At 46.4% G+C, this 72,089-nt stretch overlaps 1 protein-coding gene across 1 annotated transcript; it reads left to right on the forward strand.

Moving 5' to 3' along the window:
- Positions 1-19,947: 19,947 nt before the first annotated feature.
- Positions 19,948-54,998, forward strand: LOC143990080 (E3 ubiquitin-protein ligase TRIM39-like). Its single transcript, XM_077490282.1, has 2 exons — positions 19,948-19,985; positions 51,939-54,998. The coding sequence occupies exon 2, from the start codon at positions 51,940-51,942 to the stop codon at positions 53,548-53,550; it is 1,611 nt and encodes a 536-aa protein (XP_077346408.1). The 5' UTR covers positions 19,948-19,985; position 51,939; the 3' UTR covers positions 53,551-54,998.
- Positions 54,999-72,089: the final 17,091 nt, after the last annotated feature.

The following is a 72,089-nucleotide window of genomic DNA, read 5'->3' on the forward strand; positions in this document are numbered from 1 at the left end:
CTACAGGAGATCTGCTAAAAAAAAAGAAATAGATGCTAATAGTCTGCCGGAGAGCTGGTGAGAAAACGAAATAGATACTAATAGTCTGCAGGAGATCTGCAAAAAAAAATGCAATATATGCTAATTGTCTGCAGGAGATCTTATGGAAACAAATAGTAATCTGCAAAAGAAATTAAAAATGAACTAGATCAGGGATGGCGAACCTTGGCACCCCAGATGTTTTGGAACTACATTTCCCATGATGCTCAACTACACTGCAGAGTGCATGAGCATCATGGGCAATGTAGTTCCAAAACATCTGGGGTGCCAAGGTTCACCATCACTGAACTAGATAGTATCTATATTCTATTCTGTTCTATTGTTTTTCTAGTCTATTCTCTATCTCCATTCTAATCTTTTCTATTCAAATTCAAATTCATTCTATACGAAATTCGAATGTCGAATCTTTTTATATATATATCTATATATAGAGATATATATATATATATATATATATATATATATATATATATATATATATATATATATGTACATAAAACCCATCTTCCGAAATTCACATTTAGTATATACTGATTTCGACTTTAATAGAAACAATTTTAATAGAATATAAAATAATTGACTAGAAAAACAATAGAACAGAACAGAATAAAATATAATATATTCTATTCCGTTCTATTGTTTTCTAGTCTATTCTTTATTTCTATTCTAATCTTTTCTATTCAAATTCAAATTCATTCTATATGAAATTCAAATGTCGGAAAGAAATATATATATATATATATATATATATATATATATATATATATATATATATTATAAAACCACCATCTTCCGAAATTAGAATTTTATATATAATGATTTCGATTTCAACAGAAAAGATTTTAAAAGAATATAAAAGAATAGACTAGAAAAACAATAGAACAGAACAGAATAAAATATAATATATTCTATTCTGTTCTGTTCTATCGTTTTTCTAGTCTATTTTCTATTTTATTATAATCTTTTCTGTCCAAATTTACTATTAATTAATTAAAAAATTTGAATTCATACTATTTGAAATTCATATTTATTCTATTTGAAATTTGAATTTCAGAAGATAGTTGTATATTCTTTCTATTTTATTCTATTAAATTATATTTTCTATTTGAATTAGAAATTTTGGAAGATGGTTACCGTATATACTCGAGTATAGGCCGACCCGAATATAAGCCGAGGCCCCCAATTTACCCCCAAAAAAACTGGCAAACTTATTGACTCGTGTATAAGCCGAGGGTGAGACATGCCTGTCCATCCCTGTGTGTGTGTCCGTCCATCCCTGTGTGTCCGTCCATCCCTGTGTGTCCGTCCATCCCTGTGTGTCCGTCCATCCCTGTGTGTGTGTGTGTCCATCCATCCATCCATCCCTGTGTGTGTGTGTCTCCATCCATCCATCCATCCATCCCTGTGTGTGTGTGTCTCCATCCATCCATCCATCCATCCCTGTGTGTGTGTGTGTCTCCATCCATCCATCCATCCATCCCTGTGTGTGTGTGTGTCTCCATCCATCCATCCATCCGTGTGTGTGTGTCTCCATCCGTGTGTGTGTGTGTGTGTGTGTGTGTGTGTGTGTGTGTGTGTGTGTGTGTGTGTGTGTGTGTGTGTGTCCAGCCTACCTGTGTCCCGAGCCTTTGTCCGAGCCTCCGTCCCGTGTCGTGCCTTGCCTTGCCTTCGTCCCGTCCCGTCCCGTCCCGTGCCGTGCCGTGCCTTGCCTTGCCTCCGTCCCGTGCCCTCTTCGTCGGCGGCCATTGTAAAATTCAAAAGCCGCGCCTCCTCCTTCGCCTGTGATAGGCGGAACACTGAATTTCCCAGCAGCCTGTGTTCCGCCTATCACGGACGTCGTATCATCCTCGTCCGTAGTACGAGGATGAGCGGATGCCCGTGATAGGCGGAACACAGGCTGCTGGGAAATTCAGTGTTCCGCCTATCACAGGCGAAGGCGGAGCCGGAGGCGCGGCTTTTGAATCAGAATGGCCGCTGTCTGTCTGCTCGACACGCTGATCGAGCGGGCAGACAGCGATGACTCGAGTATAAGCCGAGGGGGGCACTTTCAGCCTCAAAAAAGAGGCTGAAAATCTCGGCTTATACTCGAGTATATACGGTAGTTACTTACTATATACATCTGTCACATCAACTTCTCATACTTGCAGTGTACCAGTGCAAAAAAACACACATATCTTATTTCATTTATATTTATTACATCAATGAAGTTGTCAGCATGCCTGGGTTTCTAGCACCAAGTGACCCCGATATACGTGACCCCAAAGTCGGGTCGCAAAATGTCATACTCTGCTGCAGAAAAGTGCTTGACATTTTGCGTCCCAAATTTGGGGCCCCGAAACTCTGGGTCACTTGGAGCTAGAAACCCCAAATTTGGAGATGTTGTAGTGCTAGTTCTACTGTGTTTGCATACCAAATTTGGGGTTTCTATCTACAAGTGGCCCCGAGATACGTGGCCCCAAATTTGGGTCGCAAAATGTCATTTTTTGAATTTGATTCAAATTTTGTCCGAATTCAGTTGAATTCGTTAGCATTGTAATTCGGTAATTCGGATGCATCCGAATGTCCGAATAATGAAAATGCATCCGAATTTTGATTCGGAACGAAATGAAATGCACATGTCGACCTGGTGCAGTCAAATTTTGGAACCTCTTGGGTGTCTAAGTTTTCTGGTGTTTAAAGGTGAGGTGTAACAGGATAAAATGGTGTTGCAAGAGCATTAAAGTATAACTTAAAGCAAAACTTTTTTTTAGTTTTGGGTAGAGCTCACAGGGATTAGAATGTTTGTCAGTTTTTATCGCTGTCTGTGCCCTCGTTAGGGAGATTCAGTCTCCTTATGCCGCGTACACACAATCAGACTATCCGGCGGACTGTCCAAACGAGCGGACCTGCCCACACACGGGACTTTTGCAGCAGACTAGGTCCGGCGGACTATCCGCCGTACTTTTTAAATTAACGGACTTGCCCACACACACGGAGGAAAGGCCGCTCATTTTGAGCGCGGCTCCAGATAGCCGGGACCAGTGAAGGAAACGCCCCGCCACCTGGTATGGACTTAAAGGGGAATCCCTACACCAAAAAAACAGTGTGGGGGTCCCCCCTAAGTCCATATCAGACCCTTATCCGAGCACTCTACCTGGCCAGGAAAGGGAGAGGGGACGAGCGAGCTCCCCCCTCCTGAGCCGTACCAGGCGGCGTGCCCTCAACATGGGGGGTGCTTTGGGATAGGGGGGCCGCGCGGCCCCCCACCCCAAAGCACCTTGTCCCCATGTTGATGAGGACAAGGGCCGTTGGTTGTTGGGATCTGAGGGCGGGGGGCTTATCGGAATCCGGAAGCCCCCTTTGATAAGGGGGCCCCAGATACCGGCCCCCCACCCTATGTGAATGAGTATGGAGTACAATGTACCCCTACCCATTCACCTGTGAAAAAATTTAAAAAAAAAACCACAATACACAAGGGTTAAAATAGTTTATTGCACAGCTCCGGGGGTCTTCTTCCGTCTTCGGACTCCTCCGCTATCTTCTGCTAGCTCTTTTACTAGCGGAGGAGCCTGGCTTTCTTCTTCACCACCGCCGCCCTCTTCTTCCGACTTCAGGGGTCTTCTCCCCCTCTTCGGGGGTCTTGTCCCCCTCTTCGGTTCTTCTTGCCGGGCCACCGCGCCTTCTTCTAGCTCTTTTACAAGCGGTGGCCCGGTCTTCTGTCACTGCATTGTCGCTGCCTTCTGTTCTTCTGTTCTTCTCTTCTTCTCTTCTTGAGCTGTTGCCTCGTCGCTGTCTCTGGCCACAATGACAGGCACGTGGCGTGCGGCGACTTATATAGGGACATCACCGGATGATGTCCCCGCCCATTATGGTGTCATAGTCCCAGCATCCTCTTTGCTCCCGGATTCCGATAAGCCTCCCGCCCGCATACCCCAACAACCAATGGCCAGGGTTGTCGAGAAGAGGCTCTTGTCCTCATCAACATGGGGACAAGGTGCTTTGGGGTGGAGGGGCCACGCAGCCCCCCCTTCCCCAAGGCACCCCCCATGTTGAGGGCACGCGGCCTGGTACGGCTCAGGAGGGGGAGCGCTCGCTTGTCCCCACCCCCTTTCCTGGCCGGCCGGGTAGCGTGCTTGGATAAGGGTCTGATATGGACCCAGGGGGAACCCCCACGCCGTTTTTCCGCCCTATGGGATTCCCCTTTAAGTCCATACCAGGTGACGGGGCCAGCGATGCCTCCTTTGCTGGTCCTGGCTACCTGGAGCCACGCTCAAAATGAGCGGACTTTTCTCCGGGCAGGAAAAGTCCGTTCATTTCAAAAGTACGGCGGACTAGCACACACAAAGCCGTATTGTCCACCGGAATGCGAGTCCGGCGGACAGATTGATGTATAAAACTACAATCTTAGTCCGCTGGACTTTTGGGTAAAAAAAGTCCGCCGGAGCCCACACACGGGCGGATTGTCTGGTGGACTTGAGTCCGCCGACTTTTCCACCGGATTGTTTGATCGTGTGTGCACGGCTTTATTTGTTAGCTTTACCAGTATCATCAAACGTGAAAGTAAAAGAAAATCCAAAATTTTGGGTTGCCCCCCTGAAAAGTAACGGAGGGGAAATCTTCTAATGGAGACACTGGAGACACTAGTACTAGTGATCCCCAAGAAATTCCCTTATTTGCAGGGATTCCCTCTTAGTTCCTATTTGGCTATGGGACAGGAAGTGAAGTTAAATCTCCGCAAAGGGACAAAGTTGGCAAAAAACAAAAAAACCTTCTTTGCTATATCCAAAATAACCGCCAAAAATTGCTTATAGTCCTATTTTAACCATTTGCCTCCCGCTCACCGTCAAATGATGGAGGAGTTCTTTTTCTGGGTGGACGTCATATGATGGCTCCCCAGAGCGGTCACATTCGTGTGCCCACGGTTGCACACATTGTGGCAATCGCAGCCACGCTGTGTTCCTAGGACACCGCGCAACCTCGATCTCTGTAAAGAGCAGATGACACAGCATTTTAACCATGTGATCGGCTGTAGCCAATCACGTGTAAATGCAAAAGTGCCATTAATCGTCACTCCTTACCTCACACTGACAGAGTGTTTGGCGAGTAGGGATGAGCCGAACACCCCCTGGTTCGGTTCGCACCAGAACCTTCGAACGGACCGAAAATTCGTACAAACTTTAGAACCCCATTAAAGTCTATGGGACTCAAACGTTCAAAATCAAAAGTACTAATTTTAAAGGCGAATATGCAAGTTATTGTCCTAAAAAGGGTTTGGGGACCCGGCTCCTGCCCCAGGGGACATGTATTAATGCAAAAAAAGTTTTAAAAACTTCTGTTTTTTCAGGAGCACTGATTTTAATGACTTGATGATTTTAATATTCCTTTAAATATCGTGCCTGGGGGGTGTCTATAGTATGCCTGTGAAGTGGCACGTGTTTCCCGTGTTTAGAACAGTGCACAAAATTACATTTCTAACGGAAAAAAGTAATTTAAAACTGCTTGCGGTTTTAATGTACTGTCTGGTTCCAGCAATACGGATGAAAATCATTGAGAAAAATGGCATAGGTAGCCCCCCTGCCCCTTTGGGTCTTGTACGGATATTAAGGGGAACCCCTTACCCAAATTAAATAACGGAAAGGCGTGGGGCCCCCAGGCCCTATATACTCAGAACAGCAGTATACAGGCGGTGAAAATAAGACAGGGACTGTGTAGATTTGTTGTTGTTAAGTGGAATCTGTTTGTAATTTTGAACTGGTACATTTTTAAAGTGTAGCTCCAGTCAAAAAATCTATTTTTAAGCTTTTTGGAAAACATAGGGAAGGGTTATTATCCCTGTATAATTTTTTTTTGCCGTCCGTCTTTTTTCATCTCACTTCCTGTTGTCTCCTTCTGTTTGCATGTAGGAGACATTTGTAAGTTGGATGTTTGAAAGTAGGGGCCTGCCCTATATTCTCTGCTGAAATTTGGGCCTAAGGTATTGGTGTTGCCACAACACTGTAAGTCCTCTAAGTGACTCTTGGTGGACGCTGGAATGCCCTGCTGTGAACTATTATATCCAGAATTGTAATTACATGCCATTGTTGAACAGTGGTAGAAAAAATTTGGCCTTTGGTGGTGGTGGTGGTGCTGGTGCCACAACACTGTAAGTCCTCACAGTTACTCTCGGTGGGCGCTGGAATGGGCCCTGATGTGAAATACTATATCAAGAATTGTAATTACATGCACCTGTTAAACAGGGGCTGAAAGACTGGGCCTTAGGCACTAGTGCCGCAACACTGCAACACCTCACAGAAACTCTAGTTGGAGAGCAGGAATGAGCCCTGCTGCAAAGTATTGCATCAAAAATTGTAATTATACGCCCCTGTTAAATATGGGCTGAAAAATTGGGCCTTAGGCACTGGTGCTTGTGCCACGACACTGCAACCCCTCACAGCTAAACAGGGGCTGAAAAATTGGGCCTTAGGCACTGGTGCCACGAGACTGCAACCTCTCCCAGATACTCTAGTTGGAGTGCAGGAATGAGCCCTGCTGCAAAGCATTGCATCAAAAATTGTAATTACATGCCCCTGTTAAACAGGGGCTGAAAAATTGGGCTTTAGGCACTGGTGCTGGTGCCACGACACTGCAACCTCTCCCAGATACTCTAGTTGGAGTGCAGGAATGAGCCCTGGGCCTTAGCCACTTATCGGCGCCCAGAACCAAAAATGTTCTTCCAAGCTATCAGCAGGATCATTGAGGAGGAAGAGGATAGTCAGTCAACAAAACAGGATAGTCACTCAGCATCAGCATAGGCAGTCTTGAAGGGATTATTCGGTTACATCAGCTTCAGGTGCTTGGTAGCTGGTGGTGATCCAAGACTGATTCATCTTTATGAAGGTCAGTCGATCAACCGTGTCGGTGGACAGGTGCTCCCTTTGATCGGTTACAAAGCCTCCAGCAGCACTGAATGTGCGTTCTGAAAGAACACTGGATGCAGGACAGGCCAGTAGCTCAATTGCATGCTGTGCAAGCTCTGGCCAGTGATCCATCCTCAAGACCCAGTAACCCAGAGGATTTTCGTGGGAAAGGTGTCCAAGTCTGACCTTGCCCCTAGGTATTCCTGCACAATGTAAATCAGACATTGGCGATGGTTGCTGGAACCGATTATACCTTGGGGCTGCAGACTAAAAAATTGTCTGAACAAATCGGTCAGACGGCCACCTTCTCCACTGCTCCTTCTGTGACTGACTGAAGCCTCAGCAACACGTTGTCCAGGACCAGGAATTTGTAACCTCCCAGTCTCTGGGAATGCGTTGCACAGACCTTTCTGCAAGGCCTCCCAGAGATGTCTCATCCTCTGCTCCCTCTGCGAGGGCAAGATAAGGTCCGCAACCTTACCCTTGTACCGTGGATCAAGGAGAGTGGCCAGCCAGTAATGATCCCTCTCCTTGATCTGTTGAATACAAGGATCCTTCCGCAGGCTGTGCAGGATCAGGGAGGCCATGCAGCATAGGTTAGCCGAAGGCATTTGGCCCGGAGTCCTCTGGGTCACTAAGGACAACATGATCCGAAGCCACCTCCTCCCAGCCATGTACAAGTCCACGGGGTTCTTGGGACTGTAAATCATCCCTAAAAGCCTGTTGCTGCTGATGCTGAGTGCCAGGCTCCACCTCCATGCTGAGACAATCCTCCTTGTCCTTGTACTCTTCCTGTGTGATCGGCCAGACAACAGGAACACTGCCTGGATTGAGAGGCAAGGAAGTCCTCCTCTTCCTGCCTCTGTTCTGCCTCAAGTGCCCTGTCCATTATTCCACGCAGCATGTGCTCCAACAGGTGGACAAGAAGTACAGTGTCACTGATGCATGCACTGCTCACCATCCTTGTGGCCTCCTCAAATGGTGACAGAACAGTGCATGCATCCCTGATCAAGGCCCACTGGCGTGGTGGGGGTTGGGGGGAAGGAGCTTCCCTGACCCTGTCCTGGTGCCGTAGCCGCACATTGTCCCCCAAGCACGCCAGTGCAAGCATGGCATGGCATCTTTTTGCCTGCATACTTGCGTAGCCCCTTGAACGCTTACGGAGCACCGCTGGTTCTGAGGACAAAGCACAGGAAGAGGCCATGGAGGAAGAAGAAGAGGATGGGGTGGAGGAGAGAGGTGTGTCACAACCAGTAGTAGCATTTTGGAGGCGTGGTGCTGGAACAACCTCCAACACTACTGCACCTTGTCCTGCATCCTTCCCAGCTGCCAGAAGAGTGACCCAATGCGCCATGAAAGACAGGTAACGTCCCTGTCCATGTCTGCTGGACCATGAGTCAGCGGTAATATGCACCTTACCGCTGACCGCCCTGTCCAGCGAGGCATGGACATTGTCTTCCACATGCCGGTATAGAGCCCGAATCGCCTTCCGTGAGAAAAAGTGGCGTTTGGGAACCTGCCACTGAGGAACCGCACATTGCACAAACTCACAGAAGGAGGCACACTGAAAAGGCAGCAGTTGAAGTGCTAGCAATTTAGCCAAGCTAGCATTCCACCACTGGGCATGTGGATGGCTGGGAGTGAACTTCTTTCGACGGTCCAGCAGCTGGGGCAGGGAAATTTGCCTGGTACAGTCGGATGTCAGTGTACTGCTAGCAGAGTGCCCGCAAGTACTTGGCTGTGACACACCTAATTCTACACCTTCATTCCTCTCAGTGCAGGTTTCAGAGAGGACTGAAGGTATAGTGGGGTTGGAGATCCCAGCTGATGAGGAGCAAGGAGAGGTCCGCTTTGTTCTTTGGTGTGGGTCTTTAAGGTACGCTTGCAAATGAACTGCATGGCAGGTCAACATATGTCTGGTCAAGCATGTGGTGCCCAAGTGGCTGATGTTTTGGCCACACGAGATACGCTTGAGACATATGTTGCAAATAGCAGTGGTGCGATCTGGTGCACTCGTCTCAAAAAAGGCCCACACCAAAGAACTTTTGGAATGACGCGCCCTACACAGGCGGAGCTCTGTGGTGTTATTCAGTCGGTGTGTTGCCCTTAAGCTGGCCCCTGGAGGGCATCCTGCCTCATTGGAGATGTGCCTCCTCCTCCTCCTCTCCTATCAGGCACCCATGTGGAGTCAGTGACCTCATCATCCCCTCCCTCTTCATCACTGGAGCAAACCTGGCAGTATGCTGCAGCTGGTGGAACATGACTGCCAGATTGCTGTCCTTCTTGAGCATCCCCTTGCTCATGCTACTGCCTTCCTCTAGCTGGGTATCATCATCAGAGCCTTCAAAACGCTGGGCATCCTCCTGGAGCATGTACCCAACACTGTGCTCAAACAGTTCGGGGGACTCCTCAGGAGAACATGGTGGGTCTAGGGAAGGAGTGACTGATGCCATTGAGATGAGGGAAGAGGCCGCGTTGGCAGCTGCTTTGCCAGTACCCTGATCCTGGGTGAGAGAGGATGAGGAGAATGAGGAGGGCTTGGGCATCCACTCTACCAAGTCTTTGGCATGTTGTGGCTCAACACGTCCAGCTGCTGAAAATAAGGACAAGCGTGTCCCATGGCCACGTGCTGATGACGATGCACCGTGTCCATGATTAGCACTGTTGCCTCTAGACACAGAGCCTGCTTGCCCTCTTTTATTTCCTTGTGACTGTCTGCCTCTCCTTGTTGGCCTTCCAGACATACTAATGGCCTGCAGGGAGATGAGAACACAAGCAATTGGGATAGCTTTAGGTGCACACTGAGCAGATGACACAGTATACCGACTGTAATTACTGCAGCTGCCTGCCTGTGGTATAGGATCTGAAGAACACGAGCAATTGAGGGTAGCTTCAGGTGTACACTGTGCAGGTGGCACAATACACTGACTGTAACTGCTGCAGCTGCATGTGGTATAGGACTAGAACAATACAAGCAATTGGGGGTAGCTTCAGGTGTATACTGTGCAGGTGGCACAATATACTGACTGTAACTGCTGCAGCTGCCTGTGGTATAGGACTATAACAATACGAGCAATTGGGGGTAGCTTCAGGTGTACACTGTGCAGGGGGCACAATACACTGACTGTAACTGCTGCAGCTGCCTGTGGTAAAGGACCAGAACAACATGAGCAATTGTGGGTAGCTTTAGGTGTATACTGTGCAGGTGCCACAATACTCCAACTGTAACTGCTGCAGCTGCCTGTGGTATAGGACCAGAACAACACGAGCAATTGGGGGTAGCTTCAGGTGTATACTGTGCAGGTGGCACAAAACACCGACTGTAACTGCTGCAGCTGCCTGTGGTATAGAACCAGAATAACACCAACAATTGGGGTAGCTTCAGGTGTACACTGTGCAGGGGGCACAATACACCGACTGTATTACTGCAGCTGCCTGTGGTATAGGACCAGAACAACACCAGCAATTGAGTAATTCAAGTGTACACTGTGCAGGGGGCACAATACACCGACTGTAATTGCGCTAGGTTCACAAGAAATGAAGACACTGTCCCTGCTTATCTGTCTCTCTATGATCGCTGCAACACGCTACACAAGGCCGCCGCGCAGGTGGGCTTATATAGTGTGGGGTGTGTACGAGACCCCCTGAGCTATAATTGGCCACAGGCATCCTGCCTGTGGCCAATTATGTCTCTCCTCGCTGCCAGCGCTGTGATTGGCCAAGCATGCGGGTCACAGTGCATGCTTGGCCAATCATCAGCCACCAATGTACTGTGATGCCGCAGTGCATTGTGGGCTGTGAGTGCCACACGAATATGGCGCGAACGTCCCACAAAGTTCTGGCTTCGCCGAATGGGCGAACACCCGGTGTTCCAGTGGAACATGTGTTCGACTGGAACACCGAGCTCATCCCTAGTGGTGGGGAGAACCAATCAGTGGCAGCTCCTAGCAGGGGAGATCAGTGCAGATAATCAGGGCACTGATCATCAGTGCCCTGATTACAGTAAAGCCCCAGTAGTTATGATATAAAGAGTGATCAGCGCAACTTATTAACAGCTGTATATATCTTAAAATGAATGTGTAAATATTGCTCTGTGAATACTACTGTGCAACCAAATAACTATGTGCAGCTTCAATAAACAATGATATACTAGTAATCCTGTATGGATAAATATGCGTAAACACAGTGCAATAAGAAATCCTATATATAAAGTTAATGATTGATATTCTCAGTATATGAGTAATGAAATAATTTCTGCCATATAATCAGATGATAATAACGGTATAATAGTCCATTAGCTCTGAAATAAAGGTGCTAGAGTGAAAAAAGTGCTTATGTGCAACAAAGTATAAAAAAAGTATATATAAATATACGAAAACGCAGTGCAATAGCAGATCATATATACTGTATAAGGTGAATAATGGGCTAAGTATATGACCAAATAACTATGTGCAGCTTCAGTAAACAATGATATACTAGTAATCATATATGGGTAAATATGCAAATAACTAAGTATATGACCAAATAACTATGTGCAGCTTCAGTAAACAATGATATACTAGTAATCATATATGGGTAAATATGCATAAAGACAGTGCAATAACAAATGTGCAACAAAGTATCAAAATAAAGTCTTCAATAGGTGGTTTCCGATGTGCGATCTTCCTGTGCTCCACTTAGTGCTCTCTATATTCTTACCTCAATATGGGTACAAAATGCCACAGAGATCACTGTTGTGGATCCAGCAACAAAGGATGATATCTCTCAAAATGGTGTATTACGAATGATAGCTTCCAAACGGTCCATACGGCCATTCATTCACAGCGATTATAAACAGGGGATAAAAAGGAATCTGCCATAGTATAGTATATAAAAACTCACTCGTTTATTAAACAGCCAAATGGGTACTTACAACAATAAGAGTTAAAAACCAGCAGATCTGTAATTTACACAGCATTACAGTCGCCCCTTTACATCACTTCCGGTTTTCTCGTAGTCCAGGTACTTCCCTATGCATTACGTCACATCACGTGACTTCATATATTTATAGCAAAAAGTAACAAAATGTTCACATTTTTTTTCAAAATTGTCGCTCTTTTTTTGTTTATAGTGCAAAAAAATAAAAACTGCAGAGGTGATCAAATGCCACCAAAAGAAAGCTCTATTTGTGGGAAAAAAAGGACGTCAATTTTGTTTGGGTGCAGCATCGCACAACCATGCAATTGTCTGTTAAAGCAGTACAGAATCGCAAAAAATTCTCTGGTCAGGAAGGGGGTAAATCCTTCCGGGGTTAAAATGGTTAAGGACACTTTCACTTTTGTGTTAAATTTTAAAGCTGCCTAAAAGCGCATTTACACGCCTATAGCATTAATAAGCATTTAGCATTTCTCAAATGTCCAGTGTGTTGCTGTTTTTTTTTTACAAGGCTAAAATGGGAAATAATCACTTTGTAACTGCACCATAAAAGCACTGTAAATGCCGTAGGCACGTTTACAGTGCATTCAAGGTGCTGTTGTGGTGTGTTTCAATAGAAATCAATGGAGGCATTGCAAAGTGCCAATGCTTGTCAAACTCTGCTGGCAGCATTATTTTTGCCTCACAGTAATTCAAAGCAACACTTATGCTGCATACACAAGATCGGACTTTCTGCCAACAAAACCGTTGATTTTTGTTCAAAGGATGTTGGCTCAAACTTGTCTTGGGGGGGAGAAGGCAATGGGTAAAGAGGGGTGGTGGGTTTTTATTTTTTATTTTTTTGATTATTGATGTCAGTGTGTACGCACACACAGATGTGTGTTTATAGGAACGGATAGGTTGGTTTATATACACGGGGAAAGAAAAAATTCCAGAGTGCAATGGAAAATATAAGAGGAGTGGTATTATTGTTTCTATTGTAATTATATTATTAGATTGTAATTATGTTATGAAATAAGGAAACTAGCACTGTATTCTTTTTTTTTTTTTTTACATACAACAAGATGCTTTCTTAAATAAAATTTAGCAGAATTTGTAGAAGAAAAGTTGATTCTGGGAGGAGAGTTTAATGTCTCCTTGGACCCCGGAATTGATACCTCTATGGGATCATCCTCAACCCCAGACGGTGTTAGGAAAGGGTCAAACGGGAGATGCAGGAGATGCAGTTGGTAGATGTATGGCGGATTTTTCACGCAGGAGAAAAGGATTATAATTTTTTTTCCAACCCGCATCAACAATACTCCCGTATTGATCTATTTCTTGTGCCACACTATCTACTCACGTCGGTAATAGAGGTGACGATAGGAAATATAACTTGGTCAGACCATGCACCGGTTACATTGCAGATCTCCCTGTCTAGCCCAGCTCGCTCCTCGGGACGTAGTTGGCGTTTATATGAAAGTCTGCTACAGAAAGCAGATATACAGGAGGATATTATAAAGAAAAAGATGGCATACTTTCAGACCAACGACACCCCGGGGAGCGACCCGGGCATGATATGGGAGGCACATAAGGTGGTCATGCGGGGGATTTTGATTAAACATGGCTCCCAAATGAAAAAAGCACGAGAAGCGCAGATAATGAAAATATCGGAAGAAATTCAAAAACTTGAAACGCAACATAAGAAAGTATAGACACCACTCCTAGGGAAAGATTTGGCACATTTGAGGAGGCAGATGACAGACCTTCTCCGCTATAAGGCGAAAGCAGTGATACAGGCAGGGAAGAGAACAGGGTATGAACTAGGAGATAAGTGTGGTAGAGTGTTGGCGGGGAAGCTTAAGGAGAAGGGGAGGACATTCTATGTACCCAATATAAAGGGAAGAAATGGACAGCTAATTACAATGCCCAAAGATATAGCGCAGAGGTTCAAAGAATACTATGCGGCCCTCTATAATCTGACATCCCTTTCCTTCCCCGTGGTCAAAGTGGAGGACTATTTAGCCTCGGCAGGTCTTCATAGATTGCCCTCTCCGGTCCGTAACAGCTTAGAAATCCCAATAACTGTTGAAGAATTAAGTGTAGCAATAAAATCAGTCAAAAAAGGGAAGACACCAGGTCCGGACGGATATACAATACAATATTATAGGAACTTCTTTTCAATATTAGGCCCACATATGGTAAAGGTTTTCAATGCGCTCGGCCGGACTGCTGCACCCCCTCCGGATATGCTTAGGGCACATATTTCGGTTATTCCAAAGGAAGGGAAGGACCCGGCGGAGTGCGGCAGTTACCGGCCGATCTCATTGCTAAACGTGGATTTAAAACTTTTCACTAAAATATTGGCCTCCCGTCTACAATCGCACTTACATCAGCTGGTACATTTGGACCAAGTAGGGTTTATCCCCTCGCGTGAAGCGAGAGATAACGTAATTAAAGTATTAAACTTGGTACACTTTTCCAACCAAACAAAAACCCCAAGTGTCTTTTTAAGTACAGATGCAGAAAAGGCATTTGACCGAGTCAATTGGAGATTTATGTTCGCGGTATTAAGACACATGGGGGTGGGAGAGGGTATGCTACGGTGGATTGCTGGGATATATGCCTCCCCACAGGCTTTAGTGAAGGTAAATGGAGTTTTTTCAGAGCCATTTAAGATCTCAAATGGAACCCGCCAGGGCTGCCCTCTCTCACCCCTATTGTTTGTCCTTTCATTAGAACCACTATTGAATAAAATCCGACAAAACCCGGATATCCAGGGACTCCAAATAGGGGGGCATAACTACAAAATATCAGCATATGCGGATGACCTTTTGTTTTCCCTATCCAGACCACACATCTCCTTACCAAACCTTATGGAGGAAATTGTAAGATATGGGGAGATATCAAATCTAAAAATAAATTATACAAAATCGGAGGCAAAGGGGGGTAGCTCTAGACTGGTGTAGACATACAGAATCTAAATTATGGACAGAAATAGAACAAAAATGCAGTTCAATACCCCTACGCAGAGCAATCTGGTGTTATACAACATTACCAGAATTGCTTAAAAAACACCCACTTATAGGTCCAACGTTGCGGATAGGGGCTAAGATCTGTCGAAATCCTCAATTCTCTACAACAAATTCACCACTATTTCCCATTCACTAACCCTAGTGACTTATAGAAAGGGGCTATACCCAAGCATCGCACTTTCTACAATTGGAAACATGGCCTTCGATCGCCACATTGACGCAACAAGGAGGTCGATATGAAATACATTTTTGGGAGGCATTACAGTTGCGACATTTTTTTCAATCATTAGGACCGGCGACGAACTATCAAAGACAACTGACAAAGTTTGAGATATATTTTGAGGAGAAAGAGCCCCTTTCACGGGTAATCTCTAAGATATATGAATTGCTGAATGCCCCTCCAGAAGGTTTTAAAATGCCTGGAATTGAGAAATGGGAGAAAGACCTGGGAAAGACTTTTTCACCCACATAACAGCAGAAGATTATATATCTGGCATTGAACTCATCGATCTGTTCGTGGACTCAGGAATCTAATTATAAGATATTGACGCAGTGGTATTATACCCCGTCAAAACTCTGTAAGTTCTTTCCAGAGGCTTCTGACCGTTGTTGGCGGTGTAAAAAGGAACGGGGGACTTTGATGCATATATTTTGGCAATGCCCTAAGATAAGACAATATTGGCTAGAAGTACAAAAGATCTCTCAAAAATTTACATCATACCAGATCCCAGAAGACCCGGCCTTTTTTTTGCTTCACTGCACAGAAATACCTTTACAAACATATAGGAAATCGGTGATATGCCATCTAGTTAATGCAGCTAAGGTAGGAATTGCACTCAGATGGAAAGACCCCAGACCACCTTCAATTGCAATGTGGCTAAATAGAGTAAGAAACGTAGGTGCCATAGAGGACTTAGTTCTCTCTGCCCAAGATAGAAAGGATCAATATGATGAAACTTGGAGATCTTGGAACTCATTTATGAATTCTGAGGAAGGGAAGAATCTGATGGGGAACATAGCAGAGGAGTGAGTCCGCACGTACTTGAATGCCTTTGAACTGGGAAGTACTTGTCTCTTGTGGGGGGGGGGGGGGGGGGGGGGTGAGGGGATAGAGGAGAGGGAGAGGAGGAGGGAGGAGGGAGGGGTGGGGGATGGGGGTAAACAATAATAATAATTTTTTTTCTCCGTTAGTTGGGGCAATGGGAAAATAGATAAAAGATGAGGGAAGTCTGGGGGAGTTATAACTGGGGGAAATAAGAATTATAATGGATAAGAATGGAATAGATAGATAATATATATATATAAATTGGAATATGCAATGTGTAAATGAAATAATTTGGTTTTATTTATATAAAAGAAGAGGAAAATGGAATATGCTCTATAGGATATAAGATATATCTATGTGAGAAATGAATGTCTTTGCTCCCCGTAATTGTTGTTCCACCCCTCTGGACTCATGTGATATAAATAAAGAAAGTTTAAAAAAAAAACATGAAGTCAGCACAGCACAGGGATGGGGGGAGCCCCTCATAATGATAAATTCATCATTATTTTAACAAAAAGTTCACAAATCTAACGAAAATTCGCATTTCGTACAAATCCAAATTGAATTTCGTACGCAAATTACGAAATAGGAATCCCCTTCACAGGAAGTCCCTTTGCGCCAGAGCCCTCCTTTTTTTAAGAAGTGTCAGAAGAATCCAAGCGTCACACGGCTGAGGACTCCCACAGAAGCGGATCGCACGGACAGCACAGAGAAGAAGCCAGAGCAAGATGCGGGACAAGAAGAGCAGAGGAAGAAGAAGATGAAGAAGAAGATGGAGAAGAAGAAGATGGAGAAACAAGAAGAACACTGAAGGAAGACCAGAAGAAAGAGATGAAAGAAGAAGAATTTAATAAAGGACTTGTCAAAAACTGTCTCTTGCCTTTATAACCTTTTTGTCACTTTTTTTGTGAAATGGTAGGGGTACCCCATTACCAATGCACACGGGGGGGATGGGATCTGGGGGTCCCCTTGTTAAAGGGGTTTCCAGATTCCGATAAGCCTCTCGCCCACAGACCCCCACAACCACCGGGCAAGGGTTGTGGGGATGAGGCCCTTCTCCCCATCAACATGGGGACAAGGTGCTTTGAGGGGCTACCTCAAAGCACCCACCCAATGTTGAGGGCATGTGGCTTGGTACGGTTAAGGAGAGGAGTCGCTCTCTCGCCCCCCCCCCTCTTTTCCTGCAGCCTGCCAGGTTGCATGCTCGAATAATGGTCTGGTATGGATTTTTGGGGGGACCCCACGCATTTTTTCTTTTTTAAATTTTGGTTCGAGGTTCCCCTGTGAGGAAATCCCCATGCCGTTTTTATCAATAAACTTTTATGTGTATTGCGGACCGACAATTCATTGTAGCCGCGAGTAGTTTTAAATGACTTTTTTTCCTTTAGAAATGTAATTTTGTTGTCTGACTGTTCTAAACACGGGAAACATGTGCCCCTTTGCAGGCATACTACCCCGAGGTATGAAATTTAAAGGAATATTACACTTTTAAAAACTGCCGCTTTTAAAACTTTTTTTTTGCATTGATACATGTCCCCTGGGGCAGGACCCAGGTCTCCAAACACTTTTTATGACAATATCAAGCATATAAACCTTTACAATGAGCACTTTTGATTATTCATGCTCGTGTCCCATAGACTTTAAGGCTCGGTTCACACAGGGGCGACTTGTCCAGGCGACTTCGCCGCCTGACAAGTCGCGCCCCGTTCTGTACTACGGAACCGTTCTAATAGGAGCGACTCAAGTCAAAGGTTCCTGTACTACTTTTGCGGCGACTTCGGGCGACTTGCATTGACTTCTATACAGAAGTCGTTTTGCAAGTCGCCGCTGAGGTCGCGGCAGGTCGGGGCGCTGCAAGTCGTGCCGCCTACTGTGTGAACCGAGCCTAACAGTGTTCGCGTGTTCGAACAAATGTTTTGCCTGTTCACATGTTCTGGTGCGAACCAAACTGGGGGTGTTTTGGCTCATCCCTAATTACCAGTTTCATGTAAAAGTTTTGAGGGAAGTAAGTCTTTTCCATTATTTTCTTACAGTTACAAAGACAAAATATGCCTGCCAAGTGTGATTTATGTATCATTATAAAGACCCTGTTATTTTGTGCTTTGTCATTTCAATTAGACCTAATGCATGGAGGCTATTAAAAACTAGGGGAAAAAAATCGTAATGAAATCTATTTAAATCTAAGGAGAGATACGACTACAATGCACAGCAGTTACATCCATTTTTGTCAGCGGAGAAAATTACTGCATGTCACAAAACGTGTTTCCATGGTTACACAATATTTAGCACTAAAATGAAGAGCCCTGCAGACTAATGCTTTATTTCTATACCTAAGACATGTATTTCTTATAACTTTCCAGAAGATCAAAAGATTCAGAATTGTTTGTTGAATAGCAGATTCTTGGGGATAAAAACTCCAAGATAAAGCCAACCCCCTGCAACAGGTGGAAACGAGAGGAACCTGGAGAAGGGGAGTAGAATTGACTTCACCAGATAAGCAAAGCATAACATCTGGGAGGGGGAGAGAAATATGGAAAACATATTCTGTTCACAGTTGTGCTTATATGCAAATGTATACTAGGAGAATTCTTCTAGTCATTTGGATCATGATCCAATTCCAGGTCTGGCCTCTGAAGCAGAAGGTTCAAATTGTAATCATACAGAGATCGGAGAGTGCAACGGGCATGATTTTCGTGTCCGCACTGCGCATGCGTCGGAACGGGAATCTGACGCATGCGCATTAGAGATAGATTTTTTTTGTGCTGGCGTTCTGGCATATTCAGTCCGGCCATCATATAGAGTCCACCCCATACTGCGCATGCGCAGTACGGAGCAGAAGAAGCTTCGGAAAATCTCCAAAGATGAACGGCGCCTGCGCCATGAGTCGAGGTGGTAGCCCCACCATCCAAGTGGACATAGGGCTGGGAAAATTAGAGGGCCCCTTGCAGGCTCGCTTCGCTCGCCACGCTTCGGGCTTGGCCTCGCTGCACTCGGCTCTTTTATATTCCAACTCTATGTCCACTTGGATGGTGGGGCTAGAACCTGGACTCAGTGCACAGGCGCCATTCATCTTCGGCTATTTTCGGAATCTGTGTGTGCCGTGTGACACTATCCGATGGAGGACTGTATATAATAGGACATCGGGTTTCCCGGGCCACACTGAGCATGCATGGAACGGGAATCCGACGCATGCATACTAGAAGCCGAGTTTCCCGGGCCGCACTGTGCCGGGCGGGAATCTGACGCATGCGCATTAGCGATCAATTTTTTCTGTCCAAACTGCACATGCGTTGGATGGGAATCCGACGCATGCGTACTAGAGGCCGGGGTTCCTGGGCCGCAATGCACATGCGCCAGGAGGGAATCAGACGCATGCACATTAGAGATCGATTTTTTTGTGCCCACACTGCGCATGTGTCGGACGGGAATCCGACGCAAGCGCACTAAAGGCCCGGGGTTCCTTGGCCGCACTGCGCATGCATCGGACGGGAATCCGATGCATGCGCAGTAGAGATCGATTTTTTGTGCTCGCACTGCGAATGCATCGGATGGGAATCCGACGCATGCGCACTAGAGGCCGGGGATTCCCGGGCGCACTGCGCATGCGTCGAACGGAAATCCAATGCATGCACATTAGAGATCGCTTTTTTTGTGCCCGCACTGCGCATGCATATATAATATAATGACTAGAGGTCAGAATTTCGTTGTTTTTTTTTCTGAGGCCGCGCATGCTTCTGGGTTAGATAAATATAAAAACAATCCCGATTTAAGAGGGGGAGGGGTATACAGTTCTTTGTAATCTGAAGTTAAGTGCCTTGGATGGGGAATGTTGGGATGAATTCCATTCGATCAAGTTGGTGTGCAGAACAGAGAATGGATCTCCTCCATTATTTGGTCTTGTAGCAGAGGGTCTGGCAGGGATGCTGGAAAAGTCCTGTTCGGGAATTACACATCTCCTGTCTCCTTTCTTCCAGACCTCTGATCCTCCATCCACTCCGGGTTTTCCTCCTCTCCCTTTAAGCCAATGTAGACTCACCTACACCCAGCCAGAGCTCTGCATCCTAGGGAGCAGACAGGTCTGGTGTGTTGGAGAGAAAGGTTGGTGAAAAGTGCAGTAGGATGGGGGCAGCCTGGTATTGGATTGCTTATGTGTAGTAAGAGCTGAGACATGGCCAGATTTAGTTGAAGTTTTATTTATTTTTTCCTATGAAGCGCCATATAAATAATCTCTAAATCAAGACAATGCTGTTTACCAAGGCATTCCTGAACTGCTATCTCTATACTAAGGATGAGCTCGGGCGTGTTTGCACAGTGCACGTGGAGAGCCTGCCAGGAGCTCGGCAGGGAGACATTTCCTGATCTCTGCAGCCGCGCATCAGGGCAACGTCTCAATGGCCTGTGATTAGCGCTGCGCCGACTTCCTGGTGGGCTCTGCATGTGGAGTACGCCTGAGCTCATCCTTAATGCTCATTCCAGGGAGCATTAGGGCTCTTTTACATTGGTGGCCAGGTGTCATAAAAACAGGCAGCTGAGCCACAGTTTTACCCCCACCCCCCCTCCACTGGAATCCTAACATTACAGCCTTACATAACTATACACATGCCAGACATTCTAACTCAAGCTGCGGAGCTTGCCAGGTAGCACTGGCTATCAAACTCACCCATTTGAAGCTAGTTTTGGCACAACTCCACAATGTAAAACTGCCAAAAGACCAAAGCTGGGGGGGGGGGGGGGCAGTGGGCAGGACATGGCAGTAGTACCTCCTGAACGCCTGCCAGTTGCTGCTATACCACCCACTAAAAAGCAATCCAGCATTGATCATTTTTCAGAGGGTTGTATTACCGTCAGTCGGAAAGAGCCCCCGCACCCCAGTACCAAATGCTCACAGTCTATATTTCTGATCACAATCTAAAAAAAAAAAAACATGGAACTTTATTTTTCCTACAAACAAATGAAGGCAAAGAATGGGTGATAGAGAAGTGGCTTTTTCTCTGAAAAATCTATGTAGCAAAGTCTTTAGCCTCCTCTAGTCTGAGAGCCTTCAGGGCCAAAGATGGCAGGCATCCTTCTGTATGTGGTGGGTTGTGAGGCATAGTGGGTGCAAGGTGGATGAAGTTATTGGGTGCCAGACACTGCTTGGATGTAAAAGAGATTTTATTTCACTTAACAGTCCTTTTTTATATTTTGAGAGGGAAAGAGGGTTAGGGCCAGGACACCCTTAAGCTGTTACAATTTCAATTGGCAGACTCTGGGAGTTCAATAGGAGGACAGCCATGCAGGGAAATGCCCCAGGAGGTGCCACATCTGCACATGCAGGAATGCTTTCTCCTATAGTAACAGTCTTAAATGGTTCCTAACTCAAACGTAACAGTTCCCTCAGCTTCACTACAACTGCCTCTTGTCTCTCACTAGACCCTCTGATTCACTGACTCGGAATGCCTGGAGCTCCTCCAATCTTTGCAATGATATCTCCCCAGTGGTGGCTGGTGCTCACGTTTTTTTTTTTTTTTTTTTTGGGGGGGGGGGGGGGGGCAAAAAATAAAAAAATATAAAAACATCAGTCGCCGCCACTGTGCCCATCAATTGCTCCCACTGTGCCATATCAAATGCTGCCAGTGTGCCCCCCCCCCCATCTGCACTTACCTGTCTCAGTGGGACAGCTCCTCGATTGTATTCTCCCGTCCTCTCTTCCCGTCCTCTGCTATGATTGGATGCCTGGTGTCCAATCACAGTGCCTGTCGTTTCAGCCAATCAGGTGACTGGTAACTGATCCGAGCACCTGATTGGCGACCTATGGCTCTAATCCAGTGCTTCAAAAACACTCCCCGCTGCCCATTGGCTGAGACACCTCATATACACATAATCTGACCTTGGGTTGCTCTTCTCGTATCTAGTACCACCAAGTACCCGGCCACCTAGTGGTAGAAGAGAAAAGTGCAAAAAGGCCAAACTTAGGGAGAGATCAATGATCTCTAATAATTGACCAGGGTAACTACTCCTGGCAAGTAAATTTGTAAGGCGCTCCCTCATTAAACCCCAGGGTGCTACATGTATTTTTGGGTGTTTGAGTTTTATTTGAGGAGATGGTGTACCAGCACATCTGGCATCTGGGGGCAATAATTGTGTTTTCTCATATCGTCTTCCAGGACAGCCTTTGAGATATAGGGCTCCTCCCTCCGGGACAGGAAACACGTCAAGCCAATAAAATAAAAGGTGTGGTCCTCCAGGCCCTCCTCAGTTTTTGTGTTTCCTGCCGGACGGGAAGGAGCACGTCTTGGAACTGGTAAGGGGAGCTCCTTCTCAGGGGTTTTACCTGGGGAGAGCGCCTTGATGGACCTGGCCCTTAGCACCCCTCGGTCCGAACGAAGGGAGGAGAGGGTAGCTTTCAGTCCCCGCTGCCATTTAAACGTTCGGAGAGAACGGGACCCCGATACGCGGCAATCTCCCCCTCGGAGCGCTAACCGCTCGTACCTGTCGGTCGGAGGCGGCGGGAGACGTTCGCTCTACCGACCGGCGTTCGGGTACTGTGAGCGGTACGTTCGTAAGAACGCACGGCGTCGGGGCGGAGCTTTTGCGCTCTGGCGTACGGAAGTGGGAGAGACGCACTTCCGCCGGATTCGCGTCATCAGGGGGCGCCGCAGGACCCGTTCCAGTCCTTTGGGCGCGGCGGTGTGACTACAGGGTTGCCTGGAGCAGTGTGAAGGCTCAGAGAGACTGAGTGATACACAGGAACCATGGAGAGTGCGGTTGTGCAGGTGGACTCCGGTTCAACAGGCTCCAGTACCTCTCAGGTAAGCTTGGTGAGGGCAGGCCAGGACTTACACTGGGGGGTGGGGGGTCACTCTGACCCGTAGCACCTTCCCGGGGTGGAGAACCTGCTGGTGAAGGGGGGCACTTCCTAAACAGACCCTAGAAGCACAGTGGTGTGGTCAGGGGTGGTATTTTAATGGGACCCTGTTTTTCTTTGTTTTTAGGTTAAACAGGACAGAGCCCAGATACCTTTACCCAGAAGGAAATGTGCCGTGTGTGGGGCTAAGTTAGGCACCGGTTGGGAGAAGCCGCTTTGCCCAGATTGTGTCAGTAGCCTGGTAAAAGAGGACTCGGTGGCAGCTTGTCACAATGTTTTAACATCCGTAAAGGATGAGATTGCATCCACCTTCCAATCTTTTAAAAACATGATGGATAGGATGCAGGGTCCTTCTGTCTCTTTACCCAGAGCCGTGAGTATGCCTTCCTTATCCGAACCAAGTCAGGAGGAGGAGGTGGATAGGGAGAGGTTATCCAGGTCATTAGCCTCCTCTAGGACAGAGTCTACTTCAGAATCTGAGGGGGAGGAAGAGGCCATTAGATCAGCCAGATACAAGCTGTCTTTGGATGATGTGGGTGACCTCCTCAAGGCTATATATGACACCTTAGAGATCAGAGAAGAACAGGTCCAGCTTTCAAAACACGACATGATGTATCAAGGGTCGAGTGTAATGAAAGACAGGGTATTCCCCGTCCATAAGTCGCTAGTGGAGGCGATTCTGCTGGAGTGGGAACAACCGGAAAAAAGGCCATTTTTTTCAGGTAGCCTTAGAAGGAGGTTCCCTTTTGAATCGGATGCGGTGCATCCCTGGAACAAGGTTCCCAAATTAGACGCTCCCTTGGCTAAGGTCTCTAAGAAGACAGATTTGGCCTTTGATGATATGGGTTCACTCAGGGACCCTATGGATAAGAGGGGAGATCTGCTGCTCAAGAGAGCCTGGGATGCCTCTTCCATCGGGCTTAAACTGGCCCTAGCAGCTACCTGTGTGGCCAGAAACTTGGAGTGTTGGCTTACACAGTTACAATCACATATTTCTGCAGGTACTTCTAGGCAACAGCTGTTGAAGTCCTTTCCGCTACTGTTTAAAGCGGTGGGCTTTTTAGCGGATGCCTCGGCAGAATCAGTCAAACTGGCTGCTAGATCAGCAGCACTAGTGAACGCTGCCAGAAGGGCCGTTTGGCTTAAGACCTGGTCAGGAGACACAGCTTCAAAACTAAAGTTGTGTGGATTACCCTTTTCAGGGGACCATTTGTTTGGGCCCGGCCTGCAAGAGGCGTTAGAGCGCACGCAGGATAGGAAGAAAGCTTTCCCAGAAAGGAAAAAGAGACCTGAAGGGAAACGCCTTTTTCGAAGCCCCAGGCAGCAAAACCTGCAGGAAAGGGAGGTTCGCCCCAAAAAGCATTGGACGGGTCACAAGGGAAGAGGCAGAGGAGGTATCTTATTCAATCCTCCTCAACCCTCCCCTAAAACCCAGTGACTCCTGCGTCCCGGTGGGAGGAAGACTGGGGAAGTTCCTCCCACAGTGGGAAGCTTCAACCGAAAGTCCGTTCATTCGAGATCTTGTAAGGAACGGCTACAGGTTGGAGTTTGGTTCAGTTCCCCTCCCGAACTTTCAAGTAACAAGGTTACCAAGGGACCAAGAGAAAGCAGAGGCTTTGGCTCTTCTTCTGGGGGATCTGGTGGACCAAGAAGTAATGGTGCAGGTACCTCAGGAGGAGCGAGGCTTGGGGGTTTACTCCCACGTATTCGTGGTAAAGAAACCTTCGGGGAAGTTCAGGTTAATACTGAATCTCCGTCCCCTGAACAGATTTATAAAATACAAGCGGTTCCGGATGGAGTCAATCTTCTCGGTAACCAAATTCCTGTTTCAGGGCTGTCACATGGCCACAGTGGATCTCAGGGATGCATATTTGCATATCCCGATTCATCCGGAATCTCAGAGATTTCTCAGGTTGGCGGTGAGGTTGAACACGGGGGTGTTACACCTCCAGTTTCGAGCTCTCCCCTTCGGGCTTTCAGCCTCACCAAGAGTCTTTACAAAAGTTCTGGCAGAGGCACTGGCCCCATTAAGGCTCAAGGCTATAACAGTGATCCCATATCTGGACGATCTACTGTTCATAGCCCAGTCGGCCCAACAGCTGCAGAGGGACATACAGGAGGCCTTGGTTTTCCTGCGCTCACTGGGGTGGCTGATAAACCAGGAAAAATCCCAGCTGACCCCCTCACAGGAGGTCCTGTATTTAGGATACAGGATTTCTTCAGTGGAAATGAGAGTATTTCTTCCGGAGGAGAAGATCGGCAAGCTAGAGCAGGCGGTAGCCCAGCTTCAATCTGGTCGGGAAGCCCAGATCAGGGAGGTGATGAGAGTCCTAGGGTTGATGACATCATGCTTTCCAGCGGTGGCCTGGGCAAGACATCATCAGCGTCCTTTACAAAGACTCATGCTCCGTTATTGGGATGGCAGGCAGGAGAGCCTGGATCAGGTTATGCCCCTATCCTCGGCAGTCAGGAGGTCTCTTTGGTGGTGGCGGGCCCAGGTCAACCTAGACAGGGGTCTTCCCTGGTCCCCACAAGCTACGGTGGTGGTCACGACCGATGCCAGTGCGCTGGGTTGGGGTGCCCACCTAGAGGGAACCTTAGCCCAGGGTTCCTGGTCGAACCTAGAGACAGGTCGTTCCTCAAACCAGAAGGAACTTCTGGCAGTCTGGAAAGCTATAGAAACATTCCAGTCCCGGTTACATGGCAGGGATCTGCAAGTTCGCTCAGACAATGTGACAGCAGTAGCCTACCTGAACAAGCAAGGGGGAACCAGAAGCCCTGCACTGCAGGTAATTGCGGACAAAATCTTCTGCTGGGCAGAGAAGAATTTGTCCTCAATATCAGCCATTCACCTAAAGGGAACCCAGAATTTCCTGGCCGACTTTCTCAGTCGCCAGAAGATAGGTCAGGACGAGTGGGCCCTCAACAAGGAAGTGTTCGAGAAGATCGTGTCATGCTGGGGAAGGCCAGAAATAGACCTATTTGCAACAGAAGGCAACAGGAAGGTGACACAATTTTTTTCGGTTCACCCACAGGATCGGGCCAGGGGGATAGACGCCCTTGCCAATCCATGGATGTTTGGCCTGTGTTACGCCTTTCCTCCCGTAAGGATGGTGGCGGAGGTTCTGCAGAAGTTCCGTTCGGAAACTACGGACCTCATTTTAGTAGCTCCTTTTTGGCCAAGGAGACCCTGGTTTGCCAGCATAAAGAGATTGGCCGTACATCCTCCGCTGTTTCTACCAGTCAGGGAGGACTTACTTTCCCAGGGGCCGATCCTGTGCCCTCAGATAGAGAGGCTCAAGCTTGCGGCCTGGTATCTGAGGAACAAATCTTAAGGTCACAGGGTTTCTCAGAGAGAGTGATTAGGACCTTGTTAGAATGCCGTAAACCTGTTACTAGGGCAATTTACGCCAAGGTAGGAAAGAGGTTTAATTCCTGGTTGCGAGAACAGGGGATTGCAAGTCCCGGGGTCCCGGCAGTCCTAGATTTTCTACAGGCAGGGGTAGAACTGGGCCTATCTATCAGCACTCTAAAGGTACAGGTGGCGGCCTTAAGTGTTTTCCTTCAGTCCTCCCTTCAGCAGAATCCATTTGTCAGGAACTTCTTCAAGGCTCTATCTAGATCCAGGCCTGTGAGAATGAAGTCCTGTCCTACTTGGGATTTGGCCTTGGTTCTTAGAGCTCTGACCCAAGATCCATTTGAACCATTAGAGGGGGCTTCACTTAAGTGGATTGTACTAAAGACTGTATTTTTGATAGCGATCACGTCAGCTAGAAGGGTCAGTGATCTACAAGCGCTCTCGGTCAGAGAGCCATTTCTGTTAATCTTAGAGGACAGGGTAGTACTTAAGACTGATCCTAGTTTTCTTCCTAAAGTGGTGTCCACTTTTCATAGGACACAGGATATTATTTTGCCAACTTTTTTCTCAACCTCAGACAAGGATGAGGCGAGATCTTTAAGTTTGTTAGACGTCAGGAGAAGTCTATTGATTTTTTTAGAAGCCACTAAGGTCTTCAGGAAGTCAGACTCACTTTTTGTTAATTTTTCGGGCGCCCGCAAGGGCTGCAAGGCGTCCAAAGCGTCTATCGCCAGGTGGATACGAATGGCGATAGTTAAAGCCTATGAGTTAGAGGGGAAGCAGGCACCCTTAGTTAAGGCACACTCTACAAGGGCGGTTTCCGCATCATGGGCAGAGAGGGCTGGAGCCTCTCCGGAGGAGATCTGCAAAGCAGCAACGTGGTCCAGCTACTCAACGTTCGCAAGACATTACCGTCTGGATTTATGGTCTGATAAAGAGCAGACTTTTGGACGTAAGGTCCTCCAGGCAGTGGTCCCGCCCTGACAAGGTGAGCTCCTTGCTTATCATCTCAAAGGCTGTCCTGGAAGACGATATGAGAAAACCGGAGTTAGACTTACCGGTAACTCTTTTTCTAGGAGTCTTCCAGGACAGCCTGGCTTCCCACCCAAAGTTGTTTAAATTGGACTAAGTGGTGAGGATGTGTATTAACATGATTGTTAGTGTGTTATGTCTTTCAGAGCCTCCCGGCGGTTCTTGGAGTAAAACTGAGGAGGGCCTGGAGGACCACACCTTTTATTTTATTGGCTTGACGTGTTTCCTGTCCCGGAGGGAGGAGCCCTATATCTCAAAGGCTGTCCTGGAAGACTCCTAGAAAAAGAGTTACCGGTAAGTCTAACTCCGGTTTTTTTTTTTTTTTTTAATTCATTTTTATTGAAAGAAATAGAATTTGTCATACAATTCTCAATATGCAGGTATCAAAACCTACAAGTATCAAAATATTCAGGTATCAAAGCATACATTGAGGTACATCAGTATGAGGACCAGTAGTTCCGAGACAGTAGTTTTGCTTCTGATTGACAGCAGGAGTTGTCAAGGAGCTACCTAGTAGGAGATAGATGTGCGTACCTCAGATGGAATAGGGGATAAGGGGGGGGGGGAGTAAAGGAGGGAGCAGAAAGAAAGGAAAAGATTGAGGAGAGAGCCTAGAAGAGCCACGAGTACAATGTTACACTGTTACAGTACGGTTCGCGTGTGAACATTATTTCAGCAGAGACTATAAAGCGGGACCATCATGCACACTTCCAGGGACTATGACCCAGTGCTCGTCGTCATCCAGGCGTTCCATAACTTCTAGTATTGTTCAAAAGTGCGAAGTATGCGCTCAAATGTATAGTTATATTGTACCATATTAACCACTTCAAGAACACTAGGGGCCTGGTTTGTTTTCCATCTTCTAGTGATGAGTAATTTTGGCTGCTAAGAGAATATGAGTAACTATTTTGCGACAATCAGGTGGAAATTGTTCTATTCCGATGTTGAGAATGGCCAGGGCAGCCATAGGAGGGGTAAGAATACTAGTTATATCTGAGATGACACGGAACAACTTGTTCCAAAAGCTCGTGCTTGCAAGTGCAGAAAATGTGCATGATCTGTCCCACTACCCCGCACTCCCTCCAACATAGTGGGGACTGCGACGGGAGGAACTTAAACAATCTATACGGGGTGAGATACCACCTCCAAAGTAATTTTATTGGATAGTTCCCAGTGATTAGCACATTTTGAGGCCTGATATACCGATTTAGAGGCTGCAATCCATTGGGCATTGGTAAACGAGGACCCCTACTCTGACTCCCATTTCAAGTGTGGTGCAGTTTTTTGAAAAACAAGTTTGTTTCGTAAAAAATTGTAAAATAGTGAGGTTCCCTTGGATTTGGGATGTTCTACGCTCATGAGATATTGCCAACCAGGGGCAAATACTGACAGCTTTGTCGAGCTCAAAGAAGTGATATAATGTAGGATGCGAATGTATGTATAGTGTTCCGTGCTAGGTATGTCAAAGTCAGCTTGAAGTGATGTAAATGTTTTAGGGGAGTTGTCCAGGAGTAGCTGTTCCAAAGCTAAAATACCTTGATCTCTCCATTTTCTGAAGAGACAGGTTAGGGATCAGCAACTCCAAGACCTCTATTGGGATTGGTATAAGGTGTTGTTGTGTTAGAGGAGAGCTAGTCGATATAAAGCATTTCCAGGCTTCCAGAGAGGCCTGAATGGAGAGAAGCGTTTTGTTAAGCAGGCCGGGTTTCCATGTATCGGCTATTAGTAGGTTCACCAGGGCCGGGGTGGAAGCAGCAGAAAGTTCAATGTTGGTCCATCTATTATTTATGCCTGGTCGGAGCCAGCTTCTGAGTTGAGCCAGCTGTGAGGCCGTCCAGTAATCTTTCAGATCGACCATGCCCATGCCGCCAGCAAATTTGTGTTTTAAAAGTTGGGCTTGGGAACTTCTAGGTTTCATGCCTTTCCGAATCTGGGCCCTCATCAACTTAGTAAGCGCTATGAAATGAGAACGCTTGGGGAGAATAGGCAATGTTCTGAACAGGTAAAGAATTTGTGGCAGCAACATTTTAAAAGCCGCAAGGCAGCCCATCCAAGAAAGCTCATATCTAGTGGAACTTTGGGTTTCTCTGCTTAGTTTTTTAATCAGGGAGGAATAGTTAATTTCAGCTAACTGCGTAACATTGGCAGTCAGTTGAAGCCCTAGAAATGGGATCTCTCCAGCACTCCATGTGTAGGCATAAGAGTCCTGTAAGCTTTTACATAGACCCGGCTCAACACCTAAGTTGAGGATAAGCGATTTATTACAATTTACTTCGTAGTATGAGATTCTACTGAAGGTATTAAGAAGTTGGTGTGTTGCTGCTAAGGATGTCTTTGGTTCTGTCAGGAAGATGATTATGTCATCCGCGAACAAATTAATGATATGGGAGTCAGAGTCCAGGTTGAAGCCCTTAATCGTGGGTGTAGATCTTATTGCCTCTGCTAGGGGTTCTATTAACAGATTGAAAATACTCGGGGATAACGGACAGCCTTGGCGGGTTCCATTCATGATTGGGAAGGAAGAGGATAATGTGTTGAAAGTGTATACCCGTGCTGAAGGAACGGAATACAGCGCCAGTATGGCCGCTAAAATAGGACCCTTGAAACCAAACTTTTCCAGCGTAGCTCACATATAGCCCCAGTGGATACGGTCGAATGCCTTCTCCGCATCCAAAGAGAGGAGCAGAGAAGGCACCCGACTGGACCCAGCATATTGTATCAAATTAATGACTCTCCTAGTTGCGTCGGAGGCTTGGCGCCCCTTGAGAAACCCGTCTGATCAGGGTTAACAAGAGTGGGTAATATATACGATAATCTATGGGCAATGATTTTCGCATATAGTTTTACGTCTGTATTCAGCAAGGATATAGGCCTGTAGTTAGCTGGGCAAGCTGGGTCTTTACCAGGTTTGGGGATGGTTACAACATGAGCCTGCAGCATTTCTGACGGAAAGGCGGCTGAGGCTGCAGCCGCCGCGAACACCGGAGAGAGATTCGCACCAAGTGTCTCATGGAACTGTTTATAGTAGTCGTTAGACCATCAGGTCCTGGGGACTTCCCTAAGGGTAGTGATTTAATGGCTCTGCAAATTTCTGAAGGGGAGGTTGGTGCATTTAGATCCTGTAATTGTTCATTGGTCAATTTTAGGCAGTCGCAGAGAGGACAGGAAAGATGATATCTCTTCTGGTCTCAGTTGTGCAGTCTCAGGGTCCTCCCTTAAGTTGTATAGCTTACTATAGTAGGCCGCAAAGGCATTGGCAATGCCCTTCGGGTCCATGGTTTTGGTGTTGGTGCAGGGGTCTTCTAGATGTTCTATTTTGGATTGTGACTTCTTGGCTTTCAGTCTGCTAGCTAGGAATTTGCTTGCTTTGTTACCAGAGGAATAGGTTGTCAGTTTAAGGGCTTTGACATGTTTATTGTGGTGTTCTAGAAGCATTATTCTTAGTGTCGTATGAAGTTTAGATAGTTTTGTAGCTAAGGATGTGGAGGGGTTAATTTATTATTGGCCTCTGTCGTGCGAATCTCTCTCAGTACCTCGTCAAGCAGCCGGAGCCTCTGCCCCCTCATACGTGAACATATTTGAGTAAGGATACCCCTGATAAAGGCCTTATGGGCACACCAAGTCATAAACGGATCTAATACAGATGGAGAATTAAGCCTGAAATATTCCTGAAGATGTTTCTCAATAGTCGCCACTTTTTGTGGGGAGCTAAAAACCTGTGAGTTAACTCTCCAGATATATGCAGGGTTGGGCGTGTACTCCTCCAGGATAGATATAGAAACGGGTGCATGGTCCGACCACGTTATGTCGTGTATACTGGAGGAGGACACCGCCCGTAACAGAACCCTATCCACCAGGATCATATCCAACCTTAAGTACGAGTTGTGGCATGTTGACAGCGCCACAAGTCGTACACATCTTCTAAGTGAAATAAAGGTTGGAGTGCTCTGAGTGAGTGTGAATGTTTCACTGAGATATCCATATCCGGATCAGCTGTCAGGTTTAAAGTCCCCACAAACAATCAATGCCCCCCGCTTACATTTAGAAACTGTCGAGAACAACCTTTTAGCAAACCCATACTGACAACTATTTGGCGCATAAGCATTGACAATTGTATAAAGTCTACCGTTGATATCACAAATGAGGATCAAAAATCTACCGTCTGGATCCTGTATAGAGTCGTGGAGTTTGAAGGCCACCAAGTTCTTAATCGCTATAAGGACTCCTTTTCGCTTGCAAGAGGCTGAAGCGGTAAATACATGGGGGAATTTCTTGGGTGTGAACACTGGGGAGGCCAAAGCCTGATAAATGTGTTTCTTGTATGCATACCAGGTCACTCCCCAACTTGAGGGCCTCCTTCCAAAGGGAGGCACGCTTTGCCAGATGATTGAGGCCTCATATGTTAAAGGATGTTGCAGTAATGGGCATAAAAAGATGTGGAGTACCTTATGATCGTTGCAATCCAAACTTGGGGGTATGTAGACCTTAGTTCTTCGAGGCCTGTTCGTACCGTAAGCATCGTTGTGCTTTTCCATGGCCGTACAACTATTGGGTGTGTCGGGTGGTAGGAAGCTGTACATCTGGCTCAGCAAGCTGAAGAGGAAGGAAAAGGAAAGAAAAAAAAAAAATAGATCCAAAAAGAAAACCGAGGCTAAGCTTTGTGTGTAAAAAGGGAGGAGCGACCTCAAAAGGGGTCTGATTGCAGGTATACTGCACAAGATCCATGAGGGGGGGGTTTTCACATGGAGAAGCTCCAGTAAGCCGGGGAGCGTTGAAAAGAGAATATAATCAAAGTAGTGGACCAGAGGTGGCTGCATCTCAATGGATTTGGTGTTTCCTCTTGTGAGAGACCACCTGCTAATCTTCTTGGATCTGCGATTTGGGGTGTTGCTGTTGGGGAGTCGGTAGCTGGTCAGGGAGGATGTCCCATTTTCGGAGGAGAGCCAGCCCTTCCTCTAATGTATTAACCACTGACATAGTGTTATTTCTGGAGATAACCAGACGAGTAGGATAGCCCCAACGATACATAATGTCATGATTCCGCAGGGCTTTTGTGATTGTCAGGAGTGACTTTCTCTTTTGTAAGGTGTATTGAGATAGGTCAGTAAACAGTTGGAGATTTGAGAATCGCTCAGGCAATTGTTCTTTTTTTGCGGAAGCATGCCGCAAGCTGCTCTTTTATGTGAAAGAAATGGACTCTCATTATTACGTCCCTGGGGACATCTTCATGAATAAAAGAGGGCTTAGGCAGTCTATGTATCCTGTCAATAACTACTTCTGTGTCAGACACATTAGGGATAGCTGCGCGGATCAGGTCACAGGCATATTGGTTCAGTTGGCTCTCTGGGACTGACTCAGGGACACCTCTGATCTTAAGGTTGTTGCATCTAGCCCGGTCCTCAAGGTCTGCGATTTTAGCAGTAAGCGACTCTATTTGGTCATCCCGGTCCTTATGGGCGTCAATAAGCATGTTGTGTGAAGAGGCAAATTCACCCATTTTGCTCTCTATGTGATCTACTCTGTTCCCCAGATCAGTCACATCAGCTTGAACTTTAGCCACACATTGCAAAATGTCAGTATTAAGAGAGGCCCGCAGCGAAGATGGCATATCCTTCAGAACTGTTTCTGAGACAGGTTGATTTGAGACAGGGAAGGTAAGGCATGAGTCAGGCAGGTCAGTGATGGCTAGAGCAGGGTTACGTTCAGGGCTTACCTCTGCCTGTATGGGGTCTTCCGACAGCCTGGGCTTGCTCTTGGCTGGGCTCTGTGCTAGCAGAGTTGCAGGGTCTGGAGATCCAGGCCTCGAGCCATGAGACTTTCCCGCAGATCCGGAGCTGGGATGCGCTGGGGACGACGCGCTGGAGTTCCCCGGGGAAGATCCACTGGCGCTATCTTGACGGCATGTGTGGCGGCGGGGGGGGGGGAAGAAATGAGGGAGCTTCCCCGCACTAACCGTGTCTCGCCTCCTCCTTTCCATCCCAGAGTGTTCTCTGCAGCTGGCGGGTGCAGGAGGTAGCTTTAGGTCGCCGATTCGTCGCCTCTGCTTGTGATAATCCCCGGCTGTGTGGAGGAGCTACAGGCTTAAGTCTCCATTCAGCCGTGCGGTAGCCACACCCCCCCCGCAATAATTGTTTTGATAACGCCCTCCCCCACAAAAAGTCAGTAACAAATAACTGAATTATAGGTGTGGCCAGATTACAGTAAAAAATGTGCGGGGGTTAAAGGGGCATTACTAAACAAAACCCGAGCCTACTATTACCCCCCCCCCCCCCCGTCATACTTCGCACACACATGCCACAGTCCTACCCACAAAATATGCTTTAATGACTGATCCACACGCAAGAGTATAACAGATATACAGACCTCGGCACAAATTTGTTCGATAAGCCATATTCAAGTAAATTTGTGATTTAAATTGAGTTTGCTTATCATGTGTCGGTCAGTTCAGTTCCACGGTCTAATTAAATTCTTATGTTTGAAAAATCCACGGCTCCCAAATTTTCTATCTCTATTTATTTATTTTTTCCTAATCCACCCGGACCAACGAATATATGAAATGAATACCGAAGATACAGAACAAAGTCTGAAAATTAATCGGTTCAACATAACGAATGTGATGAAACTAAATTCTTCAGTGAGCGAATGTATCCAAACTGAAAATTTTCAGCATGCACATGTCTAAGGCCGAGTTCACACTGGAACCCGCTGCGGATCACACAGGAGCGCTGTGCGTCCCTGTTCCCCATTTCGGGGACGAATCGGAGCCGAATCTATTCCTGAATTTGGCCCTGAAACAAAGCCAAAGACATACAGAGTTTCTGTGCAGTGCACTCCGCAGCTACAACGAAGATATGTGAACTGGCTCTATAGGGAGCCAGTCACATTCTCCTGCTATGCGGAGAAACTCGCATCTGATTTGCATAGGTGTGAATCCGGCCTAAAAGCACAGACCACTTTTTAGACTGTATGCCCATATCCCCCCCCCCCCGGTCACAGACTGACACCCCCATTACTGATTTCCCCCCCCCCCCCCCCCCCCAATACATACAGTGAAAATAGAGGTGCTGGGATTTTGATGCAAGTTTAACTGCTTCCAGGAGCATTCTTGTTCTGGGATGTGACCTCCTCCCATTCCCTCAGACACAGCGCCTCACTGATCACTGGAAAGAGCCTATGACTTGGGCTCTTTACCATGTGATCATTTGTGTCAAATCATAGAGTAAACAAGAAAAGCCGGTTGTCGGCATTCATTTCCTCATGCTGCCAGCACATGAGGTGAGGGAGAGCTGGTAAGTGGCATTCCTCAGCGATAGGGATGAGCCGAACACCCCCCTGTTAGGTTAGCACCAGAACTTTCGAACCGACCGAAAATTTGTGTCTATGGGACTCGAACGTTCGAAATAAAAAGTGCTAATTTTAATGGCTAATATGCAAAATATTGTCCTAAAAAGGGTTTGGGGACCTGGCTCCTGCTCCAGGGGACATGGGTCAATGCCTAAAATGATTTTAAAAATGACCGTTTTTTCAGGAGCACTGATTTTAATGACAAAGTGAAAAAAAGAAAGTGAAATATTCCTTTAAATATCGTGCCTGGTGGGTGTCTATAGTATGCCTGTGAAGTGCCACGTGTTTCCCGTGTTTAGAACAGTCCCTGCACAAAATGACAAACGGAAATTAACGGGGAAAAGTCATTTAAAACTGCTTGCGGTTTTAATGTAATATCTGGTTCCAGCAATGTCGTCGTCGTCGTCGTCGTCGTCCTGTGTGATGGGTGGGACAGAGGGAACACTGTCTGGATAAAGGGGGCCTTGAGAGGCAAGGAAGTCCTCCTCTTCCTGCCTCAAGTGCCCTGTCCAGTATTCCACGCAGCGTATGCTCCAACAGGTGGACGAGAGGTACAGTGTCACTAATGCATGCACTGTCACTGCTCACCATCCTTGTGGCCTCCTCAAACGGTGACAGGACAGTGCATGCATCCCTGATCATGCCCCACTGGCATGGTGAGAAGAAAACGAGCTCCCCTGACCCTGTCCTGGTGCCGTAGTCGCACAGGTACTCATTGATGGCCCTCTGCTGCGTGTGCAGCTGCTGCAGCAGGGCCAACGTTGAGTTCCACCTGGTGGGCATGTCACTTATAAGGCGGTTCTTGGGCAGGTTCAACTCCTTTTGGTGGCTCAGCCAGCCGAGCACAGGCATTAAATAATCAGTGGAAATGCACACAGACTTTGCTGGCCTGCTTCAGGACATCCTGTAAGCCCAGGTACCTGCCCAAGAACCGCTGCACCACCAGGTTAAGGACTAGTGATGGCCGAACGGTTCGCCCGGCGGTCGTTTCGCGGCGAATTTCCGACATTCGCGGTCCGCACGTTCGAACGCCTTTTTCCGTCGTTCGCCGCGGCGGACTTACGTGTTTAATGTATACAAGAACTTTAACCTTTGGTGACACGTTTATCATGTGATACAGGACAGCCAATTGAGACATGACAGCACATGGACACTTGTACATTCCCCCTAACCTATAAATACACCCGATCCGGTGGCCATTTTACATTCTTTCTTCTGTTACGATAGGGACAGGTTCCTGTGTGGAGTAGGGAGAGATAAACCACTAGCTATTTGGTACACAAAAGTTCTTTTCAGGACTGGTATAGGTGTTAGGTGTTGATAGGTTTGCTGTGCTGCTGATTCTTGCAGCAGCCTGAGTGTCTTTTGTTAGTTTAGAGAAAGGGAAAGGACGGTGTATGCTACAGGGACAGCCAGATTAGTCTTTCATCATCATCATCATCATCATCATCATTAGCTGTTACTATCAAGGTCCACAAAAGAGCTGTTCCAGTAACCACTAATCGTTCTCTTTTTTTGCCAATTTGTATAGGGACAGGAAGGAAGCAGTGTTGTCAGGCAGTGAGGGTAATTTTAAAGACTTGCTGTTATTATTGTTCCACAAAGGTTCTTTTCAGGACTGGTATCAGTGGTACAGTAATAGGCTTGTACATGTATAATATTCTTTCTTCCAAATATAGAAAGGATATTATACTTGACTGCTGCCCTTCTGCTGCAGTCTGCTAAACATTCACAACTCACTTGTTCCACAAAAGTTCTTATAAGGACTGGTAACTTGGTATAGGGTGCTACGGTACATAGGCTTGAGTGCGGTACAGTCTGCTGTTCTGTAAGGACCGCTATCGGTCCACAATAGATAGGGTTGACGTGCACCACTGCTGACCGCTCACCTATACTGCAGCAGTCCTTCAGCGGTATAGGGACTGACGTACAGTCTGCTAATCACTAACACACAACCTGCTTGTTCCACAAAAGTTCTTATAAGGACTGGTAACTTGGTATAGGGTGCTACGGTACATAGGCTTGAGTGCGGTACAGTCTGCTGTTCTGTAAGGACCGCTATCGGTCCACAATAGATAGGGTTGACGTGCACCACTGCTGACCGCTGCCCTATACTGCAGCAGTCCTTCAGCGGTATAGGGACTGACGTACAGTCTGCTAAACACTAATACACAACCTGCTTGGTCCACAAAAGTTCTTATAAGGACTGGTAACTTGGTATAGGGTGCTACGGTACATAGGCTTGAGTGCGGTACAGTCTGCTGTTCTGTAAGGACCGCTATCGGTCCACAATAGATAGGGTTGACGTGCACCACTGCTGACCGCTGCCCTATACTGCAGCAGTCCTTCAGCGGTATAGGGACTGACGTACAGTCTGCTAAACACTAATACACAACCTGCTTGGTCCACAAAAGTTCTTATAAGGACTGGTAACTTGGTATAGGGTGCTACGGTACATAGGCTTGAGTGCGGTACAGTCTGCTGTTCTGTAAGGACCGCTATCGGTCCACAATAGATAGGGTTGACGTGCACCACTGCTGACCGCTCACCTATACTGCAGCAGTCCTTCAGCGGTATAGGGACTGACGTACAGTCTGCTAATCACTAACACACAACCTGCTTGTTCCACAAAAGTTCTTATAAGGACTGGTAACTTGGTATAGGGTGCTACGGTACATAGGCTTGAGTGCGGTACAGTCTGCTGTTCTGTAAGGACCGCTATCGGTCCACAATAGATAGGGTTGACGTGCACCACTGCTGACCGCTGCCCTATACTGCAGCAGTCCTTCAGCGGTATAGGGACTGACGTACAGTCTGCTAATCACTAACACACAACCTGCTTGTTCCACAAAAGTTCTTATAAGGACTGGTAACTTGGTATAGGGTGCTACGGTACATAGGCTTGAGTGCGGTACAGTCTGCTGTTCTGTAAGGACCGCTATCGGTCCACAATAGATAGGGTTGACGTGCACCACTGCTGACCGCTGCCCTATACTGCAGCAGTCCTTCAGCGGTATAGGGACTGACGTACAGTCTGCTAAACACTAATACACAACCTGCTTGGTCCACAAAAGTTCTTATAAGGACTGGTAACTTGGTATAGGGTGCTACGGTACATAGGCTTGAGTGCGGTACAGTCTGCTGTTCTGTAAGGACCGCTATAGGTCCACAATAGATAGGGTTGACGTGCACCACTGCTGACCGCTCACCTATACTGCAGCAGTCCTTCAGCGGTATAGGGACTGACGTACAGTCTGCTAATCACTAACACACAACCTGCTTGTTCCACAAAAGTTCTTATAAGGACTGGTAACTTGGTATAGGGTGCTACGGTACATAGGCTTGAGTGCGGTACAGTCTGCTGTTCTGTAAGGACCGCTATCGGTCCACAATAGATAGGGTTGACGTGCACCACTGCTGACCGCTGCCCTATACTGCAGCAGTCCTTCAGCGGTATAGGGACTGACGTACAGTCTGCTAAACACTAATACACAACCTGCTTGGTCCACAAAAGTTCTTATAAGGACTGGTAACTTGGTATAGGGTGCTACGGTACATAGGCTTGAGTGCGGTACAGTCTGCTGTTCTGTAAGGACCGCTATCGGTCCACAATAGATAGGGTTGACGTGCACCACTGCTGACCGCTGCCCTATACTGCAGCAGTCCTTCAGCGGTATAGGGACTGACGTACAGTCTGCTAAACACTAATACACAACCTGCTTGGTCCACAAAAGTTCTTATAAGGACTGGTAACTTGGTATAGGGTGCTACGGTACATAGGCTTGAGTGCGGTACAGTCTGCTGTTCTGTAAGGACCGCTATCGGTCCACAATAGATAGGGTTGACGTGCACCACTGCTGACCGCTCACCTATACTGCAGCAGTCCTTCAGCGGTATAGGGACTGACGTACAGTCTGCTAATCACTAACACACAACCTGCTTGTTCCACAAAAGTTCTTATAAGGACTGGTAACTTGGTATAGGGTGCTACGGTACATAGGCTTGAGTGCGGTACAGTCTGCTGTTCTGTAAGGACCGCTATCGGTCCACAATAGATAGGGTTGACGTGCACCACTGCTGACCGCTGCCCTATACTGCAGCAGTCCTTCAGCGGTATAGGGACTGACGTACAGTCTGCTAATCACTAACACACAACCTGCTTGTTCCACAAAAGTTCTTATAAGGACTGGTAACTTGGTATAGGGTGCTACGGTACATAGGCTTGAGTGCGGTACAGTCTGCTGTTCTGTAAGGACCGCTATAGGTCCACAATAGATAGGGTTGACGTGCACCACTGCTGACCGCTCACCTATACTGCAGCAGTCCTTCAGCGGTATAGGGACTAAGAGTTTTGTCACAGGGTCATTTAAAAAATGACATGCAGAGGAAGAGGCAGGGCCCTTCCGCAGGGGTGGTAGGGGTAGGGCAGGAGCAACAGGCTTGAGCCAAAGTGGGAAGTTGCAGAAGGTGCGTTCAATTACTTTAAAGGATGCACCAGACTTGGTTGAGTGGCTCGCTCAGCCTTACTCTTCTGCACCCTCCTCATCCTCTCGATCTGCACCCTCTTCTTCACTCTCTGCTATGTGCACCCCCAAAGACACTACCACCAACAACACGACCACCACCACCACCACCACATACCTTCCGCTTGAGTCACTGGAATTATTTTCCGATCCATATCAAGAGGACATTTCTGATGCGCAGCCACTCTTGGTATTGGATCAGGAAGAGGAGGTAGCAACAAGCGCTACTCAGCAGTCTGACGCCAGTACCCAGATCAGCCCAAGGAGGAGGTTGGTCCCCGGTGTTGCTGCCTACTCCGAGATCTCTACTTATAGCGGTGGGGAAGGTGACGTTGATGATGACGTGTCTAGTGATGTCACGTGGGTGCCCACAAGAGAGGAAGAGGAGGGGAGTTCAGAGGGAGATATGGACCAGCAGATAGGGAGGAGAAGCAGCAATGACTTACATTGCACAGCAGGGACAAAGCAGACTGCAAATGTATCAGGAGCGAGTCATCGACCATGTACGGTTCACATCTGGCGCTCCCAGGACACCGGCACATGGCTCCGCAGTGTGGGCTTTTTTTAACGTGTCCGCTGCTGACAATAGCGTTGCCATCTGCAATCTTTGCAGTCAACGCGTTAGTCGCGGTAAGCCCAATACTCACCTAGGGACGACCGCCTTAAGAAGGCACATGAGCAGCCATCACCGAGCCCAGTGGGAGCAACGGAACACACAAAGCCACACTGCAGGCTCTCACCGTCCAGCCTCGTCTTCTACTTCTCCTTCTCCTCTCTCCTCACAATTGTCCTCCACTCCACCTTCCATCACGCCAAGCTCACATTTTTCTGCAAAAAGGCAGGCTTCCGTGGGCCTAATGTTTGAGCGTAAAAAAATGATGATGCCGGATAACCCTCTTGCCCAACGGTTGGCGGCTGGCTTGTCAGAACTCATAGCCCGCCAACTACTGCCATATAAACTGGTGGACTCGGAGGCCTTTCGCAAATTTGTGGCCATTGGAACACCACAATGGAAGGTCCCAGGAAGGAAGTATTTCTCAGAGAAGGGCATCCCAGAGCTATATGGCCATGTTCAGCGGCAAGTGAATGTATCTCTGGCACACAGTGTCGGTGCCAAGATACATCTGACCACAGACACGTGGTCTAGCAAACACGGGCAGGGAAGGTATATCAGTTTTACTGCCCACTGGGTGAACCTTCTGACGGCCGTCAAGCATGTAACCCGTGGCACCCGTGTAGATTTGGTTTTACCGCCACGGATTGCATGCAGGCCTGACTCTTCTTCTCCTCCTCCTACTCCATCCTCCTCCCTCTCCTCCTCAGCTGCCTCCTCCTTTTCCGCTGCTAGCGTCTCTTCCACTGCACCGCCCAAGCTCCCCAGAACCTATTCCACATGCCAGGTGAGACGTTGCCATGCCGTGCTGCGTCTGTTGTGCCTGGAAGCAAAGAGCCACACTGGCCCGGCACTCCTTTCAGCTTTGCGTTCACAGGCAGATGAGTGGCTAACACCGCTCAATTTGACAGTTGGTAAAGTGGTGTGTGACAACGGTGCCAATCTGCTTAGCGCATTGAAACAGGGCAAAATCACGCACGTGCCGTGCATGGCACACGTCTTAAACTTGGTCGTGCAGCGATTCCTTGTCAAATACCCTGGGGTCCAGGACATCTTGCGGCAGGCAAGGAAAATCTCGGCCCATTTCAGAAGATCTTACACGGCCATGGCTCGCCTTGCTGACATTCAGCGGCGACACCATCTGCCGGTCAGACGTCTTATTTGCGATTGCCCGACGCGATGGAACTCAACCTTCTATATGCTTGATAGGCTGCTCCAGCAGAAACGTGCAGTTAACGTCTACCTGTATGAACTCTGCGAAAGAAACGGTTCTGGGGAGCTGGGTTTTTTTTCACCGCGCCAGTGGCTGCTCATGCGCGACACATGCAGACTTCTGCGGCCATTTGAGGAGATCACCAAACTGGTCAGTCGCAGCCATGGCGCCATCAGTGACATGGTACCTTATGCCTTCTTTCTGGAGCGTGCATTGCGTCGTGTCATTGATCAGGCTGTGGAGGAGCAGGAGCGGGAAGATGAGGAAGTCGCAATGCTGGATGAATTCCCAGGGGGGGCTACTCTATCTGAGACAAGTCAACAACAGGAGTCTGATGAGGAGTCAGAGGAGGATGGTGCCGGGGCGGATGAGCAGGAGCAAGAAGAGCATGCTTTAAACCTTTCTGGGATCCCTGTTGTGCGTGGATGGGGAGAGGAGAATGAAGAGGACGACATTATCCTGGATGATGAGCAGGAGCCAGGCCACCACACCGCTTCCACTTTAGTGCAAATGGGGGCCTTCATGCTCCAGTGTTTTAATAGGGACCCCCGTATAAAAAGCATGAGGGTCAAGGACCAGTACTGGGTGGCAACGTACTTAGACCCCCGGTACAAACACAAAATGGCGGAAATGTTACCGCCGTCGCAGAGGGCTGTCAGAATGCAGCACTTCCAGGCCTTGCTTCGAGAAATGCTGCATTCTGCTTTTGCGTGCGCTGGCAGAGGAGCAATTCCCACTCCCAGAGAAGGATTTGCGGGTACCAATCCAACAGCGCCTGCAAGAAGAGGCCGGTTTGAAGATGTGTTGGTGACTTCGGATATGAGGTCATTCTTTCAGCCGACCCATCGACAGGTGTCATCCGGATCCAGCATCAGGGAACGCCTAGACCGTCAGGTGTCCGACTACATTGGGTTAACGGCCGATGTGGACGCTCTGAGGAGTGATGAACCCCTAGACTACTGGGTGGGCAGGCTTGACCTCTGGCCAGAGCTTGCCCAATTTGCAATCGAACTGTTGGCTTGCCCCTCATCCAGTGTCCTGTCCGAAAGGACGTTCAGCGCAGCAGGGGGGATTGTGACCGATAAGCGTACTCGCCTAGCTCACCACAGTGTTAACTACCTCACATTTCTAAAAATGAATGAGGCATGGATCTCGGAGGAATTCAACACATGTGACCAGTAGACCATGTATATGTCTATAAACTATTTTTTTAATCAAGCACACAGACCTTCTTAATTCATTTGGCTCACTTCCTTGACCCAAAAAAGCACACCGTACTATATGCCCCTACCCTCCTCTTTGAAGAGGTTGAGCGGTGTCATATTTCTACTGGGGCTGCTTATGATATCCCTGTGCTGTGCTGACTTCCTCCTGGGGGTTCTTATTATGAAGGGATCACACTATCCCTGTGCTGTGCTGACTTCCTCCTGGGGGTTCTTATTATGAGGGGATCACACCATCCCTGTGCTGTGCTGACTTCCTCCTGGGGCTGCTTACGGTGCTGCTGTCAGTGCTGTATGTCACGGTGCTGCTGTCAGTGCTGTATGTCACGGTGCTGCTGTCAGCGCTGTATGTCACGGTGCTGCTGTCAGCGCTGTATGTCACGGTGCTGCTGTCAGCGCTGTATGTCACGGTGCTGCTGTCAGCGCTGTATGTCACGGTGCTGCTGTCAGCGCTGTATGTCACGGTGCTGCTGTCAGCGCTGTATGTCACGGTGCTGCTGTCAGCGCTGTATGTCACGGTGCTGCTGTCAGCGCTGTATGTCACGGTGCTGCTGTCAGCGCTGTATGTCACGGTGCTGCTGTCAGCGCTGTATGTCACGGTGCTGCTGTCAGCGCTGTATGTCACGGTGCTGCTGTCAGCGCTGTATGTCACGGTGCTGCTGTCAGTGCTCTGTATTACGGTGCTGCTGTCAGATGCCTCTATCACGGTGCATGTGTCATTCCGGTATGTCACGCTGCTGGTGATCATCTCCTGCACCCTCTTCTTTGCCTACCCTGGTCCCTGACCTTCCCTCTCCTCCATTGCCTTCATTAGCTCCATAGTCCTGAATTGTTAGAACAATTTCCCAAATAAAATAAAAATGCTTGTAGTTATCGATCCCAAATTCACCTCATACATGTATTATGTCATTGTCCAGATGGTGGGACTACGTTTTACCCCCTAATAATTACCACGTGGCCGCAAATTCGACATGAAGGTTTGCAAAGTTCGCCTCCCATTGAAGTCAATGGGGCCCGCGGCGAACGTTCTGTTTCGCGAACGTTTGGGTCCGTTCGCATTTCGCGTTCGCGAAACGTCCCGTCGGAAGTTCGTCCATCACTATTAAGGACGTGAGCTACACAGGGCACATGGGTCAGTTGTCCCTGTCGGAGGGCGGAGAGTAGGTTGGTGCCATTGTCGCAAACCACCAATCCTGGCTTAAGCTGGCGTGGCGTCAACCACCTCTCGGCCTGCCCCTGCAGAGCTGACAAAATATCTGCCCCAGTGTGGCTCCTGTCCCCCAAACAAACCAGTGCAAGCACGGCATGGCATCGTTTTTGCCTGCGTATTTGCGTAGCCCCTTGAAAGCCTATAGAGCACCGCTGGTTCTGAGGACCGAGCACTGGAAGAGGCCGTGGAGGAGAGGTGTGTCACAACCAGTAGTAGCATTTTGGAGGCATGGTGGTGGAACAACCTCCAACACTACTGCACCTTGTCCTGCATCCTTCCCAGCTGCCAGAAGAGTGACCCAAAGGGCCGTGAAAGACAGGTAACGTCCCTGTCCATGCCTGCTGGACCATGAGTCAGCGGTAATATGCACCTTATCGCTGACTGCCCTGTCCAGCGAGGCAAGGACATTGCCTTCCACATGCCAGTAGAGAGCCGGAATCGCCTTCCATGAGAAAAAGTGGTGTTTGGGGACCTGCAACTGAGGAACCGCATATTGCACAAACTCACGGAAGGGGGCCGAGTCTACCAACTGAAAAGGTAGCAGTTGAAGTGCTAGCAATTTAGCCAAGCTAGCATTCAACCGCTGGGCATGTGGATGGCTGGGAGTGAACTTCTTTCTACGGTCCAGCAGCTGGGGCAGGGACATTTTGCCTGCTACAATTGGACGTGGCTGTACTGCTAGCAGAATGCCCGCAGGCACTTGGCTGTGACACCCCTAATTCTACACCTTCATTCCTCTCAGCGCAGCTTTCAGAGAGGACTGAAGGTCTAGTGGGGTTGGAGATCCCAGCTGATGAGGAGCAAGGAGCTCCTCCTCCTCCCGTCCTTCCTCTTCCTCTTCCTCCTCCTCCTCCTCCTCCTCCTCCTCCTCCTCCTCTCCTCCTCCTCCTTCCTCCTCCTCCTCCTCCTCCTCCTCCTCCTCCTCCTCCTCCTCCTCCTCCTCCTCCTCCTCCTCTTCCTCCTCCTCTTCCTCCTCCTCCTCCTCCTCTTCCTTCTTTCCTCTTTCCTTCTCTCTCCTCTTTCCTCTTTCCTTCTCTCCTCTCTCCTCTTTCCTTCTCTCCTTCTCTCTCCTTCTCTCCTCTTTCCTTCTCTCCTCTTTCTTCTCTCTCTCTCCTCTTTCCTTCTCTCCTTCTCTCCCCTCTTTCCTTCTCTCCTTCTCTCCCCTCTTTCCTTCTCTCCTTCTCTCCCCTCTTTCCTTCTCTCCTTCTCTCCCCTCTTTCCTTCTCTCCTTCTCTCCCCTCTTTCCTTCTCTCCTTCTCTCCCCTCTTTCCTTCTCTCCTTCTCTCCCCTCTTCCTTCTCTCCTTCTCTCCCCTCTTTCCTTCTCTCCTTCTCTCCCCTCTTTCCTTCTCTCCTTCTCTCCCCTCTTTCCTTCTCTCCTTCTCTCCCCTCTTTCCTTCTCTCCTTCTCTCCCCTCTTTCCTTCTCTCCTTCTCTCCCCTCTTTCCTTCTCTCCTTCTCTCCCCTCTTTCCTTCTCTCCTTCTCTCCCCTCTTTCCTTCTCTCCTTCTCTCCCCTCTTTCCTTCTCTCCTTCTCTCCCCTCTTTCCTTCTCTCCTCTCTCCCCTCTTTCCTTCTCTCCTTCTCTCCCCTCTTTCCTTCTCTCCTTCTCTCCCCTCTTTCCTTCTCTCCTTCTCTCCCCTCTTTCCTTCTCTCCTTCTCTCCCCTCTTTCCTTCTCTCCTTCTCTCCCCTCTTTCCTTCTCTCCTTCTCTCCCCTCTTTCCTTCTCTCCTTCTCTCCCCTCTCCTTCTTTCCTTCTCTCCTTCTCTCCCCTCTTTCCTTCTCTCCTTCTCTCCCCTCTTTCCTTCTCTCCTTCTCTCCCCTCTTTCCTTCTCTCCTTCTCTCCCCTCTTTCCTTCTCTCCTTCTCTCCCCTCTTTCCTTCTCTCCTTCTCTCCCTCTTTCCTTCTCTCCTTCTCTCCCCTCTTTCCTTCTCTCCTTCTCTCCCCTCTTTCCTTCTCTCCTTCTCTCCCCTCTTTCCTTCTCTCCTTCTCTCCCCTCTTTCCTTCTCTCCTTCTCTCCCCTCTTTCCTTCTCTCCTTCTCTCCCCTCTTTCCTTCTCTCCTTCTCTCCCCTCTTTCCTTCTCTCCTTCTCTCCCCTCTTTCCTTCTCTCCTTCTCTCCCCTCTTTCCTTCTCTCCTTCTCTCCCCTCCTTCTCTCCCCTCTTTCCTTCTCTCCTTCTCTCCCCTCTTTCCTTCTCTCCTTCTCTCCCCTCTTTCCTTCTCTCCTTCTCTCCCCTCTTCCTTCTCTCCTTCTCTCCCCTCTTTCCTTCTCTCCTTCTCTCCCCTCTTTCCTTCTCTCCTTCTCTCCCCTCTTTCCTTCTCTCCTCTCTCTCTTCTCCTCTCTCCCCTCTTTCCTTCTCTCCTTCTCTCCCTCTTTCCTTCTCTCCTTCTCTCCCCTCTTTCCTTCTCTCCTTCTCTCCCCTCTTTCCTTCTCTCCTTCTCTCTCCCCTCTTTCCTTCTCTCCTTCTCTCCTCTCTTTCCTTCTCTCCTTCTCTCCTCTCTTTCCTTCTCTCCTTCTCTCCTCTCTTTCCTTCTCTCCTTCTCTCCTTCTCTCCTCTCTCTCCTTCTCTCCTCTCTTTCCTTCTCTCCTTCTCTCCTCTCTTTCCTTCTCTCCTCTCTTTCCTTCTCTCCTCTCTTTCCTTCTCTCCTCTCTTTCCTTCTCTCCTCTCTTTCCTTCTCTCCTCTCTTTCCTTCTCTCCTTCTCTCCTCTCTTTCCTTCTCTCCTCTCTTTCCTTCTCTCCTCTCTTTCCTTCTCTCCTTCTCTCCTCTCTTTCCTTCTCTCCTTCTCTCCTTCTCTCCTCTCTTTCCTTCTCTCCTCTTTCCTTCTCTCCTTCTCTCCTCTCTTTCCTTCTCTCCTCTCTTTCCTTCTCTCCTCTCTTTCCTTCTCTCCTTCTCTCCTCTCTTTCCTTCTCTCCTCTCTTTCCTTCTCTCCTTCTCTCCTCTCTTTCCTTCTCTCCTCTCTTTCCTTCTCTCCTCTCTTTCCTTCTCTCCTCTCTTTCCTTCTCTCCTCTCTTTCCTTCTCTCCTCTCTTTCCTTCTCTCCTCTCTTTCTTTCCTTCTCTCCTCTCTTTCCTTCTCTCCTCTCTTTCCTTCTCTCCTCTCTTTCCTTCTCTCCTCTCTTTCCTTCTCTCCTCTCTTTCCTCTCTTTCCTTCTCTCCTCTCTTTCCTTCTCTCCTCTCTTTCCTTCTCTCCTCTCTTTCCTTCTCTCCTCTCTTTCCTTCTCTCCTCTCTCTCCTTCTCTCCTCTCTTTCCTTCTCTCCTTCTCTCCTCTCTTTCCTTCTTTCCTTCTCTCCTTCTCTCCTCTCTTTCCTTCTCTCCTTCTCTCTTCTCTTTCCTTCTCTCCTTCTCTCCTCTCTTTCCTTCTCTCCTTCTCTCCTCTCTTTCCTTCTCTCCTTCTCTCCTCTCTTTCCTTCTCTCCTTCTCTCCTTCTCTCCTCTCTTTCCTTCTCTCCTTCTCTCCTTCTCTCCTCTCTTTCCTTCTCTCCTTCTCTCCTTCTCTCCTCTCTTTCCTTCTCTCCTCTCTTTCCTTCTCTCCTCTCTTTCCTTCTCTCCTCTCTTTCCTTCTCTCCTCTCTTTCCTTCTCTCCTTCTCTCCTCTCTTTCCTCTTTCCTTCTCTCTCTCCTCTCTTTCCTTCTCTCCTTCTCTCCTCTTTCCTTCTCTCCTTCTCTCCTCTCTTTCCTTCTCTCCTCTCTTTCCTTCTCTCCTCTCTTTCCTTCTCTCCTCTCTTTCTTCTCTCCTTCTCTCCTCTCTTTCCTTCTCTCCTCTCTTTCCTTCTCTCCTCTCTTTCCTTCTCTCCTCTCTTTCCTTCTCTCCTTCTCTTTCCTTCTCTCCTTCTCTCCTCTCTTTCTCTCTCCTTCTCTCCTTCTCTCCTCTCTTTCCTTCTCTCCTCTCTTTCCTTCTCTCCTCTCTTTCCTTCTCTCCTCTCTTTCCTTCTCTCCTCTCTTTCCTTCTCTCCTCTTCCTTCTCTCCTCTCTCTTCTCCTTCTCTCCTTCTCTCCTCTCTTTCCTTCTCTCCTTTCTCTCCTTCTCTCCTCTTTCCTCTCTTCCTTCTCTCCTCTCTTTCCTTCTCTCCTTCTCTCCTCTCTTTCCTTCTCTCCTTCTCTCCTTCTCTCCTCTCTTTCCTTCTCTCCTTCTCTCCTTCTCTCTTCTCTTTCCTTCTCTCCTTCTCTCCTCTCTTTCCTTCTCTCCTTCTCTCCTCTCTTTCCTTCTCTCCTTCTCTCCTCTCTTTCTTCTCTCCTTCTCTCCTTCTCTCCTCTCTTTCCTTCTCTCCTTCTCTCCTTCTCTCCTCTCTTTCCTTCTCTCCTCTCTTTCCTTCTCTCCTCTCTTTCCTTCTCTCCTCTCTTTCCTTCTCTCCTCTCTTTCCTTCTCTCCTTCTCTCCTCTCTTTCCTTCTCTCCTCTCTTTCCTTCTCTCCTCTCTTTCCTTCTCTCCTCTCTTTCCTTCTCTCCTCTCTTTCCTTCTCTCCTCTCTTTCCTTCTCTCCTCTCTTTCCTTCTCTCCTCTCTTTCCTTCTCTCCTCTCTTTCCTTCTCTCCTTCTCTCCTCTCTTTCCTTCTCTCCTTCTCTCCTTCTCTCCTCTCTTTCCTTCTCTCCTTCTCTCCTCTCTTTCCTTCTCTCCTTCTCTCCTCTCTTTCCTTCTCTCCTTCTCTCCTTCTCTCCTCTCTTTCCTTCTCTCCTTCTCTCCTCTCTTTCCTTCTCTCCTCTCTTTCCTTCTCTCCTCTCTTTCCTTCTCTCCTCTCTTTCCTTCTCTCCTTCTCTCCTCTCTTTCCTTCTCTCCTCTCTTTCCTTCTCTCCTCTCTTTCCTTCTCTCCTTCTCTCCTCTCTTTCCTTCTCTCCTCTCTTTCCTTCTCTCCTCTCTTTCCTTCTCTCCTTCTCTCCTCTCTTTCCTTCTTTCCTTCTCTCCTCTCTTTCCTTCTCTCCTTCTCTCCTCTCTTTCCTTCTCTCCTTCTCTCCTCTCTTTCCTTCTCTCCTTCTCTCCTCTCTTTCCTTCTCTCCTCTCTTTCCTTCTCTCCTCTCTTTCCTTCTCTCCTCTCTCTCCTCTCTTTCCTTCTCTCCTCTCTTTCCTTCTCTCCTCTCTTTCCTTCTCTCCTCTCTTTCCTTCTCTCCTCTCTTTCCTTCTCTCCTCTCTTTCCTTCTCTCCTTCTCTCCTCTCTTTCCTTCTCTCCTCTCTTTCCTTCTCTCCTCTCTTTCCTTCTCTCCTCTCTTTCCTTCTCTCCTCTCTTTCCTTCTCTCCTCTCTTTCCTTCTCTCCTCTCTTTCCTTCTCTCCTCTCTTTCCTTCTCTCCTCTCTTTCCTTCTCTCCTCTCTTTCCTTCTCTCCTCTCTTTCCTTCTCTTCCTCTCTCTCCTCTTTCCTTCTCTCCTCTCTCTCCTCCTCCTACTACGCAGCCTGAGCTATGATTGGCCAAGCATGCGGGGTCACAGTGCATGCTTGGCCAATCATGAGCCAGCAATGCACTGTGATGTTGCAGTGCATTGTGGGGCATGAGTGCCACACAAATTTGGCGCAAACGGCCCACAGAGTTCTGGCTTCGCCAAACACCAAGCTCATCCCTACTCAGCTGTGACATCTGCAGTGCCCTTTAGTGTAGCCTCGTCAGTAAAGGAGAAAAATAGTACTTATTTTATAACCAAGGCTAAAAACTTTCTTTTCTTTTTTTCTTTTTTTTTTTTTTGTTTTTTCCCTGAATGTTGAACCATTCAAAGCAAAAAATAAAACCCAAACAGTGGTGATTAAATTCCACCAAACGAAAGCTCTATCTGTCTCTAAAAAGTGATAAAAATGTCACTTGGGCTGAAAATTTGGCTTGGGCAGGAAGGGGATGAAAGTGGCCAGTAGGCAAGGGGTTAAACAAGGTAGAGGGAGGGCAAAAAACATTTTGAAGAGCCCACTGGCTCAGGTTAGGCTGCTCACAATAGACAAGGCTACCCTACTGTGTGAACTTTTAACACAACCTCATTAAAACCACCCCCATCAAATCATTCTCTCCCACACCCACCTAACTGTCCCTGAGCCACCCCCCATCAAATCATTCTCTGCAGCTATTACCTTTTGTACCACCACCATCTCCCTTCGGAATGTAGGCTCTACGAGCAGGGCCCTCCTGTACTTTTGTATTGTACTGTAATTGTGTTGTCCCCCCCCTATACATTGTAAAGCGCTGCGTAAACTGTTGGCGCTATATAAATCGTTAATAATAATAAACTGTTGGCGCTATATAAATCGTTAATAATAATTAAATGAGTTTGGACACATATCATTTTGTCTAATGCACCCCCAATACAGACTGACCCCCCCCCCCACCCACCCAGCATAGACCCCTCAGCAGAGTCCCTGCCGTACAGACTGACCCCCCTCAGTACAGATACAGATGGACCCCCAGCCTAGACCCCTCAGTACTGACTAAAAGACATTCTTAAATCCCCCCCCCCCCAACACATACACACAAACACATACACACAAACACATACACACAAACACATACACACAAACACATACACATACAAACACATACACATACAAACACATACACATACAAACACAAACACATACACACAAACACATACACACAAACACATACACACAAACACATACACACAAACACATACACACAAACACATACACACAAACACATACACACAAACACATACACACAAACACATACACACAAACACATACACACAAACACATACACACAAACACATACACACAAACACATACACACAAACACATACACACACATACACATACACACAAATACACATACATACACATACACACACACACACACATACACATACACATACACACATACACACACACATACACATACACATACACATACACACATACACACACACATACACACACACATACACACACACATACACACACACACATACACACACACACACACCCAGCATACCTCCCAGGTGCAGAACCTCAGCACAAACACCCCCCCCCCCCCCCAAGTAAGACAACTCCTTTCTTTCCCTTCCAAAGTACAGAATCCTCATCGGACACCCCCCAGCTCCCCAAGTATAAGAATCCTCATTAGCCCACCACACATTTACTGCAGCAGGATGGCCCGGCTGCACGAAACCTACCTGTATATTGTTGTTTGGTCTGGGGCACGTGCGCCACTGGCGACCCACTCCTGCTGTGATTGGACACGGCAGGAGTGAATCGGCGGGTCCGATGAACTCAATATCCACCGGAACCCACTGATCGTTGACAGGCAGTCTGCCATTCTGCCTCTTCTATGTAAACAAGGCAGACCACCGTTCTGTCAGAGGAAAATGGACATCTTGTGGTTCTGCTAAGCAGGAACATCTGCCTCTCTTGTTAAGCCATCCCCCACACAGTTAGAAAGCACTCCCAGGGAGCGCACTAAACCCTTTGATCGCCCTTTATGTTAACCCCTTCCCTGCCAATGTCATTAGTACAGTGACAGTACATTATTTATTTTTTATTTATTAGCACTGATCACTGTATTAGTGTCACTGGTCCCCAAAAAGTGTAATTTAGTGTGTCACTCAATTACTAATAAAAATGTGGAGCGGAGATTATGACTCAAGAAAAACTAGCGAGCTCCCTCAATGATTCTATGCGAAAATTTGAACTAACCTGGGAACCCTGGGCCCATTTTGTGGGGATCTCCCTCATCCCTGGGATCCCCTCGGCCCAAACGCTAAACTGAGAGTGACTACTCTCTCTCTATCCCACTTTCCTTTTCTATCTTTCCTCTTCTCTTCTTCATTCTTCGGAGGGCTATCCTCCCACTCCCTCAGGGACACTGATCGACCTCTACAACAATCCCCCATAGTCGATCTTGGATATTATGGGGGGGTGACCGGAAGCTTCCGCTCTATGAGTGGGGGGGCCCTCTCCCTTGCAGTGTGATCCCGAGAGGGGCACAGGGACAGGAACTCCTCCTGTAACCGGTCCAGGTTGGGCTCAACCTGGGAATTCGAGATTCTCCAGCTATGGCATAGTGCATTTACACGTTAGTCCTAGCGGATCTCCCGGGTCACACCCCCGCACCTAAGTTGAAGGGATGCTAGCTCATGCCCTTTAGAGCTGTTTCATTTCATGCGTTTTTTTTTTTTTTTTTACAAGTTCTCTTCTCCCTCTAGCGGACAAGAAGATTGACATTACATCTACCATGACTTTTAACATCACATTGTTGTTCAAGTATTTGTCAAACATATTGTATCGGTTTCTCTGTATTCTGTTTCATGAAAATAAAATACTTTGAAAGCAAAAAAAATGTGGAGCGGCTGCTCCACATTTCCATCCTGCATGGCTCTGTGCTGCAGTGTTGTGCAACATACAAGAAAATGTCAGGTGGTTGAATGTTGTATGATCGTTCAATATTGGCATGGTTAATGCACTTATTTTGGCTTTCAAATTCCACAATTTGACCCCAAAAAACATAGTTTCATTGTAAAAATATTTTCTCTGAAAGCATTTCAAACCATCGGTGGTGCAATAGTTTAGGAAAATGTATGGTTGTAGTTTACTGTGACAGGGTTGCGGGGAGAGGAACTTCAACCCGCTGTCACAGAGGGGGAATGTTGGAGTATGTTGCACTCTAAATAAAAGTGTAACATGTTCTAATGTTAAACTTATTGTTTTTTAAGCTGTAAAGCCTTCACCCTTGTGGAAACAGATTTTTAGTTTTGTTTCTTTCTCATTCTCAGAATGGCTTTGTCTGCTCTAGGAGACGAGCTGAGCTGCTCCATCTGCCTGAACCTTTATACGGAGCCGGTGTCGCTGAGATGTGGACACAACTTCTGCCGGGATTGTATTGTGACTGCTCTGGATACACAGGAGGGGTCTGGAGTTTATTCCTGTCCGGAGTGCAGGGAGGAGTATGTAGAGTTTCCTACTCTGGAGAAGAACAGGAAGCTGTGTAACATTGTGGAGAACTTCAGATCTACACAACAAAAAGAGGAGAAAAGTAAGATCCTCTGTACATATTGTGTGGATTCTCTGACAGCAGCTGTTAAGACTTGTCAGCATTGTGAGACTTCTATGTGTGATAAACACCTGACTGCCCATAACAAGACAGTAAACCATGTGTTGGTAGAACCCACCTCGTCCTTCATTATTAAAAAATGCTTCATCCACAAGAAGCTTCTGGAGTATTATTGCTCTGAGGATGCCGTCTGTCTATGTGTGTCTTGCTGTCTGGTGGGAAAACATAAAGGACATGAAGTGGAACTTCTAGATGAGGCTTTGGAGAAGAAGAAGAAACAACTGAGAAATATTCTGGAAAAAATTACTATGAAGAGAGATACAATTGAGATGAGAGTTCAGAATCTACAGGATCACAAGAGTAAAGCACAAGAAAAGGCAGATGATGCAAAGAAGAGAGTCACTACCCTGTTTGAGGATATCAGGAGACAGTTGGAGGTCCAGGAACAGAGAACCCTGAGTGAGATCTCCAGGCAGGTAGAGGAGGTTTCATTGTCAATCAATGATCTCATAAAACAGTTGGAGATCCAGAATGAAATATTGTCTAGGCAAATTGGTCGCATCGAGAATCTGTGTATCATGACTGACCCAATAACTGTCCTACAAGATCTTAAATCGGATACTGATGAAGTCCTTCTAGATCAGGAAGCAGACACAGAGCAGAATTTGAAGGAATCTTCTGTTTGTGATCTGGATGATTTTATGATCTCTCTTGCGTTGCACAGATCTATAACTGGTCTTATCACTGTTATGCAATTAAAAACCAACTTCAATATACATTATGCAACAGATCTGCTATTGGATATAAAAACCACCAATAAATTTGTAGTTTTATCTGATGACCTGAGAACAGCATCTGCTACTGAAACACAACAGATTAGACCACCATTACCACAGAGGTTTACATTGTACAATCAGGTGATGAGTATGGAGACTTTTTCCCATGGGAGACATTACTGGGAAGTAGAGGTGGGTGACTGTGGGGATTGGGATGTGGGTTTTTGCTATCCCAGTATAAAGAGAGAGGGAAAGGAGTCTAGTATTGGGTATAATAACAAGTCCTGTTGTTTTGGCAAAAATGAAAACAAATATTCTTGTATAAATGACTTCCGGAAACAGATGTTATCCCCAGAGTCTCCTGTGAAGAGACTGGGAATATATTTAGATTATGAAGGTGTGCGTATGTCCTTCTATGACCTAAGCAACTCCATCAGACATCTCCACACCTTCACCAGCCCCACCACCAAACTCATAGAACCCCTCCATGCTGTCTTCTGTCTGAGTAAGGGAGCCTGGGTAAAGCTTGTATCTCCGGTGTTTTCTATAAAACCATAATTTACAACACTTTTTTTTTTTTTTTCATTCCTCACAGCTGGGACAATAAACTAAGAACATAACTTGAAAGGGTAATCCCAACAACATTTACAAAGGCCGTTAAAAATGAACTAGTTCCCCTCTAGAGCACCCTTCACTTTGTGGCAATATGTAGTAGGTCCATAGAGCTGAAGTGGTTAATATGGCTAGTTAACCTTACTAACTTATAGTCCTGTCTGCTATACCTGCAGTGAGATGAGATCAGCAAAGCTCAGTCTTTGTGCAGCATTGCGAAGTGGGAAGCAGAGGCTGAACATGCATTGACCAAATCTAATTTATTCCTCTAAGATACTGAACACCCTACATAGGAATATCCCTTTTTACACTCCTAATAAATACAAGTCAGTGATATTGTTTATCTGGCACCAAACTTTATACTGCTTTATGACCACATACAGTACATATGAGCTGCTTATATGTCACAGGTTAAATGGAGCTCCTTAAAGCTGAACTCCAAAAACCAAAGCATTTAATTCAGGTTGATTCCTCTTTAACCACAGTGGATATCAATCCTCTTTTGTGTGTTTCAAGTGCTTTTGCAAATCCAGTTATTACCTTTTTATAAAAGTAGCAGTGACCTCAGTGTGCTGAGCAGAGCTGCGGGAGGGACCCAGCAAGCCCCACCTACTACAGGAGGGGGTGGAGAGAAGACCAGTCCCCCTCTACAAGCAGAGAGAACAGCAGTGAGGGTCTTTATTACAAGAAGTCTCACACTGGATTACTGCACAGATCTAAAAAAAAAAATACACAAAGCACACTGAGATTCCAGAATACACATGATGAATGTATACAAACAATATTTTCTTATCCTCAATTTCAGCTTTTACTATTTTCGGAAATGTTTTTTCCTTGCGGCACACATGTCTGATAAATTACAATGAAGAAAATGTTCTTGTGTCTCTCCATTAGTTACAATGTAGCCACACCCTTCACTCATAGAAAAACTGACCCGTTTCTATACACATCACTGGGAACGCAGCAACACATTTTTTTCCCATTGTGGGTTGTGAGGACTTATTCCAGGTATAGAGAGCTCCTCTTATAGGAGACAGAATTCTATGATATGATGGTTTGTGTTCTTTCACCTTTTTGGTTGTAATGAATGGAATAGAGAAGGATTAGACCCTCTGTCAGGTTTTTATTGGTGTCTGTGTCCCCTCTGGAGAGATCCATCCTCTATCTGTTTTGTTTAAGATTGTCACAGGAAGAGAAAATGATGAGCAATCCAAAATGTTATTAATGAGAAATCTTCCAATGGGGACACCTGTACCAGTGACTGCAATCTAAGAATGCATTTCCCCTTCACTTTGGAGAGAATTCCTCACTTTCTATTAAAAAAACAAATTCGATCCAATGGGACATAGACCTCAAAAATAAAAATAAAAAAATAAATGCCAATGCGAACTTCTTTCCCTTTTTTTTTTTTTTTTTTTTTTTTTGTTTTGTTTTGAAGTTTAACCTGATTCTATATTGCTTCCCCCCCCAACATGTTAATTAAAATGTAAAATAAAATCTTCAATTTCATGACTGGGTCTCTGCTTTTTTTTATGCAATTCAGGCAGATCATGGTTGGTGGGAGGGGCCAGCAGGGTGCTGTACATAGCTGCTTGAATACACTGCAGCACCCTGCTTTAGGTCTTCCCTCAAGAACCCTCAGCCCTGATGCAAGACAGCCTAGATGCCTAGACAGCCAATAACCTACAGTAAATTCTATGGCACTCACAGGGTTTCTAGAAGGTGACCTTCCTGCTGTTTGTAGAAGGGATCAGAGTGGGTGTACAGCTGCCAGATCACATTTGCACAGTAAACATAGGAAGCCCCCTCTGCCCCCCACTCATGTTGGCGTTCTCTTGCCAAGTATTGAGGTGTCACCAGCACACCATAGGAGAGACAGAAGTAGACTAGGAGGGCAGAGAATGTACCCTAGAAGATTATACATCTGAACCCAAAATTTTTACATATTCCAATATACTGTATGGATACATAATGCAATGTACTTTCCTATATTAATGTCCTAATTGGGGATGAGCTTCATGTTCAAGTTGAACCCATGTTCGACTTAAACAACGTCTGTTCGGCCTTTTGCCGAATAGCAAACATTATGGGCCGTTTGTGCCAAATTCGAGTGGCGCGTCACGGTCCATAATTCACTGCAACATTGCAGTGCATTGCTGGCTGCTGATAGTGCATGCTTGGTCAATGACCCACATGCTTTGGCCAATCACAGCGCAGAAAAAAAAAAACTGAGAGCCACGATTGGCCAAAGCCAGGGCTTAGTACACGCCCCACACTATATTGTGTGTGTTGCGGGCGGCAGTGGTTAAAGACAGACAGTGTCATTTAATTTGAGTTAGAATAGGCAGGTGAGTCAGTTTGCTTCAGTTACTGTGTGTGTATGTATGTATCCATCCCAAGTGGTGTATGTGTATATCTATATCCGTTGCACAGTGTGCACCTAAAGCTTTACCTCAATACAATTGCCAGCATTCTCATACTAATACTACAGGCAGGCAGTTGATTCTGCTAGCTGCAGTATAATCCAGTGTGTGTGTGTCCCAGCTTTGTGCAGCTATAAACACCTGCAGGCCATTAGTATGTCTGGAAGGCCAACGAGGAGAGGCAGACAGGCTTTGTGTCTCTTGGCAACATTGCTGGTCGTGGACATGGTGCATCCTCATCAGCATGGGGCCATGGGACACGCTTGTCCTTTCGGCAGCTGGCCATGTTGAGCCACAACATGCCGTAGAGTGGATGACCAAGCCATTGTCATCCTCCTCGTCCGCTCTCACCCAGGCTCAGGGTACTTTGTCTGGCAAAGCAGCTGCCAACGCGCCCTCTTCCCTCAGCTCAATGGCATCAGTCACTCCTTCCCTAGCCCCACCATGTCCTCCTGAGGAGTTCCCTGAACTGTTTGAACAAAGTGTTGGGTACATGCTCCAGGAGGATGCCCAGCGTTTTGAAGGCTCTGATGGTACCCAGCTAGAGGAAGGCAGTAACATGAGCCCAGAGAGAGGGGGTGCCCAAAAAGGACATCAATCTGGCAGTCCTGTTCCCCCAGCTGCAGCATACTGCCAGGTTTGCTCCAGTGAGGAGGAGAAGCATATCACTTAGCAGCAGTCTTTTAAGGGATCATTTACAGTCCCAAGAAACCCATGCACTTGTACGTGGCTGGGAGGAGGTGGCTGCGGATCATGTTGTCCTTAGTGACCCAGAGCACTCTGGACCGAATGCCTCAGCTAACTTGCGCTGAATGGCAGAAAAGAGGGGCAAAGAGAGGGCAACGGCGGGACTTTATCTGAAACAAGACACTTGGGGTCAATTAAATCAATCAAAAAAATAAAAATAATAATTTATTCGCGACACAGAGGGAGGTAGTACAGTAAATAAGTAATGAGCAGAATTAAAAGGTATGATAACATAACACAATAAAATTCATATTACAATAGCATTGTTACACATAATTAGTAACAAACCAATAATACATCCCAAAGTGTTTATATAATAATAATAATAACCAATAAAATCAATTGATGATTTAAATAGATCAAACCCATAGTAGAATCATGGTTACTGGGGCATGGCATCCAATGGTACAAAGCTTGACGCATTTCCTGGATTGTTTCCACTCATCAGGAGCAGCTATAAATTGGGGGTGCCTGTGGTAGATAATATATTAATAATCAATGGTAATTGATTATAAAAGCAAGGAGGGGGAGCATATACAATGGTCCTAACAATCTTGCCTATGGATAGCGAAAAATATGCATAGCAATTAATGGTAGTGATAATATACATCAGAGGCAATGGGAGGGGAAATTTAACTCCCTTCGTGAGCTGAGGTAACATCCAAAAACCTATTTTATTTATTATTTTTATTTTTTTTGATTGATTTAATTGACCCTAAGTGTCTTGTTTCATATAAAGTCCTGCTGTTGCCCTCTCTTTGCCCCCCTTTTCCCCTTTTTTGTCTAATTATCAGGGATGGAGACCTGTGTACCGGATGGTCATGGCTCATATAAAGTCCCACTTGTATCTCTTTCTTATAACCTTACGCTGCATGGCCTCCCTGATCCTGCAAAACCTGCAGAAGGATCCTCGTATTCCTCAGATCAAGGAGAGAGATTACTGGCTGGCAACCCTCCTTGATCCACGTTACAAGGGTAAGGTTGTGGACCTTGTCTTGCCGTTGCAGAGGATGAAACATCTTCGGGAGGCCTTGCAGAAAGATCTGTGCAACGCATTCCCAGAGACTGGTGGCCATCTGACCGATGCGTTCAGACCATCGCCAGCGTCTGATTTACATGGTGCAGGAATACCTAGGGGCAAGATCAGACTTGGACACCTTTCCCACTGAAAATCCTCTGGGTTACTGGGTCTTGAGGATGGATTACTGGCCAGAGCTTGCACAGTATGCAATTGAGCTACTGGCTTGTCCTGCATCCAGTGTTCTTTCAGAACACAAATTCAGTGCTGTTGGAGGCTTTGTAACTGATCACAGGGTGCGCCTGTCCACCGACTCGGTTGATCGACTGACCTTCATAAAAATGAATCAGTCTTGGATCACCACCAGCTACCAAGCACGTGAAGCTGATGTAACCGAATAATTTTTTTTTTGAAATCTCAGATCCCTTCAAGACTGCCTATGCTGAGTGACTATCCTGTTATGCTGACTGACTATCCTCTTCCTCCTCAATGATCCTGCTGATAGCTTGGAAGAACATTTTTGGTTCTGGGAGCCGCCACCAGTGGCTAAGGCCCAATTTTGCAGCCCCTGTTTAACAGGGGCGTGTAATTGCATCAAAAATTGTAATACTTTGCAGCAGGGCTCATTCCTGCGCTCCAACTAGAGTATCTGTGAAGGGTGGCAGTGTTGTGGCATCAGTGCATAAAGCCACATTTTTCTGCCCCTGTGTAACAGGGGTGCATATTTACAATTTTTAAATCTAATATTTCACAGCAGGGCTCATTCCTGCGTTCAACAACAGAATCTGTAAGGGGCTACAGTGTTGTGACACCAATGCCTAAAGCCCAATTTTTCTGCTCCTGTTTAACAGGGGCATGTAATTAAATTTTTTGCTGTAATATTTTGCAGAAGGGCTCGTTCCTGCACTCAAATAGGGTATCTGTGAGGGGTTGCATTGTTGTGGCACCAGTGCCTAAAGCCCAATTTTTCTGACCCTGTTCAAAAGGGGCATGTAATTACAATTCTTGATATAATAATTCACAGCAGGGCCCATTCCAGCGCCCACCTAGAGTAACTGTGAGGGCTTACAGCATTGTGGCCACACCTCCACCAAAGGCCAATTTTTGTACCACTGTTCAACAATGGCATGTAATTACAATTCTTGAGGGTGTTGCAGCGCCCACCGGAAGGAGACTACAGGAAGTGAGATGAAATCTACCCCTAGGAAGGGAAATTCTCCCTGTAAGAGTTGATATGGGAAAAACGTGTCTCCTCTCCACTGATGCTTTTTCACCAATCCTTGGTACACTAAAAACCCCACATTTTCAAAAAAATTGTCATTGGGACAGAAAGTGAGGTGAAATCTTCTGAAGAGGTGCACAGACAGCAAAACAAATGTTACAGGGGTGATAACCCTTCCCTATGTTTTCTAAAAAGCTTAAAAATAGATTTTTTTTTGGCTGGAGCTACACTTTAAAAATGTACCAGTTCAAAATTACAAACTGATTCTACTTGACAACAAACCTACAGTCCTATCTTGTTTGCACCGCCTGTATACTGCTGTTCAGAGTATATAGGGCCTGGGGGCCCCACGCCTTTCCCCCTTTTTTTTTTTTTGGGTGCGGTGTTACCCTTAATATCCACACAAGACCCAAAGGGCCTGGTAATAGACTGGGGGGGGGGGGGGTACCAATGCCGTTTGTCTGTCTCACTGATTTTCATTCATATTGCTGGGACCAGACATTACATTAAAGTCGCAAGCAAATTTAAATGACTTTTATTCCTTTAAAAAGGTAATTTTGTGCAGGGACTGTTCTAAGCACGGGAAACACGCACCACTTTATAGGCATACTATAGACAGTGTTGGACACCCCCCAGGTATGACATTTAAAGGAATATTTCACTTTTATTTTTTCACTTTAACCTCCCTGGCGGTATGATCATTTCAAATTTTAGGTGCTAAAAGCGGTACCATTATTTTGCATGAAAATTTGGCGTTTTTATATTGTAGTCCTGTAATTCTTAGGAATAACTCACTTAAATCTGTCCAAACCAGAGTCTAGTAGACATCCCGGGTATGAAAGTTTGAAAAATGAAATCATAAATTATAACATAATAAATAACTATAAATAATTATACCAAATAATAATATAACAATAATAAAACCTATTCAATAATGTAATCAAATCAAAAACACTGAAATTTGCTCAGTTGCAGAATTGTCACGGTCATTACTTTTCAGTATTTGATGACGGCTCTCCCCACAAATTGCTATCGCTCAATTCTGAGAGTGATTCTAATTTATTATCACTGTTTTCTAAAATCACTTTTCACATAAAGGGACAGTTTTGGTTGTTAGGGACAATCTCCAGTTTCCTGGCATAAAGAACAGTTTTTATAATATAAAACTGCATGCAGGGCACTGGGCGGACCACTAGGGACAAAGGGGATGTGAAATAATTACATACAGTAATGTAATCTGTAAGATTACATTATACTGTATGTATACGGTGTGTTTTACTTTTTGAATTTGGCGCTGTTCTCCGTCCCCGTGCATCGCAACGCTCGCAGGGAACTGAGCTCGGCGATCTGATACATTGAGCGGAGGACGGCTCGCTCGTACAGCCGAGGGACATCACTGCATCCAGGGGACAAGGTAAGTAACATCTTCCTGGATTCAGCGATGCGATCCCGAGTCTGGCTTGGGTTACCGCTTTTGGTAAAAAGCCAGACTCGGGAATACCGCCAGTGGGGTTAAGCATCATTAAAATCAGTGCTCCCGAAAAAAATAGGCAGTTTTTAAAACTTTTTTTTTTTTTTTGCATTGATACATGTCCCCTGGGGCAGGACCTGGCTCCTCAAACCCTTTTTAGGACAATAACTTGCATATTAGCCATTAAAATGAGCACTTTTGATTTCGAACATTCGGGTCACATAGACTTTTAACGGGGTTCTAAAGTTTGCGTAAATTGTCGGTCCGTTCACAGGTTCTGGTGCGAACCGAAGTGGGGGGGCGTTTGGCTCATCCCCACTGCAGAGCCTTCTCCCAGAATTGTCTGGTGTCAACATAGACTTACAGAAGTGACTCATGCAGATAGCAGAGGAATGAGAGAACAGACAGAAATCACACTAGGTGTTTTTGGATCAAGGCAAATGCACACTATAGAAGGATATGCTTTGTTCATTTTTAATTTCAGAGGTTTACAACCATATTATTTAAACATTTAAAGCAAAAACACCAAAGTCTGTTCAAATTGGCATTCTAAGTGTCTCAGCTAAGTCTGCTCCGCTCCTAGAGCACCCACTCTGTGTTTAAAAATTACAAGATAAAGTGCATTTCAACAAACATTTGTAGAAGCAAGGAATATTCAAACTTCACACTGTGTCGGCATTTTTTTTCCTTTCGGAGGAGAAAAATTAATCCTTGAAATCTAAATTTATGCTTTAATGTTGCAAAACCGTGCTGCGGTATCATTATTATCTCTTGCATCACCTTTCCTCTGTATATGAAATGTATGGTAAAATCCATAAGTGTACAGTTTAATAGAATGACATTGGGTTCAACAAAAGCATTTGCTCTCCAACTTGCCTGTGCCAAGGATTCATTCTAAAGAAATTAATGTGAGTTGTTTAAGCTTCTGGAGGCTCTAAATCCTTGGAATGTGCTGCAATTTTTCCGCTAATGGTCTAGTAAAAATGTCATTAAGAATCTCTGCATACTTTAAGCATAAGCATTTTAAAGAAACGGAAAAAGTCAAATCTTCTTAGGTCACCATAGAATAGTGTTTTTTTTTTTTTTAATATCTTGAATTTACTGATTTACATTAGAATTATGTTAAGCTTTTGGATTTGTGGTTGAGAAATTCCAAAGTGCATTTGATGTGAGTCATATGGGTTTACTGTAACTGCAATATGGTATACATGAACTACTGTCTTCTCTTCAGAAAAAAAACAAAACTATTATTATTATTATTTACCAAGGCAAAATACTAAAATACTAGTGTATATTGAAGAACACACCACACACACTGGGATTGATTTGCTCGTAGAATGCCTGAAGGTGCTACTTCAATGTTGGTGCTCTGTATGTGGCCAGGCTGTGTAAAAGTCTCACACATGTGGTATCGCCATACTCAGGAAGAGTAGCAGAATGTATTTTGGGGTGTAATTTGTTGTATGCATATGCTGTGTGTGAGAAATAACCTGATATGACAATTTTTGTAAAAATAAAAAAATAAAATCTTAATTTTGCAAAGAATTATGGGGAAAAAATTACAACTTAATACTTTGGAATGTCTACTTTCTAAAAAAAAAGGGCTATTTTGGGGGTATTTGTTCTCCTGACTTGTTACGCCGCATACACACGTTCAGACAATCCGCCCATCTAAAGTCCGGCGGACAATCCGGCCGTCTGTGCGATAGTCTGCCGGACTTTTGAAATGAACGGACTTGCTCACACACGGAGAAACATCTGTTCATTTTGAACGCGGCTCCAGGTAGAGGGGACTAGCGCAGGAAGTCAATGTCGCCACCTCCATGCGCGAGATTAACGCCTCGCTGGTCTCGTCAACTGGTATGGACTTAAAGGGGAAGCCCTACACCGAAAAAACGGCAGGGGGGTCCCCCAAAGTCCATAGCCGACCCTTTATCCAAGCACAAAGCCCAGCCGGAAAGGGGGTGGGGACGAGCGAGCGCCCCCCCCCTCCTGAGCCGTATCAGGCCACGTGCCCTCAACATAGGGGGTGCTTTGGGGAAGGAGGGCTTTACCCCCACCGGATGATGTCACATGGTGACCCCGCCCCCTTAAGATGTCACAGTCCCAGCATCCTCCGGGACTGTGACATAAGGGGGCGGGGACACCATGTGATATCACCGTGACCCTGCCCATTGTCCCTATATAAGTCGCCTCACAACGCGTCCCTGTCATTGCGGCCAGAGAAAGCGTTGAGTCAACATCTCAAGGAAGAAGAGGAGAAGGCGGCTGTGGTGACAGAAGACCAGGCCACCGCTAGTAAAAGAGCTGGGAGAAGAAAGCAGAGGCCCGGCAAGAAGAACCGAAGAGGGGGACAAGACCCCCGAAGTCGGAAGAAGACCCCCGGGCAGCGACGAAGAAAGCCGGGCTCCTCCCACTAGTAAAAGAGCAGAAGATAGCGGAGGAGTCCGGCGAGAAGACCCCCTAAGACGGAAGACCACCGGAGCTGTGCAATAAATAATTTTAAAAACGTGTCATGTTTTTTTTTCTTTACACTTTTTTCAACAGGTGAATAGGTAGGGGTACATGGTACCCCAATACTCATTCACATAGGGTGGGGGGCCAGTATCTGGGAGCTCCCGGATTCAGATTAGCCCCCCGCCCGCAGACCCAGACAACCAACGGCCAGGGTTGTTGGGAAGAGGCCCTTCTCCTCAACACCAGGGGAAAAGGTGACGCAGGGCCCCCCCTTCCCCAAAGCACCTTCCCATGTTGAGGGCACGTGGCCTGGTATGGCTCAGGAGGGGCGGGCGCTCGCTTGTCTCCATCCCCTTTCCTGACCGGCCGGGCTGGACTTTGGGGGTGACCCCCCACGTCGTTTTTTTGGTGTAGGGCTTCCCCTTTAAGTCAATATCAGGTGACGGGGATAGCGACGTGTCAATCTCGCCCATGGAGGTGGTGACATTGACCTCTTGCGCTAGTCCCGTCTACCTGGAGCCGTGTTCAAAAAGAACTGACTTTTTTCCGTGTGTGGGCAAGTCCGTTCATTTCAAAAGTCCGGCGGACTTCTGCCATAGTCTGGCGGTTTGTCCGCCGGACCTACTCTGCCGGCAAAGTCCGGTCGCGTGTGGGCAGGTCCGCTCATTCAGAAAGTCCGGCGGTTTGTCCACCAGACTAAGTTCGCCGGATAGTGCGATCATGTGTACATGGCATAAGTGTCTCAAGAAATGATACACCTGATGTACTGAAGGCCTGATCAGATGTGATAAATTTTCAGTGGCACCATAGTTTGTAGACTCTTACTTTCACAAAGACCAAATAATATACACTAATTTTGGGTTATTTTTACCAAAGATATGTAGCAGTATAAATTTTGGCCAAAATGTATGAAGAAAAATTACTAATTAGCAAAATTTTATGACCAACAGAGAGGCATTTTTTTTTTAATAGCACAAATAATAAAAAAAAAAAAACACTATGGATTAAATCCCACAAAAGAAAGCTCTATTTGTGTGGGGAAAAAAGGACGCAAGTTTCATATGGGTACAGTGTTGCATGACTGAGTAATTGTCATTAAAACTGTGAGAGCGCTGAAAGCTGAAAATTGGTCTGGACAGGAAAGGGTGTAAGTGCACTGTATTGAGGTGGTTAAGTAGCTAACCGCTTGCCAACCAGCCGACATCATCATACTGCGGCAGGTTGGCACCTTCCCTCGAACCATCGTAGCTGTATGTCGGCCCTTTAATTAGGGATAGCAGCACTGCGGGGGGCCGATGCGTGTAGCTGCCAGCTGTGATGACCGCTGGCCATGCGCGATTGCGGGCACGAGAGCCAGAACAGGGACGTGTGTGTATAAACACACAAATCACTGAACTGTGAGGAGAGGAGAGACAGATTGTTTGTTCCTACTAGCTAGGAACAATGATCTGTCCTCTCCTCTAGTCAGTTCCATCCCCCTACAGTTAGAACACACACGAGGGAACACAGTTAACCCCTTGATCGCCCCCTAGTGTTAACACCTTCCCTGCCAGTGACATTTACACAGTAATGAGAGCATTTTTATAGCATGATTGCTGTATAATTTTAAAATGGTCCCAAAAATGTGTCAAAAGTGTCCGCTCTGTCTGCCATAATGTCGCAGTCCTGATAAAAATTTCTAATCACTGCCATTTAGGGGTGCAACGGATCGGATTGCTCCTCGGATCAGAGTCACAGATCGGATCATTTTTCGGATCAGCAAATAATAATTGAATTAGCAAAAACCTGTGAAAATTCCATCACCATATAGTTCCCACTGTAATATCCACAATCTCCCCCACTGTAATGTGACGGAGCGATTACAAAGCGGCCGCTGGGTGTACCAAGATGGCCGCCGCTCCGGTGCTAGGCCGAAGCCATGCCCTTTCCTATGGCCAAGGCAGCGAGACACTACCACTACCAGAATGATGAGAAGACAGAACAGACTGCTGGGGAAGGATATAAAAGGGCTGGCTTAGGCCTACATTGCTCTCTTGGGACACTGACTTGGATTCTGCCAGCAGTAGCTCTGTGTCAGTGTCAGAAATCAATTGGAGTTCCTGAAAGAGCCTTCATCACCATCACCTGCATCGCGTCTACTTTAACCAGTGTGGGCAGCGGGCATTTGCCCATATAGATTCATTAGAACACTGCATATAGACATCATCTATTTAATCCAGCTTTCTGGTACCACTGAAGTCTTTACACGCTATGAACACTGTATGCAGACATCTATATCCTATTCACATCTTTATTACCAGCAATTCTATTGGATACACAACTATTAAAGCCATATGGGAAAAGTTTTAAGTGAAATACAGGAACGTCACAGATCAGCCAACATTGCTATACCCCTCCACCAGGATTACTTTATTCATAACCCTGTAAGGCTAGCTGAAGACTACCGGATTCCAAGGAGTAACATTTCAACCTTTTATATCCTCTCTTTTTTTACTCAAGTCACTAAAGTCATTTAGCACAAAACGGTCTGCTCTCATTCTTGAAACTTTATTTAAAGGAGCCAGTCAATTTAGAACATTATTTTGCATAGCGTTCCATTGTATTGTATTGATGTTAATGGCCTGTGGGTTGAGGAGACAGAAGTGAGTGAATCTGACATAGAAAATCAAGTGTCAATTCCCTACACTTCTGCTGACCTGTTCACATAGGTCTCTGTGTGATCGTATAAGGGTTTGACTAAATTTGGATATACCAAGTGTCTTGTCCTTCTGTATTACTGCAAGGTTTAAGTTGCCAAATTGCCTTTTCCATAGTGATATATTGTTCAGATAACACTTCCATGTGTCCCTTTTCACTACAGTAAATAAACCTAAACTGTTTCATTGATATTGTGCAAGTATCTTATTGGTAACAGTTGGTGAAAAATAACCAAACCCAGGGTGTCAGAGTTGATGGAGGATTTGCAGAGTTGGGGCAACCAGTGGGATACAGATTCTATCAACGGCCCTTATGAGGGTAGCACTAAGTGAAAAGAAACCTTATAATGTGGATCATTTGTACAATGACAACTACCAAGAGAGGAATGGACAACCACCATTGAAGAGAAAGCCGAACCAGGTGAGCACCCAGGTGATGCATCCACAGCATAGCCGAGGTTTAGGTGAAGGTGCTAGCACAGCTCGTCTGCAGATATGCAATCAAAAGAAATACAGAATTAATTTCAACGCTTCACCTTTATTGATCCCTCATGCAAAAGACTTCACTGGCAGTGCGGGGTATGGTAAAAGGTGACACGTTTCACGCTGTGACTAGCGCTTACTCATACTGTAACCTCACAACAATGACAACTACCTAAGAGAGGAACTCCTCCTGACTTTTTGTAGAGAATTACTCTTACTTCCTGTGGTATCTTTGGGGAGGGACATGAATGGAAATCTGCCCAAGGGGACATGGACACCAAAAAAAACACTCACATCTGAGGTCCATTTTGTCCCCGTTCACCGGTTTGGGTCCGATTTCAGCCTGAATTTTGGGCTGAATTCGAACCTGAAACAGACCAAAAGACACACGGAGCTGCTCAGGAGATGTGTGAATTGGCTCCATAGAGAGCCGGTCACAACCTCCTGCTATTGCGAATTGGATGCGGAGAAACCAACATCCAATTTGCAATAGTGTGAACCCAGACTAAATAAGAGCATATGGACTTTCCTTGCAATTTTAAATTACTTTCTGTAGTACAAGCATTCCCATATGGTTCAAATATAAATGGTGGGGATATCAAATAAAACAACATATTTTATAATAGTCAGACAATAGGGACTTTTTAGACCATAATCTTGTGAAATTTCCCCAAGAGGTTGTGGAATGTAAATAGCAGATTTTCCTACTATTTACCTGGCACCAGTTCCCAGGACATATACCTGGTTTAGCTATGGCGATGAACTATTCGTTTTCTAGCCAGTTGATTGACAGGGGTTCTTGATACATATTGCAGGACTCTGCTTTCAAAATAAAAGCCCGCTCCCGCAGACTATACCAGAACAGGGCCACTGAGAGCGGCTCGGGGAAAGACTAGTAGTCAAGTTTGTTACCTAAACACCAGCTCCCCCCATATAATTTTAAGGGCTCTGACAGTTTTGAAGGATATTATTTTTGTCTGTATGATTAACTTACAAGTGACCCGAGGGGGAGGGGAGGGACGACACTGCACTATTGTCCCAATGGGGGGGGGGGGACACTGCACTATTGTCCTATTGACTTTCCCAGCAAGCTCCTGTTCACTGCCCATCAGAAGATCAGTTAGCTGTTTTATTACCTTCCTCCATATACTTTATTGTGAAACTAGTGGGCAAGCTATGAACATTCTAGTATCCACTTTCAGACCGGACCATTTTACTGGTCAAAGACCAGACTACTTTTTGCGATTCGACACTGCGTCGCTTTAACTGGCAATTGCGCGGACGTGTGACGTGGCTCCCAAACAAAATTGACGTCCTTTTTTTTCCACAAATAGAGCTTTCTTTTGGTGGTATCACCCCTGCGTTTTTTATTTTTTGCGCTATAAACAAAAATAGAGCGACAATTTTGAAAAAAAAGTGCATTATTTTTTACTTTTTGCTATAATAAATATCCCCCAAAAATATATAAAAAAACATTTTTTCCCTCAGTTTAGGCCGATATGTATTCTTCTACATATTTTTGGTAAAAAAAATCACAATAAGAGATTATTGATTGGTTTGTGCAAAACTTATAGCGTTTACAAAATAGGGATAGTTTTATGGCATTTTTACTAATAATTTTTGATTATTTTTTTTTTTTTTACTAGTAATGGCGGCGATCAGCGTTTTTTTATTTTTATTTTTTTTATTTTTTTTATTGTGACTGCGACATTGTGGCGGACACATCGGACATTTTTGACACATTTTTGGGACCATTGTCATTTATACAGTAATCACTGCTATATAAATGCAGTGATTCCTGTGTAAATGACACTGGCAGTGAAGGGGTTAATCAGTGGGTGGCAGTCTTAAGTGTTCCTAGGGGTGTGTTACTAACTGTGGGGGGGTTGGGCTTTCATTTAGTGAACACTGATCTCTGCTCCAATTACATGGAGCAGAGATCAGCGTCACTAGTTGCTAGGCAGAATGGAGGGTATGCCCACGGCGATCGAGTCCGCGGGACCCCCAACCGGACTCACGGGGGTCCCGACCGGCATGCTCGCGATGGCAGGGCGGCATTGAAGATTGGACTACCTGTACGCCAATATGCCTGCCCGTGCCATTCTGCCGACGTACATCGGCGTGCGCTGGTCGGGAACCGGGTATTTACACATTCCAGGCAAGCCATAAATTAACTTTAAAACAAACCCCTGCTGACCTATGCAGCTACAAGCATGTAGCACCGCCTGACCCCCATCATCACAGGGAGGGGTGATATTTCACCTCAGGGTGCTGGTTCTTAGGCATGGTGCGTTTGGACGGTTGTGGGCACCACTCCCTTTTAGGATGAACAGGAGTGAGTTTATTGCTCACAACAAGAAATCTAGGGAGAGAGGGTTAGGGCACAGCCCCCCCCTAGGAGAGTAGGCAGACAGATCAGCAGATTCCCAAAAACAAAACAGCCAGGAATACAGCAATACAGAACAAGGGCATTATTCCTGCACCCAGTATTCTGTAACTATGTAGCAACAGCTGTCTCCTATAGCAACCAAAAACTCTCCACACCATGTGCCACTGAGCCCGCCTAGACAAGTAAGTGCTGGATCTCCTAATGCGGGGTTCATCCATAAGTGACACTGGTACACTTCTCCTTTCCCATGGCGTGGCAGCGCTGAAAACTGAAAAATGGCCTGGGCAGGAAGGGGGTGTAAGTGCCCTGTATTGAGAAGGTGGTTACTTAAAATGTAACAGTAATATTTATCTACAATATCTCCAGTATATATAGAGACTTTTCCTGGTTTGTTTGAATCTGAACTCGACATGTTAATTAAAATAGCTGGTCACAGGCCTCTAGAACTGTGTAGGAGCCAGACAGTCTACTCCTACAATAGTCTGTTGCCTACTAGGCCTAGGAGGGTGGAGATCACTGTTTGTATTGTTAATTGTAATTAGCTTCTGCTATTGTGTATGTGTCTTGTGTTTATATTGTGGAGTGCGACGGGATTCCGAAGATATATTAGATAATTGCTGATCAAAGTTCTCCTTTTAGTCCTGAGCATCTGAAACCGTAGCCCTCTACCATGGACTATGAGTAAGAAACAATTGTTCGTGTTTTCACCTAAAAGCTACTGTGTTTTCACCTAGGTGTTTTCACCTAAAAGCTACTGGTGCCCATCTGTCTACATGTCTCACTATGCCTAAGTGATCTACCCCCTGAGGTGAAATGTCAGCCCACCCTGTCTTTGGAGGTTACTACATACAATTTCTAAGTCAGTAACCTGGAAACTACTGAAGGTAGGGGTCCACTTAAAGCGGGATTCCGCTCTTTTTTTTTCTTACCTGTGTCACAGGTGGGCGACTGCTACCTTCGCTTAGCATCCACGTCCGGCGTTTTTTTGACCCCCGGCGCGACGATTCTTTTCCTCGGGATGACTTTTAAAAAAGTGCTCTGGCGTTTTCCATTTTAAGTGTGGGCGTCTGAAGCCCACAGGCATTTACTTCCTGTATATCGATGACGCTCGGCTCCCAGCATGCTCTGCTCCATCTCGCACATGCTCAGTGATAGCAGTGAGCAGCTATGAAAAAGTGCTGTTTCCTTTGTGTGCTTTGTTTTGCTTCCTCGTGTGCAATGGTGGTAATGGCAGATACAGCTGCCTGCCCACTTTAAAAATGGCAAATTCGGACAAGCCCTCGTCACATGACTGGCCTCCTAACGAAATCTCGCGAGATTTCACAATTTCATTGTCCCCCCCATGGATTCTTGGGAAATAGCTTAGAAATTTCCCAGGGACCATTGCGAGGATGATAGCCACGCCTACTCCCACGGGAGGACAACCCGGAAGTCAGCAGAAACATCTAAAAATAAAAGGTAAGTAAAGAATTTTTTTTTTTTTCAGGGTTCATTTAGGTAAGTATTCTATCTGGGGATTTTAATAACATGAAGTTTCATTTTTAGGTACCAAACCGCTTTAAGAGTCAGACAACTAACATTTCCGGTGAATGGCATTTTCAGTAACGACATACTTCTTTTAGGAAAGTCTTCCTTTAAAGTGGCAGTAAACTCCACTTTTTGACTTGTACCTGCAGATAAGTCAATTCAGAGGGCTGTCGTAAGGAAAGGCCTTCTGTGCACAGGCTAAAACATGTTGCATTTCATGCTCGCAAGAATTCTGCACTGGCTAATGCTTATGCATATGCACAAACTTGCATAAACACATGAGCCGTTGTGCATTCCTGTGTGCAATGGCACACACATCCACCTGTGACAGATGTTGGTGCCAGTTAGTCTATGTAGATTTAGGCAGTGCTCAGGATTAGGGATGAGCCGAACGCCCCTGGTTTGGTTCGCACCAGAACTTTCGAACGGACCCAAAATTCATACGAACTTTAGAACCCCATTGAAGTCTATGGGACTCGAACGTTCAAAATTAAAAGTGCTAATTTTAATAGCTAATATGCAAGATACTGTCCTAAAAAGGGTTTGGGGACCTGGCTCCTGCCCCAGGGACATGGGTCACTGCCTAAAATGTTTTTAAAAATGGCCGTTTTGGCGGGAGCACTGATTTTAATGACGATTAAAGTGAAAAAAAATATTCCTTTAAATATCGTGCCTGGGGGGTGTCTATAGTATGCCTGTGAAGTGCCACGTGTTTCCCGTGTTTAGAACAGTCCCTGCACAAAATGACATTTAACGGAAATAACGTCATTTAAAACTGCTTGCGTTTTTAATGTTATATCTGGTTCCGGCAATATGGATGAAAATCATTGAGAAAAATGGCATGGGTAGCCCCCCCTGCCTATTACCAGCCCCTTTGGGTCTTGTACGGATATTAAGGAGAACCCCGTACCCATATTAAAAAAAGGAAATACGTGTGGCCCCCAGGCCCTATATACTCAGAACAGCAGTATACAGGCGGTGCAAACAAGACAGGGACTGTGTAGGTTTGTTGTGTTAAGTAGAATCTGTTTGTAACTTTAAACTGGTAGATTTTTAAAGTGTAGCTCCAGTCAAAAAATCTATTTTTAAGCTTTTTGGAAAACATAGGGAATGGTTATCACCCCTGTATAATTTGTTTTGCTGTCCGTCTTTTTTCATCTCACTTCCTGTTGTCTCCTTCCGTTTGCAAGTAGGAGACGTTTGTAAGTTGGATGTTTTAAAGTAGGGGCCTGCCCTATATGCTCTGCAGAAATGGCGGAACAAGGTGTTGGTGTTGCCACAACATTGTAAGCCCTCAAATTGACTCTTGGTGGGTGCTGGAGCGCCCTGCTGTGAACGATTATATCAAGAATTGTAATTACATGCCATTGTTGAACAGTGGTAGATTGGGCCTTTGGTGGTTGTGGTGCTGGTGCCACAACACTATAAGTCCTCACAGTTATTCTCGGTGGGCACAGGAACAGGCCCTGCTGTGAAATATTATATCAAGAATTGTAATTACATGCCCCTGTTAAACAAGGGCTGAAAAATTGGGCCTTAGGCACTGGTGCTAGTGCCACGACACTGAAACCTCTCCCATATACTCTAGTTGTAGTGCAGGAATGAGCCCGGCTGCAAAGCATTGCATCAAAAATTGTAATTAAACTCCCCTGTTAAACAGGTTCAGAAAAATTGGGCTGGTGGCATCACCCCGAACCAAAAATGTTCTTCCAACATATCAGCGGAGGAGGAAGAGGATAGACAATCAATATAACAGGACAGTCACTCAGCATCAGCATAGGCAGTCTTGAAGGGATGTGATATTTTAAAAAAAATGATTCGGTTACATCAGCTTCAAGTGCTTGGTAGCTGTGGGTGATCCAAGACTGATTCATCTTGATGAAGTTCAGTCGATCAACTGATTCGGTGGACAGGTGTACCCTGTGATCGGTAACAAAGCCACCAGCAGCACTGAAGGTGCGTTCCAAAAGAACGCTGGATGCAGGACAGGCCAGTAGCTCAATTGCATACTGTGCAAGCTCTGGCCAGTGATCCATCCTCAAGACCCAGTAA

The sequence above is a fragment of the Lithobates pipiens genome, unplaced genomic scaffold (genome assembly GCF_037356315.1).
Source record: "Lithobates pipiens isolate NorthernLeopardFrog02 unplaced genomic scaffold, aLitPip1_a1.2 Scaffold_18, whole genome shotgun sequence".
NCBI lineage: Eukaryota > Metazoa > Chordata > Amphibia > Anura > Ranidae > Lithobates > Lithobates pipiens.

Excerpts from the sequence above, each read along its gene's own strand:
- LOC143990080 (XM_077490282.1), top strand. The coding sequence starts at position 51,940 with ATGGCTTTGTCTGCTCTAGGAGACGAGCTGAGCTGCTCCATCTGCCTG.